Genomic DNA, 72,089 nt, shown 5'->3' with positions numbered 1-72,089 from the left:
GTAATACTACAAGAAACATACTGTAACTTTGTAAAACAAGCGGATATGGTTATTTGTGCATATATGAAAAAAGTGTTTTTTAGAGATAATACTGAGTATTTCTTTCGAAAATTGGAACATGATTATATATTTTAATTGAAGTTTCATTCAAGCATATATTAAATCATGGAAAAAAATAATCAAATTTTCAAAAATTGGACTTTACTTTGTTTTATTATGCTTATTATGTGGGCAGGTAATACTGGAAAGCATTCAGGGAACAGTTTACCAAATATTTTTTAAATTTGAAAGTACTGGAACAGCACATAGCATAAATGCCCGGGTAAGAATCCGAACACATTATTACTGCGAACACTATTAAATATAGATACAAATTTACAAATAACTGTAATTAAAATGAATTTTTTTGTTCAATTTAAAAAAAAACAACCAATTACAATGTGCCTTTCAAAAACATTCAGGTACATGAAAAATGCAACGTACAGGAGGGTAGGAAATTAAATAACAGCAAAATAGCTACTCATAAATTAACTTTATTGTTACAAAATGATGTACCTTATGATAAAGACCGTGGCCAGCAGATGATGTTGGCACGCCCAATATACACACACATTTTTAAAAAATATTTTTTTTGTAAAATGTATTTTGAACATTTCTTTTAATGTCAGAACTAGATATCAAACGCTTGAATGCGTCGAAACTGATACGATAACAAAGGCTGAAACTTCTGGTCCACTGTCAGCAATTGGGGTGAATGAACAGCATTACTTTAATCCAATATGTGTGAAATGAAGTGCTAAGTCTGCAATGATATTGACTTTTTCGTATTTTATAAAAGAATGAGACATTCATGAGACTTAAATGTTAAGGGGAAGATATAGTAACTTAAAGACGCCATCTTATTATTCAGTCTTTATTAAAGTTCTGTCGTTTAATTCTACCAAATTGTTTTCTTTAAAGCATAATATATAAGTTGGAATGACTGAAGAAAACAGAATTTAGTTACTAAATTGGTGTTTAGAATTTAATTAAATTCTGCGATTGACTTCAAATGTAATAATACTGTCTGTATATAATCACCCTGAATTAGTCGTTGAAAATCTCTTAATGTGTGTTTTCTGCTTTAACAAAGGCAAATTGTCTATATTAAACGTTAAAAATTTGGTATGTCATAAAAAAAATGTTGAAATAAATATGGCGTATAAAATTAATATATATAATCTCTAGCTTATAAGTAGAGAGAGATACGGAAATTTCGGAGATTTATTTAGTCTCAAGATAGAATTCAAACTTTCATGTTCTTGCACCGTGTTCATGATTTTGGACAACCACCCCCCCCCCCCTCCTCCTCCACACACCATGATCCAATCGCCCCCAGCTAGGAGAGAAGAAAGCGATTCAGGTAGTTGCAGTTAACAAGTGCAAAAAGGCTCTCTCTAAGTAATCAGCCGAAGGAAAAGCAAAAATGGGTTGAGCTTAAGTAGGATTTGAAACTCTACCCTGACGCCAGAAGAATCCACGAAATTTCCGGGTCTCTACTCATAAGTAGATACCCGAAAATTTCGTGTATTCGTCTGGCCTCAGGGTAGAATTAAAGTCATAGGTGTTCTCGATCCATGTTTGCTTTCCCATTGTTTGATTTCTTAATGAGGACAATTTATCCTTGTTAATTTGCACTACCTTCTCTACTAGCTGCTCACGGTCCAAATAAGTGCGATCCAATTAGGAACACAGTGCAAGCGTGAGAAGTTTTGGATTCTAACTTGCGGCTGAAATGAATTCGTGAAATTTCCGCATCTCCACCCATAAGAAAGTCCATGTATTTTTCGCGAAAATATTTCGAGACTAGACCAGAGTTCAACAACTGTAGCATCGTCTGTGTTTCGTGATTGGTTGAGTTTATTTTAGGCACTTGTTTTACTGTTGGTACACGAACCACAGCCATTCAGTACAGAAGCAAACGCGTCCTGAATGGCCTGGTGAAACAAAACAATGGCTTCGCATTCAAATGGCCGCTAATCACAAGGAAGAAACCGCTTGCGTGGGCATACCATGTTGCAGTATAATGGGCATCAGCATAAGGCTACACGCGGTCTCTCTCACCGCTGATCCTCATACATAGAGACAGGAAAAAAAATCGCGGATTCATTTCGCGAAAGGCTAGAATCCAAATACGTTTGCCTTTTTTGCTGCTTCAGTGATCGGGACACATATTATCTGAAGGACTCTGTAACATTGAAAAACCTTCAACAACAAAAGAAGTATCGAATCAGGAGCATCCCAGTTAACAGGTGCCAGTAGCCAATGTTTAGAGACCTGTACAATTCGCGGATTCATTTCGCGATAGGATAGGGTCCAAATACTTTTGACATTAATTTGTTTCAGTGATTGGGCCACAGTTTATCTGAAGGACTCTGGGCCAATGAAAAATCTTTAACAGAAGAATTAGCCAATCATCACGATCATTCCAGTCAACAGGTGTTACGAGTCGGTAACCAATCGGCAGATGTAATTTGCACGAGTGCATAGAGGAACATGGAGTATATCCTTTGGGGATTTGAAATCGCGAATTTTACAGGTCTCTACCAATGGTCAAGTGTAATTTGCTCAAGTACATAGATGATCGTGGAGTCTATCCTAGAGGTCATTGAAACAGAGAATGTTTCCGGTCTCTGCCAACACATAATGGATAGAGACCGGAAAAATTCGCTAATTCATTTCGTGATAGGCTGAAATTCAAACATGTGTACAATTCTGCTGGTTCTGCTATTGGCTCGCAGTTTAATTGGAGCTCTCTGGGCCAATGAGAGACTTATCGACCAAAGAAGCGTCGAATCACAAGCTACCCAGTGGAGACGCCTCACAATTTAGTACCCAATGAACACGCGTGTTTACTTGAGAAATGCAGAGGATAATTGAGGCTATCCTAGAGGCCACTGAATCCGCGAACTTTTTCCTGTCCCTACCAATGGTCAAGTGTAATTTGCTCAAGTATATAGATAGAGACCGGAAAAATTCGCGGGTTCAATGACCTCCAGGATAGACTCCAATATCCTCTACACACTCGTCTCGACTGGGTGGCCTGTGATTCGACACTTCAATGAGTGAAGGTCTCTAATTGGCCCGCAGTCCTCCAGAATAACAGTGGATCAATGGCAGAAGCAGCACTAAGATATAATTATTTGAATTTTAGCATAACACGAAATAAACCCGCGAATTTTTCAGGTCTCTATATATAGATGATCGTGGAGTCTATCCTAGAGGTAATTGAAACAGCGAATTTTTCCGGTCTCTTGCTCGCACGTAATGGAGGTTTATAAGTTAGACGAAGCGCGGTGGGAGGACGGCTAGTGGACGGCTGGGGCCACGGGCAGGTTGGTGGCCACGACGCGGAACCCGAACACGTCGTCCGCCACGTAGCTGACGGTCTGCAGGACGCCGTTGGAGTCCACGTACGAGTAGGAGCCTCGCGTGACGCCGTCCAGGGTGCGGGTCTCGTGCTTGGCCGAGGGCCCGCCCGAGTAGCCGTAGCTGTACTGGCCCAGCTCGTCCTGGGCGTGGTACTGCGCCGAGAGGGGAGTCAGCGACGAGTAGGAGGTCGCGGCTGCGGCGGGGACGTGCGAGCGGTAGTGGTACCCCGGGTGGCCGAGGGCGTAGCTGTAGGCGCCCAGGTAGGCGGGAGTAGCTGCGACCACTGGGGCGACAGGCGCGCGGAGGTAGGCGGGCGTCGCTGCGACAACTGGGGCCAGTGGGGCGTGTAGGTAGGCGGGAGTAGCGGCGACCTCAGCCTCGCTGTCGTCGGGGGCGGCTGCGGCCGCCTCCGCAGCCCTCTGCACCGCCGCCAGGTGCTCGGCCTTGGCGCGTCGCACCTCGGGCGTCTCCGTGACGGGTAGCGGCGCCGCCGGGAGGTCGACGACAGCCGAGGGAGCAGCAGCAGCGGCGACGGCGACGGGAACTGGGGCGGGGTCCCGGGGAAGGTTCGTCGCGGCCACCCGGAAGCCGTTCACCGGGTCCGACACGTAGCTGACGCTCTGCACCAGGCCGTGGGCGTCCAGGTAGGAGTAGCCGCCTCGCGTGACGCCGTCCAGGGTGCGGGTCTCGTGCTTGGCGGAGGTGTCTCCGGAGTAGCCGTAGCTGTACTGGCCCAGCTCGTCCTGGGCGTGGTACTGGCTCGTCAGGGCGTAGGGGTGCACCGCCGCGTAGGTCGCCGGCGCCAGGCCGTGGTAGAGGCTGGGTCTGGCGGTGGCTCGCGCCAGCAGGCAGCTCGCCAACAGCTGAAACACGTCCGCCGACCGTCACTTACCCTCTCCCCGCTGGTAACACTCGCTAGACAATCATCTCATCTCGGAAACTGCCCTGAATAAACAGGTTCGCGCACGGAGAAAAAGGTCGGTTCGAATCAAAACAAATATCTGTTTATATATGGCGAAACAGATATTTACTTTCCGTGACAAAATATTTTGTTGGCCAAACCGAATTTTGTAGAGTAACGAAATCGATTCATAAACACCTAACATAATATGCAGTTAAACTTACCAAACCAATTTTTTTTTTCTGGATCAACAAAATCTTTCCAACAACAACATATTTGTTTGAATCAACAAAATAAATGCATTTCCTCATATATAAATAAATATTTTGCTGTGGCAAACAAATCTTTCTCTCGGTGTGGGCTCAAAAAATATTTTAATTTGTCAACATACACTCTAATTTGCTTTGTGGATGAAACTGAACTATTCATGTAATATTACAGACAATTGTAAAATTTCGTACATTTACATGAAAACAACTGTACTTATTACTATAAAATAGTGTTTGCAGTAATATATTGGGCTCGGATTCCTACTCGATCATTCATGCTTTGTGTTGTCCCAGTACCTCCAATAGATAAAGTAATTTGTAAAGCGTTCCCTGAATAGATTGTCAGTATTCACTGCGCACATTAATTACCCATTATACAAAAAAAAATAAAAGTCCAGCTATTGAGTATTCATTATCTTTTCCATGGTTGAAAATATATATATGCTTGATTGAATCATCAATTAGTATATAAAATTATGTGCGAATTTTCGTTATAAATACTCAGTATTTTCTCTAAAAAACGTATTTTATATATGCAAAAATTAAGTTACAATATTTTTCTTGTAGTGTTACAAACTATTTCTTGGCACTTGTAATGAAAATTTTGTTAATGTGTACACGTTAAAACCTTATTTGATATCAGCAATATAACCACCAAAGGTGTATCAAGCGTAAAATGGAAAACGAAGGGTAGAAGGAGGAGGGTATATTTTCAGGTTCAACTTGTTTCATGTTGTTGCTCATTCTATCTCCAGCTAATGACTCTAATGTATTTCACGTGCGACACAGTTTATCCACTTTGGAATAAGGTTTATTTAAATTGTTGACTGAATTACTAAGAACCGATTCATTGTTTGTTTGTATTTTTTCCGTTTTTTATTTTCTTTCCTCCTACCCTACCTCCATGTTTTCTCCTTGCTTTGTAGTCCCAACTAAACAATTTTTTCCCGTCACAAATAAGCCAATTCCTAGACATTGGAAATTCTTTTGTATTCACCAAAATTATTTTTTGGGGTCTATTTTGACAAAAGTGTGTTTACAGTGTGTAGTAATTGCTACAGACTTGTCCAAAATGGAGCACCATCGAAAGTTTTCATGTTAATTTCACTAATTTGCAGTTGTTTTCACAGTTTCACATCCAAACTGCGCTAAGAAAATGTCAATCACAGCTGTTGTTAGGAAGCCTGGCAAATATAGTGCGTTCCATCTAACTTGAACAATTGGAAGTATCTTCAGACAAACATCACAAATTCTCGAAATTGAGAATGATTTTTTCCTGGTATAAGTATTTCAATCTGATGATATCAAGACAGTGGTTGATTTGCTACTTTAAAAATTTACTGACTAAACGAAAACATTTTACAATGTTTTGAATTTTATTCAATATGCACGAATTATTTTATAAATCACATAATTCTATAAAATTCAACCATGAGATAAAAGTCTGGAAATTTAAATAAATGCCACCGTGTTTCGTGGTGTGTTGTTAAGGATAATCATATGGAAAATTGTTGGCTGTGCAGAGCGGAAACTGAAGATTGGTATCGTGATATTCTTGTTTACGTGTTGCGTTTTTTTTATTGAACGCAAAAATAGCTGAAGTGAAAGTAGCTATCTTCAGCTTCGAACGAAGCCCTCTATCATTAATTACGCGTCTTTTACGCACGAGCAGCTACAAAGCTCGCAGCTGACTAACATTTTTACTTAATTTTATGTATATTATTTTCATGAATTTATTCATGTTTTCTATCATTTTTACCTTCTTTTACTGACGCTAACATCAGTTGTTACTTTTGTAATTTTACTTTATAATTTGGTTAGGAAACACACGTCGAAAAATTTAAGAGGAGAAAAAATATATTTTTCCCCTGTACTCTAGAACGAGGGATGCCGTATATTAAAATAAAATCATACCTGGTTTGCACTTTAATATGTAATGTTATAAGAACGAATATAATCGCGAAGATCGTAACACTGAAGTAAAAGTGCTGGACAACAAGAAAATACGCAGTACTGCAGCTATAAAGTGTAATCAGACATGAAAATTAGACACGAGTAGATTACGTGAGTGAATAAGAGAAGTGCAAAACAGCAGATGCTGTAACTATAAATATGGACTGGAAACATTCGAGGTTTCGATGACAGTCACGCTAGACCCCACAGTCCTCTGTATAGTTGGGTAAATAGCGCTGCTGACTTGTGATCGTTTCAACTAGTTTGCATTTGATTCGATAATTCTTTGGTTGAGGGTTTCTTTTTGCTCCAGATTCGTCCAGATGAACAGCTAGCAAATGAACAACTAGAAGTTGTAGGTTTCGAATTTAAACTTATCGTGAAATAAATCCGCGAATTTTTCCAGTCTCTAACTAAATGTGGATTTATTTCGCAATAGGCAAGAATTCAAGCATGTTTAGTTTTTGGAGCTTCTGCGATTGGGTCTCAGTAGTTATGTATGTAAGTGTTTTGATCCAAGGGTGGATCATGCTCCAAATGTGTGAGGGGGAGGGGTAGGAATTCTTGATAATTCGATATCTTTCATAGGGGAGAATGATCCATGGTATCGCACAGATAAAGTGTTGACTATATTTCGTAATTAATTTCTTTTAAATTGTTGAAATATCAACAAATGTGTTAAATTATTTTCAGAAATTATTGTTTGTATATAAATAAGTATAATTATATATATGGTTTAGTGTTTTTTTTCCCACTTCGGAATACTCCTGAATACGCCCTTGCTCTGAATCATTTAAAAACCGCCAACAAATGACATATTAAAGAACAGGCTTCCCTGTTAACAGGTTGACACAAGCCAGTGGCCAATAAGCAGGAGGCATTTGCTTTAGTATTCGGACTTGTGAAGACTATCCTGCAGGTCCACAGACTCCACAATCCTTCACTCATTAGCTGGTGACTTGCGAGAATCCTCAATAGCCTGGTGGCTCGAGGTTACCTTTTTGGTAAACGGTTTAACATTGGCCCTGTGTGTCCTCTCAATAAACCACAACCATCTCGAAGCCCATAGAGATGAAATCTGCGAAATTTTCCGGCCTCAATGAAACAGATCCGATAAAAGCGAAATAAAGACTTGAATAAATACTCAACCCCGGCATTGGAACTGGTTTTTGTACAAGAAATTTACCAAAATACTTGTTGAAATTAACTAAGCAGTTAACACTTTAAAGCTTCCGTTTGTATTTGTGAAACTTTGGTTCATTCGCCACCCGCCACAGATGGCAGCACCGAGGTCACACATTTCCGTTCCGCTAGACGTTCCATTCATGAAATTACTTCTACCAAATGGCGTACATCGAGAGTTAGGATGTTATACGGGGAAAAAAATTGGTTGTCTGTAAAGTCGGTTTACGGACGATAGTTTAACGTGACAACGTCATAACAAAACATTGATGAAATGATTGCATACTTTTATGAATAAAATTGAATCATTTTTATTTAAATAATAAAATAATAAATACTTGAAACTATACTAGTAATCAAATTTTTAAAATGCAAGAATAATTAACCTTTATTGACGAAATTGTTGTTGTAATAAGCAATGAAAACCACATTAACTTTTCACTTCACTTTATAAACATTCGACGAAACAGTTCACGTGTAGATGACTTGTAATTAATTTTAAAAACTGGCGTTTATCTATAAAGTTTAAATATAATTATAAACAAGTTTTAATATAAATAATCTGTAATCGGATATCTATCATCAGTTATATGAATCACCATAATCTTTAGTCAATTGTAACATAACCTATTATTACTGCACTCGCCGACAGCGTAACTGAACACAGCGTAACGGAACAATGAGCGTAACGGGACACAGAGTAACGGAACAATGTGCGTAACGGGACACTTTTTCGTGCGTACAGCCGGCGTTCATCGATTTATTAGACGTTGTCACGTCAAAAATCAACATGGCGTGCTAGACCGCGCCTTCAAGCGCACAGGGCACGCCAGATACGTGAGCGGTGCGTCACACTCGGCGCAGCGCAGTTCCTGGTGTGGGAATGTTGCTCGCTGGCGTCAGCGAGTGTGGGTCTCGAAACGCGACCAGGAAATACCGCCGGCTCGTAATCACCGCGTTGCCCGAGGTCTGAACCAAGGACGCCCGGTCGGAGATAGAGAGAGAGAGAGAGTACTGCGTCGCGTGTGCGCGCCACCCAGGTCACGCAACTTCTTCGTCACTCGCTGCAAGGCAACTTCTTCGCTCTCGGATGTGAGTGTCACGTCTCGTCAGGGTCGTGTGTCTGTGTCGGCGAGGCGGGGGGGACGATAAGTGCGACTATCGCTGGTGCTCCTGGCGCGGTGTCGCCTCTAAGCGCAAGGCTCTGAACTGGCGCGCAGTCTTTTCTCGTCGTCCATACTAGAGAGGTGACCGTAACACCGTATGGTGAAGGAAAATAAGATAAAGTTTTAATGCGAGTCCTTTGAGTGATTTCAAGAAACCTGTACCGGGTGTTTCATGTTTAAACATTATTCTGAAGACGGATTTTTTAAGCCATTTTCACTCTTATAAAAATACAGTTTGAAAACGAAACACGAAAACAGAACGAATCATCCGCACTCGGGGTACGCTTAAATGCTTTTCGTAAACAGACCTCTCTCAAGTGTCTTGAGCAGTGTTATAGTCGCGAGGTTTTTTATTTTTATTTTCTGAAGCTCTGCACACTGTGTCTGTGTGTGTTCCCGGGTAGGCGGGGGTCTTAAGTTGTATCTTGGTTCTGTGGCATTAACTAGCTCACGGCAATAGTTGAGAAGCTAATCTTCAGGTTCATTTGAAGTTGCGTGACATCTAGAGGTTGAACGCCGGTACAAGGAACAACGAGGGTGTTGAGACGAAACCCGACGGTAACGGTGAACTCTTGAGCGAACTAAAACAAAGGGCGGCGGCGCAGTAACTAGACCTGGCGGGGAAGGTCGACCGGAGGAATCCACCCGATTGGCGCCTGGTTACAGAACCTGCCACTTAACGCCGGGATTACAAGTGCTGGTGCTTCTAGCGCGGTATTATCGCCTCTAAGCGCAAGGCCGTGCACTGGCGCATAAGAAAACTACGAGATTTGAGAGGCAACTGTAACATAATATGGCGGAAAAATGAAGATATGTATGTATGTAGCACCAGGCATTTTAGAGATCCTTGAAATAAATAAAGGGAGCTTCATGCCTTATATATATATATATATACATACTTTTTTTTTTAAAAACACGCGTTTTAGACATTTTCACTCTCCTAAACGTACAGTTTGAAAACGAAAACCGGAAACAGATCTACTCATCCGCCCTCAGCATATTATTAAAATCTTTTCATAAACAGATATCTTTCGGATATTTTAAAAAAGTTAAAAATTCTGTTTTTGAAGTTATCCTTCTTTAGGCGCGTTATGAAAAAAATATGAGAGTGAATTTTTACGATCCTCGCGAACCATGCAAATATATTTTCACAGAATTTGAAAAAAGGCTGCAGACAAATTAAAATTATATATGAGCTTTAAAATCTTGTACAAAAAATATTTATATTGAATACTGGTTCATGTTATCAAAACATTTAATTATTGTGAATATTAAAGATATAAATTGTGTTTATAAACTTTTTCATTTGTATTTATATAGGCGAGGTTATGTTCCCGTAATGTATAATTTATTTGCATTATAAATTATAAATATTTACATTACTATAAAATAAAAATTAAAAAAAGATTAATTATACTACATATTCACTATATTGATTGCTTTTAATTAGTAATTAAAATATATCTGGATTATTTTACTGAATTAAATAATTCATTTATACACGTGTTTATATTAGTATTGAATACAGACTATTTATCTTATTATTCCGTTTTGTTTGAATTTATCCTTTACCAACCGTTTTTATGATATCACTCCAGTCATTTAATTATTATCTTTTTATTAATTATTTGCATTCAAGATTAAAGTGGTAAGTGTAACTTCCAACGCGCTTACGTAAGCACGTAATCCCTGCCCACGTGTACCGTGCACTCACCAGCAGGACTCGCATGGCGGACGGTTGTCGGACTGTCGCAGCGCTCCTGGCGGTCGGCTCGGGAACTCGCTCGGCGGACGTGTGCTGCGGCGCGCGCCTCAGCCGCGAACTTTTATAGCGGCTGCGCGTGGGTCGCTTGCCCACGCGCGGGGGGGGGGGGGGGGGGGGGCGGGAGGAGGCGGTGTCCGGGGGCTGAAGAGGCGGTCGGAGCGCTGGCCTCGCAGGGGGACGGAAACCTCGCGCTCGGGCGACGCAGTCACTCGTGCGCGTCGTCTTCGGGCGTGTTCCGTCTACCCCCCAAACCCCCCCCCCCCCACCATCCCACCCCCCCTGAAACACGCCCTTCATCCCCGCGGCGCGACGCCGCCAGACGGGCCAGACTCCCCTCAACTGCTAGCTCGGCAGGGGAGCTACTGGCCTCTAAGGGTTTTTGTGGTGAGTTCGATGCTTGCATAGACGCGTAACCTTTCTCCGACGCCTCCGAAAACCGCGACGAGACGGCGTGTACGCGTTTCCCGTCGGACTCCGCCCTTTCGATATGAGTATTTTCCGGCCCGAAAAAAAGGGGGTTTGGGGGAGCGCGTGTAACAAATCAGTGAAGCGATGATGTAGACGAGCCAATGTGGGTACGGCCACCGATGCAGTCAGTGGCGGCTCCAGACTTTGCGAGGGCCGGGGCCCATGTACTTTTTCAGAGCTCTAATATTACGGAGGGGGCCTTACCTTGAACACGTGGGATACAGAGCAGACCCATGATGAAAAAAAGCCAGAAATTTTTAAAAATAAACTCTCGTAAACAATGTTCTTAAGCCAATCTGGAATTTAATATTCGAACATTATTTTGTATAATTTATCCTTAGAAATTTTTATGGTTTTATTTTTTCTCGAAAAATTCATCTCGGATTAATTTTTAACTATGCTAGCGATCAAATTCCGGTTAAATTGTGTCTTTGCACGAAGCAATTTACTCTTCGATGGTTTTTATTATATGAAATCATGAAAACTCAATTGAAAACGAAATGTATTAGCATCACTACAAAGCAGATGTTGATAAAATTTATATTTCATTTTATGTTTTCAATTAATGCCCTTATATTTTACAAAAAAAAAAAAATGCTACAGGCGGTTCCTTGAGCTTGCTACTTTTGTGTAACATCGCCCCCCTTGTGTTTCGTCACCGTCTCGGCTTCTGCGCAGCTTCGGAATGTTCTTCTCTTGCGCCGCGAGGCGTCGTGACATTTAACGGCGTCCTGCGACGAGGAGGTGGATGTTTTCCCCACTTCCCCTCCTTTCCCCCTCCTCCCCCACCCCACAAGTACGTCCGTTAGGCACAAAACACACACCTGTACAACTTAAAAAACACGAGTTCGCACAAAGGAAAACCGGTCCGAAGCTCGTAAACAGATCAAGGACGCTCTCCGAGGCAACCTGCAATCCGATCAGCGGAATGTTGTCCAGGAAGGAAAAAAAAGGATGAAAAACTTTTTTTCGCGTCATAAAAGAAGATTTATTTCTCGTGAGAGATGGGGGAACCTCTTTAATTACGGAAACTAAATACTTCATTAGCTTCCCTATTGCGTTTACGACTTTAGAAATTGCAGTCCAGATCTTAGACATAACCGACTGCATAACTTAACTTTACCATGCGGTAATATACCGTAGCGAGATTTTATCTCACCAACAGCACGTGTTCGTATCTCTTGCAATTGTTTACTTCCACTTTTTAATGATCCTTGAATATGACACTTAGAGCGCGCTTGTTTTTAACAGGATGATAGAGCTGAGACGTCTGTTTTAAATTGTTTTACAAACGTTACCAAAGATTACCCGCGATTTAAAAATATATTCCTTTTGAAACAAGTTGCCGTGATATCTATATCTATAAAAATCGATGTGCGTATGTATGTTCCCTGTGGACTCCAATACGACTGGGCCGATTTTGATGAAATTTTCAGTAAATCTTCAGATTAGCTCAGCGTGTGATCCTGTGAAGTTTTGTTAGCTATCGGATAAACAGCATATAATTTTTTTTGGCAAGTTTGTGTCATATTTTCAACAAAAATTAATTTAAAATTAAATAATATATATTTTAAATCCTTGAAAATTTACAATAAAAAGCGATATTAGGGTCGCTAGTAGTTTATAATACTTCAATAAAGATATTATAACTTTGTACAACACATGGTTATATTTTTGCACACGTCAAATACGTTTTACGAATGTTTCTTACGAACTTGGGCGCAAAATGATATATTTTAATTGATGTTTCATTCAAGCATATTATTTCGAGCCATGGAAAATAAAATAGAATATTAAATGATTGGACTTTATTTTGTTTTATTATGCTTAATAATGTATGCTGTTAATACTGGAACGCTATTCCGGGAAAGGCTTACAGATAACTTTAACTATTGGAGGTACTAGGACAACACATCACATACATTTCCGGGTGAGTATCCGAACCCAGTATAACTGCGAACACTATTTTGTGTTAATTAAAATGTACAATCCATTAAAAAAATACAATTTACACGGAAAAAAATTACGTCGTTACAAAATACTGGTACTGTTGAGCTTATACATTAAAATACTAGTCTAAATCCAATTTCGTCTCAGTTTATTAACGATCTCCAATATTACTGTCGTGACTATAGATAAATATTACCCGGTATTTTATGCCGATAGACTAATTGAAAGGAAGGGGCGTGTAAGTTGTATTATTGCTAATATATATATACTATACCCGAGATTCCAACAATGGACCCGTCGTATTGAAGTTAGTGCTTCAAGTAACACAGCTAAGGAAGTTGGTTATTTTGAAGAACTGATTACGGGCAGATAATTTTTTTTTTGCAAGGACGACGCGTCTTTGACTTAAAAACAACCCTATGTACTAATATAGATATTTTGTCCAATCTCAGAAATAGTGTTTTAATTAGCCATATTTAAGTAAAATTTACCATAGGATACGCACTTTGAGTCTATTACGACGGCCATTTCGGTATTGTGAACGAAAATAGACGATTGCTTTTCGAGAAACCAAAATATGAATTTTTTTTATTAAGTTATATCTAACTTGAACAGTAAGATGTTAGAAGTATTGCTTCCATGCAACACTCATTTTTCGATCCAAAGGAGTGATCCTAGTTCTGAACTACATTGCTAATTTGGTGTAATCATGGATAATACAACGATCAAAGAAATTTTAATAATGAGCGTGGTTTTATAAAGTAATCAATGAGCTGCTGACAATGAAGTACGAGGTCTATTTATAAGGTAAGGTACGTTTAGTAATTACAAAAAATGTATATTCGTGAAAAAAGGTTATATTGACAGTTTTAGTTAACTATATCTTCTTCATTTTTCCACATAACCACCGTTCAGTTCTAAGCACTTTTCGTAATGCTTCACCAGTTTCTTTAACTCTTCTACATAGATTTAGTCAAATACACAATTTGCGTATATTTACTTATCACACTTGACATTGTATTAAATATTGTTTACGTTAAATTTTGTGTCGAAGTTTCGTATTGTAAGTTTATTTGCAACATGAGAACACATGAATTTGCTCTTTACCGACATTAGATGTTTGCACATCATTGGTGAGTGCTTAAAAACTTGCTCACTTTTTTTTACAGTGTAAATATTTAAAGTTACCAGATTAAAAATTGTTACCGCATATGTCGTAGAGACAATTTATTATTTCCTCCTCCCCTCCCCCCAAAAAAAACAACAAATTATGGCATGGTTTTTATTCAAAATTTTTATTAACAGTAGGGTTAATTTAGATTGCGTTGAATAACATTTAAGACACAGTATTTCATAATTTGGTTCGTAATATATATTTAAAAAACTTTTGAATAGTAACTAAAACTCAAACTACGACACTTATTAATTTTTTTAATATTTTGAACGATGATTAATTTCCCTAAAACTGTTCTCGGTTTGACGTTGAGTTATGGGTCAACCGGTATATTTTTCTGGAGAACTTTTCTTTGATACTTTTTTTTTTGTCCTACAGAGACTTTCCTGTATGTGTAGTTCCTGCACTTTTGGTGTTCATTCTTGTAAGTGGTGCCTGAATGCGGTGTCTGCATGCTTGTATTGCCTGCATTGTCCATTGTGTATTTATGTTATACGTGTGTATATGTATTTTTTGTCTTTATGTCGTGCCCACTTAAAAAAATTGGTTGTCTGTAAAGTCGGTTTACGGACGATAGTTTAACGTAACAACGTCATAACAAAACATTAATGAAATGATTGCATACTTTTATGAATAAAATTGAATCATTTTTATTTTAATAATAAAAGAACAAATACTTGAAATTATACTAGTAATCAGATTTTCAAAATGCAAGAATAATTAACCATTATTGCTGAAATTGTTGTTGTAATAAGCAATGAAAACCACATTAACTTTTCACTTCACTTTATAAACAGTCGACGGAACAGTTCACGTGTAGATGTAAGTTGTGTGCTGTCGCTGTCTTTCTTCTCCTCGGACGCATAGGCCAATCGAGTGGAAGAGAGATAGATGCGGCGCAAGCGTACAATGAGCGTAACGGGACACAGCGTAACGGAACAATGTGTGAAACGGGACAATTTTTTGTGCGTGCAGCCGGCGTTCATCGATTTATTAGACGTTGTCCCGTTAAAAGTGGGCATGTTACAAACATAAATATTAAACGTGTTTAGCAATCATCTCAGCGTCATTGTAATTATTTTTATTTGTTATGGATGGCAACAATCAGATCTCATTTACGATGACAAGCAAAGGTTGGCAAGTTACAACTGGTTTGCTTCTCATTTGCGTTACATCCTATTCCACGCAGGCGGACGTATTAATCACGGAGTTATCAGGCGATCTGTTTTCTGCAACTCTCCTCGTTCGTCAAGCCGAGCTCGCTTCTCGAGTTGTGCCGCCCCTGGCTTTCTGCGGTACGCAACCATGTGATACAGGAGCGCGTGGCGGGCCTGCGCGATCCGCAGGCGAATCTACGAACCGGTGAGTTTCTTCGTGCCACCGAGAGATGGCGTCTGTAGCCACGCGAAGCGTGTGAAAGACCACCAGCGGGAGATGAGCTCTACAACTCAGCGATGTGATTTAACTACGGTCTCGCTAAATGTTAAAGATCATCAGTAGATTTAAGAGTTCAAATGTTTGGGTTATAAACTTTTGGTAGAAATTACTTATTAAAGTTTAACTCTTGGAACATTTAATATTAAAATTTATTTTATAAATAAATTACCTTTATATCAGTATTGCAATCAAATCGTATACTTCTGACTTTCGAAACTCTAATACTTGGTTGAATAATAATTTCCAGTGGCTGTTTTGTGACCTGAAATAATTTAACTACTTATCAAGATGGCCTACCTTGAATTGGTACTGATATGGACCTTCTAATTACCACGCAATTTTGCAGCAAAAATACACAAATTCTTAACGTAACATCATATTTTGTCGTTTGTACATTAATTTATGTACCAAAGTTCCTTTTTCACTGTATATCAGGCCAGTTAAAGCGCCACCTGACACAGGTGAATTTTAAACGTACTCGACCTGGAACGGAACTCTCTCACATATAATTCCCATGATGCAACGGGCTGGTCGCTTGAAAGATCCAGAAATCAATTTGTTTTGATTTTTGAACGCCGCGCGGCCTATGCAGAAACCAATCACATCATGCCAATTAAAAATTCTCTAAACGGTCCTTAAATATATAACACACTATTATTTAATCAAAATAAACGGTCTCAGAAACTTCAAGTAATAAAACGTAATCTCAGAAACCAAAGCCAAAGATATCTCTGCAGAGACGTTATTAAAAAGTAAACTAACGAAAATATTGTTCGCAAAACGGTGATTTAGCAGTGGTTAAAACATAAAAGAATATGGTTTTAGTACGCTGTAATAATTTTTTAGTACAATATATATTGTTTCGACCTATGTGGGGAGAAATGGGTTCGTAAGGGATAGCCCAATTGAGTTTTATTACAATTTTATTAATTACTAATATTTACATTAATAATAAATGTACTTAAAAAGGTCCAATCACAAATCACTAGCACTTAAAAATGTTTATTGTCAAGTCACTGTCAAGTTTTGCAGTTCGCACTCCTCACTGGAGCTAGACTCAACAGTGGTTCGCCCCTTACCTCGCACCTCACCGCACACACAGTCTCGCGCCACTCAGTCGCCGCACTCTCACGATCCAGTTAAACTCCGCGTCGTGTCATTCTCAGGGGATGGGTGGAGGAGGGTTCTCTCACCCCCTTCGCCGATGTCGCACTTCCCTTCACTTGCGAAACTCTCAAAACTCTCGGAACTGACACGGGACTCGACTCCGTCGTGGAACTGCCGCGGAAGCGGGCATCGCTACTTAAGTACTTGAGGCGCCCTTCTCGAACCGACGAGAGCGGCTGTGACGAGTCGCGTCATCCCGGGCCGACGCAACGCCCGAACAGTCCAGAAGGGTGGCGTCAATTCGCGCTGCTCCGCGCGGCGGTCCGCGGAATTCCCAAGGCCGCTCAGCGATAGATATAAGCGCCGAAGCATGACGATGCGCGGGGTACGGAGAGGGAAGGGGAGTAGCGACGACCCTTATAATCCGACCAGGCACGCGTGGCATGCCTTACGTTAATGGATAGTTCGTGACGTCAGTGGCCGTGCGGGATCGCCAGTCAACTCCGAACCTGGCATCGCGGTCTGGTCTCTCGAGTTCGTAACAATATAAATATGCGTTTGTGTGTGTTTACATATATTCATGCATACACACATACATGTCTGTCACTTTCAAGTTTTCGAGCTGATGTGTCGTGATTTTTTTTTTTGTGATACAAAGTTTATGTATTCACGTATAATTTTTTTTTGTTTGAGTTACAATACAAATAATTTACGTTTTCAACTAAAGTTATAACTATTTATTTACGTAATTTTTTTATAATATGGGAATGTCTTGTGTTGATTACCAAATTATTGTATCTACATACATGAAATCCTCGTTCAGTAGTTTAAGTACATTTGTATATGTGTACGGTATAAGACAGTGTCAACTAATCAAGACTGTATTGACCGTCTGTTAGAATGTGAAACTAAAAGTAAATACGTTCTCCCACACAAAAATCTTCCGTTTTCTGCTCTAATTCTCGGCATCTCTCTTTGCCCAATACATATGTTGTCTGGAACGCCAGGTTTTCCTCCGGCGGCAGTCTTCTGCTTTTGAAAATAAAAACTTATTGCCAATTGTGTTTAGTAGATGTCAAAATAATGTAGCTCCTATCAAACTATGACAGATTAATTGCCAAAGCTATTTAAATGAGAAAATCTTGCGGTGTCCATGTTGAAGAAAAGCGTGAAGTTACAGCATTAATTTTGAGCATAATAAATCATTAAACGAACATTTTTCATCATTAAAAACAATGAGAATCATGGAGCAGTCCTTTATCCTTTATTTAGTGGTTAGTATGCTAAATTACAATTTTCTTCATTTATTTGTTCGCTTTTGCTCATAATTTAGGCTACTAATTCCATTAGCCTATTTTCGGATAGGAAGGGTTAAATAATATTTATATAAAACCTGCTATCTGAGAAGACTATGAGTATAAATATGCTTTAGCGTTTGCTTTTAAGGCGAGTGCTTTTTGACATTTATGATTATTCTTGTGTGGGCTCAGGACCGTAAAACACTCGATCTTACCGAGATACCCAAAATACGTTAACGTGTTTTGTATAAATGAATTATATTTCAGCGCACACTAGGTGGGAGAGGTTTTGATTTCACAGCCAGCGTTTTTTCCTTGATTGTTAGTTACCAAGTTTTTCTTTGGTTCATATGCATTTTGTGTTCGGCCACGAATATTTTCCCAGTGTGCCGTATGCAGGGAGTGGAGTATGCCCGTATGCCCGTATGCAGGTAGTGAAGTGGTTTATATTCTTGTCGCTCGAGACAGAAAACGTAACGGTTTTCAACTCCGCCCACTTCTCATGCACTCCTGCGACATCGACTCCCACAAATTAATACTTTCTGTATCTTAATGTCAAACCCGTTCATTCCAAGAGCTTCGCGTAGGTTTAATCAGATGCAGATGTTGTCCTCTACTAGTCGCGATTTTATTTCCACCATAAATTTTACAGAAGAATACATAATCTTCTGTTTTTTTTTAATGTAGTCGCAAGATAAATGTCACCAATCGAACACGCAGATATTATTTTGAACGCTTTAGTTATAAATATTTGTAATTATTTTGCGTTATTCTAATTAATTCGGTAGAGGTTTTACGTTTACAGGTTTATAAATATCTGACAGTAATTTAATTCGTATCAACCTATTTGGCACGTGGATTATTCAATAGTATTTGGAAACACTTTAGAGTATAAAGCAATTTCATATAAAAAAACAAGGCTATTAACTCACCATGCGTATGCCACATTGTAAAAATTTAACCTTTCACAAATGATTCCCTGAAATAACCCAAAATTCATGTTTAAAAATTTATAATTATTTGAGCTTCAAAATAATTGTTTTAGTAGTTTATCGAAGTCTTTCACTGCTCTATCGCAAAATTCATTCGTGACTAATGATATATATATAGATGACATTTAGGACAGCTCTCTCTCAGATGGGAATTCAACCATCTCTTTTTTATATAATTGAAATTTCTCAACTAAGTCACAAATGCCACCATAAAGTTTCTCTCTTTCTTCATCGAAATCACAAAAGCTTCTTTTTACTTCATTGAAAAACGAAAGCTTCTCTCTTACTCTTCATTGAACTCACCAAAACTTCTGGCTTACTCTAATATCGAAGTCACTAAAGCTTCTCGCTTACTAGTTAATCGAAGTCACAAAGCTTCACTATTACTTTAACATTGAGTTCACCAAAATCACTTAAGTTTCTCACTAATGACGATTGAATAGCCATAGTTACTTGAGCATTAGTGTGGCTAGAGATCATAAATTTTTTATCTAATTTGTAGAAAATGTTTTTTAAAAATATATTTTTGTATTATTTATGAGTTCTAATTTCTCAGTTCAGAAGTAAATATGTGTAAAAAAAAAGGAAATAAAGTGTTTAGCAAAGAAAGTCAAACATGGCTATAGCAATGAAATGAGATTATTCTCGATAAAACAAGTGCCATGTTTGTCGCTTTCTTGCTCTGCCACTGGCTCTATTTTATAATTGACTCCGCCTGCGATCTTTTTTTTAATTTATTGTCGAATTGGTATTCTTTTAAACTTTAAAGGACGTTGCACACATTTCCACTACATATCTAAAAATATGAGAGAGTCTTTCAGTACTCTAATGATGAAAATACACTTATAATACGAAAGTCGGGCACAAACTTTTACGTAGAATTCTTTAAAGCTTTATATATATATATATATATATATATATATATATATATATATATATATATTATATATATATACACAAGCGCGTGCGTGCAAATTTTGTTTTCAACTACATTTATGGACGCGAATCACACGTGGGTTTCGTACCCACCGCTAGAATTCGCTGCCGGAGCAGCTACATCGACTATTATACCATTAAATTTACAAAGCGAAATATTAAACTAAATAATGACATGGCTCCGATAAAAGCGAGAAAGACTTTAAAAAAAAAAAAAAACACTCAATTTCTGCTTTAGACCTGACTTTTGACAAGGAATTTTATTAAAATATTGCCTTTCTGGTAAAATTTACAAAACAGGCTCGCGCCATCCAATACAGATGACAGCATGGTGGTTGTTACACTACTTTGTTCGCATTCACGAAATTCCTCCCAACAATTGCCGTATACCGAGAGCTGAGATGTTACAAATGAAAAAATATTAAATTATTTAAAATAAATTAATAAATATATAATACATTACATACAACAATACTTCTGGGTCATTTATACCTCTCCCCTGCCGTTTACCCTTCCGGCTGTTACAACTAGCATAGCTATAACATGCTACGTTTCTATCCCCTCTTGCCGTCTTCCCATTCGACCGCTATTGCATGAGTTGGAGTGATGTCGCCGCTGACGCACTCTCCTCCTCTACCGGTTCCCCCACCACGTACCTAAATATTCCCCTCGTGCGATTGGAATTATCGTAACGCTCGAAAATTGTAGGCCTCACAGCAAAAATGTTTCACTTAAAAAGAAAAAAAAAGCTGACATCCTTTAAGAATCACTTTTCAACGATTTTTTTAAAATAAAATGAACTTAAAGGAAACTTTGGGAAAAACTTAATACAGATTATTACGTATAATTTTGTAGGCTTCTGTGTTGAGTCTACACACATGTGGACAAATTTATAAGCCTAAAATTTCAACTGGCCTTGTTTTGCAGACATCTTCAAGGAGAGTGAAATGTTGTTTTCACTAACCGCCCTTGTTAACCAGGCACGCTTAAACGACAGGGACTTTAAATTTCATGCAGACAAGAAGTTACAGTTTTATCACGCTTGATTCATGTGGTACGTGAAGTATCGACTTGTTTGAACGACACGTCGTGTGTTTCGGAGTAATTAAATCTTAAATCACATGTAAATGGTCACCATTAACGAAAGCTGTCTCTGAATAATTCAAGCGGAGCGCCGAGAGCTTATTGCAGCCAAGGCGATTGAGTGGTTTACAACCACAGCAATCCGCGTTAGATTGCGGGGTTGAGCGAACATTTTATTTCGCAAGTGGAAACGTTGCGGACGTTGCCGTGAGCAGGTGTGTTTCCTCGAGGAGTTCGTAAAGACGTCAAGCCCAATATAGTCGAGCTCATCGAATGCCTAATTGGAGCCTCAAATGGAGTCGAACGATCGAACAGCTCAGACCATTTTCGAAGTTCACAGCTTTCTGGTGTGATATCGTGGTCGGGATAAATAAAACTATTTTGCTAGTGCTATTCACTTTTACGAATTTGGAATATTTTAAATTTCGCTGAACCTAACCTAACTAACCTTACTTTTTAGTTAGACGTATTGCTATCTACCCTTAAGAAAGATTTAAGAAAGAATGTTTGGAAAAGCTATATTAATGTAACACACCTAACCTAACCAACATTTTACATTTACAACAGAAAGAAAATGAGAATTTGACTTCCACGTGCGTTATAATTGACTCTTTACACTTCAATAATACACGTGAATGATAAAATAAAATATTGAACAATTCGTTTCAAAAATAAAACAAAACAATAAAGTACACAACAACGTATTAAAAACACACAATAATAAAAGATTCTGCATACAAATTTTCCAATTTATAGTTTAATTATATTTTATCTTTTAACTATATATATATATATATATATATATATATATATATATATATATATGTGTGTGTGTGTGTGTGTGTGTGTGTGTGTGTCTTTCCAGCGTAACGAAAATGCAGCACCGTAGCGTTGCGTCTGAGTGTGATGAGTGATGAGTGGGGCGCTCAATCATTGCCCTCCCCACCCGAACCACAGATCACCACGCCTCAGAACATTGGACAGTTATTTACGCCCTAATGAGTTGTCAGATCAACTTGTACTACCAGCTTTAGGGGAGTTCCACTTCAAAAATATGCGGAGTCGCACGAACTTGGGTTAAGGGCCCGATAGACACGCACATCCAATAAGCGTTTGTAGCCACAGCTCAGATTTCATACAGTTTTTCCCTTGTGTAAGTTCTCTGGAATATGAGAAAAGTTTTGTTTTGTTTTATTTTGTTCATTAACTTCAAACTTTTGCACGATTACACGACGTTTTTTTTTGTAAATGGTACATACTTATTCATGTAAAATTATAGATGTTTGTAAAATTGTGAATTTACACGAAAACAACTATATAACTACATAATAATGTTCACAGTAATACTGGGTTGGGATTTTTAACCGTGCATTTATGCTTTGTGTTGTCCCAGTACCTCCAATAGTTAAAGTTATTTGTAAACCGTTCTTTGAATAACTTAACAGTTTTAACTGCGCCTATTAATAAGTACAATAAAACCAAATAAAGATAATTAGTTAGATATTTTAATTATCTTTTCCATTGTTTAAAATATTATGCTTGAATGAAAACATCACTTCCAATGTAAAATTTCGCGCCAATTTTTGAAAGAATTGCTCAGTATTATCTCAAAAACAGCATTTCCTGTAGCTAAAATAACCATAGCCATGTGTTGTACAAAAGAACAGTATATTTCTTGGAGTATTACAAGCTATTTCTTGGCAACTGGTTTCCAAAGGAATCCTGTGTCAAGAGTGCAGAATTTTTTTCTGTGCGGGGAAGGAATTCATACGTTTCCATAAACGAGACGAGTTTTTCCGCTTTCGACGCGACCATTGCGATATGTCCCACCCAACTGACGGGAATGGGCGATCACCTGAACGAACTGTCAGCTCGAACTGAGACTGAGGTCCCGGTGCTCGGGATGAACACAGAATGTTTCGCCGTACGGAACTGCGCATTTCCTTCATGACGTCATACAAGGAAAACTGCAGATGGACCGAGCGCGTTCAGCAAAGACGAGGAAGCGTTGATTAACGGAAACAGATCACGGAACCGCAAGATATTTACGTTTCACCATCCGTCTGCCGTTTTCACATTGCACGGAAACTTAACAAATGGAAACAAATCATATTTTATTAAAAATTTATATTGAGATACGGGAATATAAAACGGTTGGAATTTTACATTTGGACATACATATAAAATATAATTAAAAATAAACCACAAAGTAGTGAAAGACCACAACTGTAGACACTCATTGTACTTGAAACAATGTCTAACGTATTTCGAACGTAAAAATGGCTACCGCCGCGGCCAAAATACCCGAATTCTGTTGGTTGCACGGAGTGACGTAAACGGAATGGACTGGAGTTGGTCAGCTAATCCGTTCGCTTCCGTGTCCGCATGCGTGCCATTGTGGATACCCTGTTCCGTGAATTACGTATACGATTACGTGCAGTGGTGGCCCATCACACCGCAAAGCTCTGGGCCATTACTTACCTTTGCGGGGACCTAATTTTTATAGAAGGACCTTTCCGGAGGCCCGAAGAAGTGGGTTATGAAATAGCTACCATGAACATGTGAAAAATTATATCCTTTTAAAACAATATTTTTAAAGCAACCTGGACCTTAAATTTTAACGATGTTTATGCTAATTTATCTTCATAAATGAGACTCGAGTTTGTTTTATAAAAGCCAAATTTCAAACTCCAGTTAAATCGCGTCTTTGTATATAAGACGCAATAAAATTCTTTCAAATAATTTTTTAATAAAAATTCAAGAAAGCTCAATTTAGACCAGCAGTATGAATTTCATGCGTATGACAATTAAATTATTCCTTTTTTCCCTTGTAAATTCTCTTATTCTTTTCAGAAAAAAAAATTTGTCTGTAAAGTCGGTTTACGGACGATAGTTTAACGTCACAACGTCATAACAAAACATTGATGAAATGATTGCATACATTTATGAATAAAATTGAATAATTTTTATTGAACTATAACTATTTTGTATGGATACAAAGAAGGAGTGAAATGAAATCTACAATTTAATTGATAAATTTACTTTTATTTGCACTCATTAATTCAAATAGGTTTATTACTTTAACGAAGAGATTATTTTAACTATAACTTTTATACATGTTTGCTATTTAACTTCTTCCAATCTGTGTTATTCTGTTAAGGATAGGACGATGATAGAAAAAGTGGGAAACGAATGGGAGTGTTTCAAGTTTAATGTACCTCGAAAAAGTAAAATCGATGGTTATTCCAATCGAGTGAAAGAGAGATAGATGCGCGCAAGCGTACAATGAGCGTAACGGGACACAGCGTAACGGGTCAATGTGCGTAACTGGACACTTTTTCATGCGTGCAGCCGGCGTTCATAGATTTATTAGACGTTGTCACGTCAAAAACATCCAATGAAATGGAAGTAAACAGGGTCGTTGCGGGATACTGGACGGTAGGCCGACGCTGGAGACGCACCGTGTATTGCGGATGATAAGAGCGATGCTCGCTGGTGTTTCTAGCATGGTATCGCCTCTAAGAGCAAGGATCTGTACTGGCTTGCAGTCTGCACGTCGTGCATAGAGCAACTATGAGATCTGAGCGGTGACCGTAACACTGTATGGCGGAGAAATGAAGTCAAACGTATAATGCAAGTCTCTCGAATGTTATCAAGAATAACTACTGGATGTATCAGGCCTAAAAAAAAGATTATTCCGAAAAAAAATTAGCGTTAGACTATTTTCACTCTCCTAAATAAACAGTTTAAAATATAAGTACAGAAACAGAACTGCATATTTGGCTGTAGCGTATTCTTGAGTGCTTTTACTAAACAGACGCCACTCGGATATCTTGAGCAGTTTTCTTTTACCGTGTCTAACGTCTCAGCTCTCGGTATACGGCATTTGGTAGGAGTGATTTCGTGAGTGCGACGGAAGTAAAGGAACCGAAATGTGTGACAATCAGTGCTGCTTTTTTTTTTACGGCGGACAGCGCGAACCAAAAAAGTTCACGAATCCAAATTCAAACATTTATAGTATTAACTGTTAAATGAATTTAAACAATTTGGATAGTATTTCATTAAAATTTATTGTCCACAACGAGGTCCGAAGCTTTTATCGGAGCCGATTCTTGATAAGTTTGATAGTCGACGTCGCCGCTCCGGCAACGAATTCTAGCGGCGAATACGGAAACTACGTGTGATTGGCGTCCAGGAATTTAGTTGAACACACATTTGGCTTATGTTCATTATCCTGGGCATTATTTTAACGAGTTTCGTATTATAAGTGTGTTTGCAACTCAACGAAAGTGCTAGTTACCGAGGTCAGATGTCGCACATCTCCGGCGAGTACTGGGAGACTACTTCCCTCCTGAAGCTCTGCACGCCGCGTGCCAGCTCAGAGAAGCCTAACATGTACACCAAGTTCTGTCCCTGTTCGAACACGCCCGAATATTCACCGTCGGCCAACCTCGGGATTAGTTTTATTTTTGCGCAGGAAAAATGAATTCAAATGTTAAAAGTGGTCGGTTAGGTTAGCTACATCAAAACACTTTTAAAACACTATGGACGGTTAGTTAGGTTAGTATAGCTACATTAAAATAAACAGAGAAATATAAATATATGTAAATAAACCCGAGGTTGGCCGAAGGTGAATATATTCGGGCGTGTTCGGGCAGGGACATAACTTGATGTACATCTTAGGCTTCTCCCCGCAGATGGTGAGCAGGGCGAGGCCGCCGCGAGCGGGAGGGGGAAGCTCACCACGCGACACCACGCGACACCACGCGACACCTCCAACGGTTTAAAAAAATTATGCTTGTGTGAAACTTTAATTAAAATATAACATTATACGCAAAATTTCGTAAGAAATACTGAGTATTATTTCAAAAAAGTATTTCATGTATGCAAAAATAACATTAGCCATATATTTTACAAAGATACAATATATCTCTTGTGGTATTACAAACTGATTTTTAGTAACTTGTTTCCAAAGTAATCTTTTGTAAAAGTACATAATTTTTTTTCCTGTGTATATTGTAGTCTCTAAAAGTGAAATTTAGTCCTTATGGTGGAAAATATTCGATATTAGACGATAAAAAAGGTTTTTGAATAAGAACTGTTGAAAAAAAATATGGCGTCGCACGATTCATATCATTTCGCCTTAAACGAACTGAAATATCGCCGTACAGTACTTCGTTGACAGCGCGTCCACATCTAAGGAATGAAATATTGGCACTTATATCACCATATTTGTTACACCTTGCTTCATTATAATCTGACATGAAAAATGAAAAATTTTCTTCTTGTTCGCTGACAGCGGACCTTAACATAAATTTTGTGTAGATACCTTTGCAGGCATGCGTACCCGGTGAGAACAAAGGCCAGGTTGGGTAAACTACCGACCCCAGTACCTACACACGTGCACTTCAGTCAATTTCCCTGAGTTTTCCCTGTTTTTCCTGTTCCATCTATATGTGCTCACCCGTCTCGTCACGATAATAGATTCAATACAATTCATAGATATTATTAAAACATACTTCGCAAACACGCATAACTTACAGAATTTACTGTAAAAGGTTTTCCTGCACAATATACAGTTGGCACTGTTAATATTTCAATCAACATTACCAGTTTGAAATAGAAAACGACTATACCTTATATGGTATGCTGAGTATTCTGTTTCAATTTAGAATAATTCATTATGTCTTGAAAATGCATAATTTTAAAACTGGTAATCTTAGTGTTGTGTGTAGATTATTTTCATACTACTATATCATTCATGAAAAATATGAATTATACATAAATTTTTGACCGTTCGAAATCTCACATCGTAAATAAAAATAGGGTTGGGGAGGGGAGGGGAATAATGTAGGTTGACATATTTTTTTGCTTCTCGATTCATCCTCTCCGTCTTGACATTATGTAAACGTAAACAAACAAACGTGACAGCTGGATGTATCACGTCGTGGCGTATGGATACTTTGATCGGATCTGCTTCGCTGTACGGGCACCAGGCCAGCCAGCGACACGGTAACAAATGGCTGTGTGTAACTGTCATTGGTGTCCCGCTTGATCAAGATCGCGGGCGCGATCTGGTGTTACGTGTTTGTGTGTGTGTCTGTGGGTGTGGCCACGAGTGCGCGGGAAAAGCCTACAGGGACGAGAGCCACACCCGAACATTGCCGAAGTTCTCCGAAGTTTACCGATCGCTCGTGGAAAAAAAAATTGGTTGTCTGTAAAGTCGGTTTACGGACGATAGTTTAACGTGACAACGTCATAACAAAACATTGATGAAATGATTGCATACTTTTATAACTAAAATTGAATCATTTTTATTGAAATATCACTATTTTGTATGGGTACAAAGGAGTGAAATGAAATATACAATTTAATTGATCAATTTACTTTTATTTGCACTCATTAATTCAAATATGTTTATTACTCTAACGAACAGATTATTGTAACTATAACGTTTATACAAAGAAGGAGTGAAATGAAATCTACAATTTAATTGATAAATTTACTTTTATTTGCACTCATTAATTAAAATATGTTTATTACTTTAACGAACATATTATTTTAACTATAACGTTTATACATGTTTGCTATTTAACTTCTTCCAATTTGTGTTATTCTGTTAAGGATAGGACGATGATAGGAAAAATAGGAAACGAATGAGAATGTTTTAAGTTTAATGTGCCTCGAAAAAGTCAAATCTATGGTTGTTCCAATCGAGTGGAAGAGAGATAGATGCGGCGCAAGCGTACAATGAGCGTAATGGGACAAAGCGTAACGGAACAATGTGCGTAACGGGACAACGAGTCATCCTTTTTCGTGCGTGCAGCCGGCGTTCATCGATTTATTAGACGTTGCCACGTCAAAAACAACATATTAACAGTATTTATATAGTTTACGTTCATATAGTGTTTTACATAACGCTAACCTAACCAACCTTCACTTAAGCTACGATAACGTAAGCCCTAACCTAACGCACCCTCCAGAAAAAAAAATTATAGGCGAGTGATTCAGTACTCGCCACAGTGATGTGTAACATCTAACCTCGGTAAAGAGCAAATTCATGCCTTCTCGTGTTGCAAATACACTTATTAAAAGGAAATTCGAGCACGTACTTTAACGTAAAACTCTTTAAAATAATGCCGAGCGTGATAAATATACCCAAATTGTTTTTTAAACTACAATTCTGGACGCAAAACATACATAATTCCCCCTCCCACCGCCAGAATTCGCTGCCAGAGCAGCAACGTTGACTATTAAAGCATTCGATAACCAGCAACTTTTTTTTCAAATCTCTAATTAAACGGCTTCGATAAAAGCGAAAAAGACTTGGAAAAATACAAAACCCCATCTTTGGCCTGATTTCAGACATTGAAATTTTAATAAAATACCGCAGATCTTGTTAAAATTCCAAACCAGTTAATATTATAAAGTTTTCCTTTGTAATTTTTATCTTTGGTTCACGCCATCCGCCACAGATGGCAGCACCGTAATTATTACAAATTTCCGTTCCTTTAATTCCGTCGCATTCACGATATTACTCCCACCAAATGCCGAACGCCAAAAGCTGAGACGTTACACATCAATGAAGATCCACTATTTATTACCCTGACCGGACCTATCTTAACCTAAACGTTTACTTGAGTACATTTCGGAACAGTTTGGGTTGTAGTAGTTGCTTTCGTGCCTGTGAACTGTAGGCTACCCCCAGTGCACGCGCAAGTACGGCCAGTAATCGCGGAAAGTGGAAGGGTGGCTGACTGTTCCTTCGGGAATCTTCAGGTCAGCCGTGAGGAAAGTTTAAGGCAGTAGTATCCAAAATAATTTTTCTTATAATATTTAATTATTTTCCCCATGTGATTTTAAATAAGTTTATAAAATAACCATTTATTGTGATTTTTTAATAATGTAAAATTACATATATTTGTAAATTTGTAAATTTGTATGAAAACAACTGTATCACTACAAAATAGTGTTTGCAGTAATACTGGGTTCGGATTCTTACCCGGGTATTTATGCATTGTGTTGTCTCAGTTCTTTCAATATTTTAAGTTATTTGCAAATCGTTCCCTGTATTAACTGCGCAAATTAATAACCATAATAAAACAAAATAAAATCAAACAATTGGATATTAAATTATCTTTAACATGTTTTAAAAAAATTACTTGAATAAAACATCAATTAAAATATAAAATTAATGCGCCAATTTTCGTAAGAAATGGTTAGCATTATCTCGAAAAACGTATTTCATATATACAAAGTTACAGATTATATTTCTTGTAATTTTACAACTATTTATTGGTAGCTGGATTCCAGAAAGGGGGAAAAAATTCCTTCTTACGCAACGGCTGTATGGAAAATCCGGCACGGAACTCAAGGACGTTCAAAAAAAAAATATTCTGAAACGATTCTTCTCGGTATCTCGGCTGGCGGTGAACGGGCTTGAGCTCGTAATCGTACTACGAGGCTATATTTGGTTTGTTCTGCCGGACGTGTGAGCACAGACAGCGGTCGAAGGCCGACTGCCCTGCGCGCAGCTGCAGGGGCGGCCTTGGTCAAGGTCACAGCCTACTGGTTTTTTTAATTCTTCTCCCTCGGCGATTCCGATCTGCATAAAGACACGGTACCCGAGGGCCAGGTGGCCGGTTTGAAGCACCCGTGATTATAGCGGGGGAACCCATTCTTACAAGACTGCGGTGTGCCACACTGCCACACGTGCGCGCGAGATACGCCTGGAAGGAATTCCTTCAGGAAAAATAAAAGACGTTTAACACTTATTATAGACAATAAAGTTTTTCCACAAGGCTAATTTTAACCACTTAATCTACCCATCAGCAATTTGGAACACTTAAGATAATTTTTAGCTAATGGAGAGAGATTATGGTTATCTACGAAAAAAAAAAAAACTTTCTTTTGTGCTCTCGTTTTTGTTTCCATATTAATTTAAATAGTTTATTCTTAAAGTGGAACTTTTTTATTCCACAGATATTTTTTTTTTCAAAGTGTAGATTTACTCCAACTCTTAAACTTTAATCTTTTAGTATGTTTTAAGGTTTTCTGGTGTATTTTTGAGCCTTGTGAATATATATTTTTTTTCATTTTAATAATTTACGACCACGTGAAACCTGTAAAAACATTTAACTTAATGTTTTGGCTTTTAGTTTGCGGGAATTCCCTTAATAAAATTGATACTATACATTTCATATACTTTTTTAAAGCATAAAATAAATTTTAATGTCATAACGTATATTTAAAACTGCTTTAACTGCGAATTTTATATGCCTTCTAAGAAATATTTACTTCATTGCATTTTTTTTAATGCGAGTAATGCAGTTGTAAAATTTAACTCTGTACTGAATGACTTTTCAAGACAATGGTTCATTAATATTGAAAACATAATAATACTTTTTAATGACATGCCACTTTCTAAACACGTTAAGATTTAACATACTTGTAAAGGAACTTGCTCAGGTCGAGCAACTTCATGGCAAAATTATTCTTAATATCATGTACGTACACAACTTAACTTCTATTCAACGAAATTCAACTGAATTCCATTGCGCATTGCTTGGGTCGTCAATCCTAGGGATGGATGTTGACTTATTTCTTGTAACATTTCTTTTGATGTAATTTTAATTCTGAGTTGATGTAATTTTGACCTCTGTTCCTTTAATATTCGTAAACTTTTTTAAATGTTTACAATAAGTTTGTAAAAAAACGACTGGTTATAAATCATTCACGGATCTGGTTAAACTTACAAGTTTTAAGAAACATTTTAGAGAGAGTGACCTGAGAAGTAAAGTACCTCAACTTATCCTTGTTATCGTTCTAAATAAAATAAAAGAAACCAATAAATTCAAGTTGTGTAAAAAATTAACATGAACTCTCATTAAAATACTTGGATAATTAACTAATTAAAAACCCTTTAAGTCAACAACGGAACACAGAGCCCCGAACTCGAAATTCTAGTTGTCTAGGTCTACGAGTAAACTTTAATTTATTTCAAATGCATCATTCGTAGAAATGTTCGCAGATTAACTAATTTTTTCACTCATTTATTCTCAATTACATCAGGCAAGTTTACGCAAAGCACATGAGTTTTACGCTTCGTTTCTATCAAGCCTTTAAGTCTCCAGTTAAATGCAGCTAAAAGTTGTATATTTCATGAAATTTTTGATAATGCTCTGCTTTTATAATTGTACTTAAGAATCTACAATATCAGTTTAAAGAAAATTTATATATATACCTATATATATATACCCATATATATTACCGCCCTGTGTGGCATAAAGGAGTAAGAAAACATGTAACATTATGTTTTTAACAACATGCCTTTAACATTTTACCACATCCTGAATAGTGCCATATCTGTTGCATTTAGAATGTGCTGTGGGTATCCACCTGTGGTCAAGGCATAAAGATAGTAGTTTAAGAAATGCGCATATTAATTGAAAAAGTCCTGTCATTGTGTTTACTTATATGTTTTTTGTTATTTTTAACTTCTTTAAGTATACAGTTAGATTCATAAAATAAGTTAAATGTATACATATATTTTCTTTATTTTTGGAATTATTAATTATAATTGATGAGGGAAGGTGCAAAAAAATCCAGACAGTCTTAATTTAGACAATCAGTTGTGTTTCCCTGTTGAATCATCAATCCGTTTTAGGAAACTAAATAAATTCTGTTGATGAATTACAGTGTTATATATTTCGTCACTCGTCACCAAGAAAACTCTTGATTACAGCCTGAGCTTCAACGGAAGCTAAAGTAAAAAAAAAAAGAAAAAAAAATATTGTGATCTTTTCACTTCTAAATTTTAATACGAAAATATTTTAATGGAACTGCAATCCATACTCATTCATAATAAAACTTTTCAAGGTAAATATTTGTTTTGGATAAATGTTTGACAAAAAAACCAAATGTAAACGGCTACTAACATTATTTAGAACTCTAAAATATAATAATAAAAAGTTTCGTTTTTTTGTTAATATGTTCCGGCATTATTCGAAAACTATTTGTATTTTGATGATAGTTTATTAGTAAACTATTTATCCAACTGAAAAATTGGGACTATATATAGGTAATTAAAGAATTTCACTCTTAATGGGTAAAAAAAGGCTACATATGGTTTTAATATATTTATTATATCTCCCAGCTAATCAAGTATAATAAACCATACTCGGTACCAATAATAAACATACCAAAACAACTCATCGCAGTTTTATAAGTTTGCGATTTTCTACCCCTAAGGGGTGAAAAGAAGTAGATGAGGTTTAATATAATTAATTATATCTCGGAATCAAATCAAGCATAAGAAATTATATTGGGTATCAATTGTTAACCTACAAATACTAACAACCACAAGTTTTACATTTTGTGATATTCTACTCCTGAAGGGGTCGAAAAGGGGATATATCTAATGGTTTTAAAACAATTAATTATATCTCTGAATATGAACAACCATAAAAATAGATATTGGATATCAAGAAAAAGCATACGAAAGCTACCAACCAAAATTTTACCATTTTGCGTAATTCAAACCCTAAAGGATGAAAAAGGGGTAAATATAGTTTTAAGATAAATAATTATACCTCGAAGCTAACCAACAATTGGAAAATAGATTGGGTACTAATAACATACATATGAAAACTACAAATCACAATTTTACAGTTTTACAAATTTCAACCCCTAAAAGTTAAAAAAAATGGGGAAAATAGGATTTTATATAAAATATTATATCTCCGAATCTAATCAAGCATAATAATAGATATTGCGTACTAATAAGTAACATACGAAAACTACCAACTAAATTTGTACCATTTTGTAAAATTCAACGTATAAAGGTGATAAAGGGATACATAATTTTTAATATAAATAATTATATAATAATCTAATTAATAATTAAAATATATTATTTTCCAATAATTAATACCCAGAAACTACCAAAAACAAATTCTCCATTTTTCTAATTCAAACCCGTAAGGTATGATAAAGGGGAAAAATATATTTTTTTAATGAATTATTGTATCTTTGAAGCTAATCAAGATTTAAAAAAAATACTGTGTACCAAAAATAAACATATGAAACTACCAACCAAAATTTAATCATATTGCGAAATTCTACCCATAAGGAGTAAAAACGGGTAAATATTGTTTTAAGTAAACTATTATATATATATATATGCATCTAATCAAGAATAATGATAGATATTGGGTACCAATAATAAATATATGAATCTATGAGCCACATATCATTTTTTAAGATACAAACTATAAGTGAAGTAAAAGGGGTAAGTATGATTTTTAAACGAAATATGAACACTTCCAAATCAATTAGAACTAGAGTTAATAACTTGCATGTTAATTTCGGTATGTATTTTTTATAAATTAGTTTTAAGGGTGTAAAATGGGGGAATTTTTTTATATTTATTTTAAGAAATCGTATCTCCTACACTACTCATTAAGTATGATGTAAATTACTCGCTAATAATAAAGAAAATTTAAAAAAAACTATACTTCACTAGCTGCAGTACCCGGCGTTGCCTGGGCTGAACACAGGGTGATATATTGTCCGCGAAATAAAAGAAAAATGGGTAGCACTATATGACAGTATAGTAGACATAGAGAAATGACACAAATGTTCTTAGCAGGTCTTTATCCTATGATTTTCTGTTCATCCCTGGCGATCGGTTGAAGGGTTTAGAAGTTGATGAGCACTGCAGCGCTATTTAGTGGTGAGTTATATCAAATGGATATCGCGAAAATATTCTCCGTGTTAAAATATCTATTTATACCTACAGGTTTTTTTAATTGTCTACCACATAAAATTAAAACGAGTTCTGTTCTCATCAAGGTAAAATAAAATCTCAAACCTCGTAAAACAAGAGTTATAAAATCAGATACTTATTCTATGTTAAAAATTAAACAAGATTACGACTAACCACTTCAGAAAATATATTTCTTTAACGGTTATGTTGTAAATTAAATCTTTTAAAGGAATGCCTATTTATTGTGTATATTTATTTAGACTTAGCGATTGGTGCATGGAAAATATTACGACAAAACTAATTTAACTGTACATATTTATTTTTGATGCTTCTTTTTAAGACATAATATACCTAGAATCTTTTTTAATAAACTTTTTTTACTGAGTTATGTCATTTTAAATGCATTTATTTTTATTCCAAGCCAGAATTATTTAGAAAACACATAATTATGTTAAACTTAAGTATAGTTCAAGAAACGAGTGTACGAATAGGTTTCTGCACCTATAAAAGTAAAAAAAAAAATTTCATCGTCAAAATTACAGTTTAATATTGACAATTTCCATTGATCATTGCTGGACTACTTCAGGAGCGATTTAAAGAATAAATTTAAATGAAAATGAAAACATAATTGGCAGAACACTATTGAGTTATGTATATATTTTCATATCCTTTTGTTTTTGATACGATCCGACTCAAAACACGCGACGTGACGCTGAGGGCGGCGCTTGTCGGAACCAGGTGGTCCGGCAGAGCTCCAGCCGGCTGGCCCTGCCTGCGGGAGGGGAGGGGGAAGAATGGGGTGTAGAGGGAGGACGAGAGAGGAGACCGAAGAAACGAAGGGTCTGTCAAGATCGCGCTTCATATCTTCGCTCAAGCAAGGAAATTGTCTCTGTACGAAAAATTCGTATAGCGAAATTCTTTTTAGCGGTTATGTTTTGACTTGAAGTTGAATACTGACAGGGTGATTATTATTTTTGGTGGTTGTTTACACATATGAATAAATTTTTACCCTCCAGATTAATATGTTTTGACAGCATAGAACATCAGTTGTGTATTCCGGTTAGTTAGAGTATGCTATATGCACACTAGAATGACAGATCTAAATTTAACCAAAAAAATAGATTTTATATTTATTAAAATTGATTTAGAACATCAAATCAACACTAGGCTATTCTCGTTATATGAAATTTAAAAAAAATTAAAATGTTAGCTAGCGATGCCAGAATGCCGGGCACACTAATTACAAATGTCCTTTTGTAATATTACATTGCACAGAACACTGAAATCTTAGTACTTCAAATGTTTGTTTACAGTTTTATTATTCTGTGCTACGTTATTTAAATTTATATGTTTAATTTATTTTGGGTTTTGAACTATATTTCTGACATTGTTACAGACGTTTGGGCTTTTCTGTATGTAATTATTAAGTAATTGCTGCTTTTGGAATTGCGTTTTTCACGGCCAGAAATTGCCCGAGGTTTCGGCGGAACTTTCAAAAAGTGCCTCCAGCCTATTGTTGTAAAAGTTGCTACTAAAAAGAAGCTTGGTTTTGGCCGTTTTGGTGTGTGCAGCTCCGCGTCAGGACGTTCCTGACGCGGGCCTACCATAAGTTATGTTACGTGTGCGGTAATAATAGTATGTATAAAAAGGTTATCATCAGACTGCTGATGGTATGTTAAGTTGCGAACGGGAAAACGCAATTTTAAAGTTATTAACGTCAGAAGATATCATTAGTCTAGGTATGGCCATTTTGTTATTACTCTATCACTAACGCTGTACTGACGCCCTGCAACTTTTTAACATTGCCGATTGATATTATGACTTTGTTGATGTTTCTGGGATAAACTAAAACCAGCCGCTATTAAATATTATATTTACTAAATTAATTAGCCTCTCAGTATTATTAATGGCACGATCATATGAACATACAATGCACAACTATCTTAGTGGTCTTGAGTCTATAAGTCTTATGTTTTATCGGATAATTGATTTAATTTATGAGTTAGTGAATTTTTCGAACCGTAAATCCATTTTTTAACTCTACGTGAAACATTGACATTTGCGAAGTCGTGCCCATGTACCTTGCAACGATAGTTTAAAAAAATCGGAGTGATTTTTTGGTCAAATGGAATTACTGTATTGAGGGAAACGCGGTATTTGTTTATTCGTGTGTAAGTAATAAATCAGTCTCAAAATCAGTTAATTATTTTGTCTTCCTATTTCGTATTCTAATTGAGATAAATATCAGATAAGCATGTGTTACTTGTATCACGACATCAAGGTATTATTTATCAGTAATTAATATTTCATTTTATTTTTTTGTTAACTAATGTGCATAGGGCAGTGCACTAGACATCACTACCTGTGTGTAGTGTTGCGTTACACTTTTTAACGCATTAGAGTTCACATAAAATGATAAATCCAAATTTCGTTTAAAAGTATAAATATCAGCGATCAATTTAATTAATGTCCTGTATAACTCAGTGAGTAAAACACTCGACATTATGTATAAGACCTGTTAACCTAAATATTTGTTAACAGTTAAACTGAACCAAGATGTGTTAGTGTTTTTTTTCTTCCGTACATTAGAGGTATGGGACATCAAAATACGCATCTGTCGCCCATTGACTTTAAATACAGAATTTTAAACTACATATTGTGAAAACATTCTGCAACAGTTTTTGCTGAACGGAAAAACACGGATGAGAAGGCAGACGAAATGTGTTTGGTAAGTGATTTTTCGTCAAATAAAATGGAACAGGGCAGTGCTTATCAGAATGAAAGTACAGAACTACTTTTGTGCAAGGAAATGCATTTTACAAAGACATTTCAAGAGAAATCACCTTTAAATGAAATATATCTTGCTGACATGGAAGAAATATACTTAGATTTAGCGGCCAGGCCCCTTTCAAGTGACGAAATTTCTCTTGAAGGGCTGAAATATGTTTCTGGCTATATAGCTCACCGTTTCAGAAATAAATATCCCGACCCTGGCACTACGGATTTCAATTCGGAGGACGATAGCTGGATACATGTACAATCAAAGGTTAACTTAAAATGTCCCACTAATGAATTTTTTGAATTAATAAAGATCGCTGAAATGTGTTTTGATAATGTTCATGGCAACAATTTATGCAAAAAAGAGCGGATTTTTGAATCACTGACTAAAATTATTTGCGGAACTACTGAAAATAAATATCCAGAAGAAGTTATATACTGTTTTGTCAGGACAAGAACGTATATGCGTATCAAGTATTTGAACATGAAATATTTTAACGAACAAGACCAAAAACGCAAAGAAAGAAATAAGATGAGGAAAACTACCCTCTAAGATTTTTCAGTGTGATAGTGTCCACTTTCCTTCACCATAATATGTATGTTCATAATTTATTTACGATGTTTTTTAATTACTATATTTAAGAAAAGCATTTATTGTGAATATCGCAGCAATTATGTAGGGCTTAAGGTATTTATTGTATTCCAAATATTGAGTATGTCATTTTTATTGCCTTTATTAAAAATAATATATATGTTAACAATGTAACAAAATTGCGATATTTTTGTATTGCTATTGCAATTTCGTTTCTTGTAAACATTATTGTAGACTTTTTCATATTGAAATTAAATTTGCTATAGGGTTGTTTGTATTTTAATTTTACAGTTATAAGATATTTAAAATATGTTGTTTACTGTTTACAAACATTTGAAAAATATTTCCTTAACCATATTTCCATTTCCATGGCAATAGTCTTGTTAGCTTTTCGGGTAACTCTTCTACATGGATGATAAGATGGTGCGACATCTAAAACATATCACACCACCTTTACATAACTATAAAACTAAGAGGTGTTTTCTTTACATAATATTAAAGCACAATGTTTCCTTGTGGCGTAGGTGATTTAGAATTTCCATTTATCTAGAAAAATGGGCTTTCAGAATGTTTTTTAACACACAGTGTTTCGGAAGGTTTTTGAAGAAAATAATTTACTACCCGTTTTATTTTTTTGCAGCTGAATTCGGGCACGTGCATGAAATATAATTAATCCGTAGGAAGCGCAATGGTTTAAAGTATTGATGTTGAAGATTTGAAAAGATTTATTGAAATAGTGTGAGAGAACGAGCGAGTTGAGTGAGAAGATGTGCGGGAGTGGCAGCTCTCAGCCACATGACGTGCGCAGTTGCGTACAAAAAAATAATACATTCCGCCTCCCCATGGCGAAGGATGAGTGAAAGAGAAACCTGCTAAACCTTCCCCTCCTCCGGGCTCGATAGAACCGTATCGGCTTTGTGTTAGAGGGAGAGCGAGATACAATCTTAGAGGTTCTCTTAGTTACCGCTAGATGGCAGGCCACAGAGCGACCGCCAGCGACACCCTTCCCATCTGAAGGCCATCTCGCCACTGACGAGCTGGAACTAAGCTCCTGACCTCCCTACATAGTAACGGTCACCCACATAGGCATCTAGACTCTTTAATGATCATATGATACAAAATTCATTGTTTTCGGGCCTGTGACCGTTTTTTACCGTGCACATATCGGACGGTATTGCATAAAAAATAAAGTGATATTTCTTATTATTTTTTTGGAAACAAATTTTTAAAACAACAACATTTAAGAAACAATATGAAATAAATATAGTTCAATACAAGGTCACGCCTCTACATTTATAATCGCTGTAATGTACACTGGGACATTCTATTTACGTTATAGGAAAAAAGATAAATATAGAGAAATATTAAAGAAACCATGCGTATAATGCTCGTTTACAAATAGATCAATTATCATATACCAATATATTTTTTATTTACCTATAGCTACTAAGTGAAATAGCTAGTTTTGAAAGATCAGTAAAATATATTTACAGGTATCCTTGGATGGGTATCAGTAAAACCGAGTGAATATAGTTTCGTTTTTGTAATTGCAACAATGCGTTTATTAAACATACAACAATAATATATGCTACAAGATTATATTACAACCTAAAAGTATTGACTCAGTTCTTGATCACAATCACGCAAAGACACTCTCTCAACAGACTTGAAGATAGTGGAGACGGACGGGGAGCAGGGTATAATAGCATCTGCGGCCACTGGTCACCATATACCAGTCACCAGTCGCCGGTCACAAGTCGCAGTCGCAGTCGCGGCGGCCGGTCACCACCAGGGCGCGGCGCGGTACAGGTAGGGCTCGGGGGCCACGCTGGAGTAGGCGAAGCCGGCGCCGAGCGGCAGGCCGGAGTACAGCGACAGCGGCACCTCGGGGGCAGCAGCTGCGGCCACAGCAGCCCTCTCCACGGCGGCCAGGTGCTCGGCCTTGGCAGCTGCCACCTCAGGGGTGTCCTTGACGGGCTCGGGAGCCCCCAGGGGCGTCGGCACGCCGGCCAGGGCGGCCAGGTGGGCAGCCTTGGCGGCCGCCACCTCAGGGGTGTCCTGCACGGGCTCGGGGGCCACCAGTGGCGCCGAATCCACAGGGGCGGGAGCCTTGGGCAGGTTGGTGGCGGCCACTCGGAAGCCGTTCACGGGGTCGGCGGTGTAGGAGACGGACTGCAGCTTGCCCTCGGCGTCCACGTACGAGTATCCACCGCGGGTGACGCCGTCCCAGGACTTCACCTCGCTCTTGGCTGACGGACCGCCGGCGTAGCCATAGCTGTACTGTCCCAGCGCGTCCTGGGCGTGGTACTGCGTGGAGAGCGAGTAGGGGTAGCCGAGGTAGCCGGGGCGAGCTAGGGCCAGAGCCACCAGCGACAACAGTACTGCCTGCAGGTAGAGCACACACATCATTACTATTATAACTGCTAGAGCGAGTAGGGGTAGCCGAGGTAGCCGGGGCGAGCTAGGGCCAGAGCCACCAGCGACAACAGTACTGCCTGCAGGTGGAGCACACACATCATTACTATTATAACTGCTAGAGCGAGTAGGGGTAGCCGAGGTAGCCGGGGCGAGCTAGGGCCAGAGCCACCAGCGACAACAGTACTGCCTGCAGGTAGAGCACACACATCATTACTATTATAACTGCTAGAGCGAGTAGGGGTAGCCGAGGTAGCCGGGGCGAGCTAGGGCCAGAGCCACCAGCGACAACAGTACTGCCTGCAGGTGGAGCACACACATCATTACTATTATAACTGCTAGAGCGAGTAGGGGTAGCCGAGGTAGCCGGGGCGAGCTAGGGCCAGAGCCACCAGCGACAACAGTACTGCCTGCAGGTAGAGCACACACATCATTACTATTATAACTGCTAGAGCGAGTAGGGGTAGCCGAGGTAGCCGGGGCGAGCTAGGGCCAGAGCCACCAGCGACAACAGTACTGCCTGCAGGTAGAGCACACACTACATTACTATTATAACTGCTAGAGCGAGTAGGGGTAGCCGAGGTAGCCGGGGCGAGCTAGGGCCAGAGCCACCAGCGACAACAGTACTGCCTGCAGGTAGAGCACACACATCATTACTATTATAACTGCTAGAGCGAGTAGGGGTAGCCGAGGTAGCCGGGGCGAGCTAGGGCCAGAGCCACCAGCGACAACAGTACTGCCTGCAGGTAGAGCACACACATCATTACTATTATAACTGCTAGAGCGAGTAGGGGTAGCCGAGGTAGCCGGGGCGAGCTAGGGCCAGAGCCACCAGCGACAACAGTACTGCCTGCAGGTAGAGCACACACATCATTACTATTATAACTGCTAGAGCGAGTAGGGGTAGCCGAGGTAGCCGGGGCGAGCTAGGGCCAGAGCCACCAGCGACAACAGTACTGCCTGCAGGTAGAGCACACACATCATTACTATTATAACTGCTAGAGCGAGTAGGGGTAGCCGAGGTAGCCGGGGCGAGCTAGGGCCAGAGCCACCAGCGACAACAGTACTGCCTGCAGGTGGAGCACACACATCATTACTATTATAACTGCTAGAGCGAGTAGGGGTAGCCGAGGTAGCCGGGGCGAGCTAGGGCCAGAGCCACCAGCGACAACAGTACTGCCTGCAGGTAGAGCACACACATCATTACTATTATAACTGCTAGAGCGAGTAGGGGTAGCCGAGGTAGCCGGGGCGAGCTAGGGCCAGAGCCACCAGCGACAACAGTACTGCCTGCAGGTAGAGCACACACATCATTACTATTATAACTGCTAGAGCGAGTAGGGGTAGCCGAGGTAGCCGGGGCGAGCTAGGGCCAGAGCCACCAGCGACAACAGTACTGCCTGCAGGTAGAGCACACACATCATTACTATTATAACTGCTAGAGCGAGTAGGGGTAGCCGAGGTAGCCGGGGCGAGCTAGGGCCAGAGCCACCAGCGACAACAGTACTGCCTGCAGGTAGAGCACACACATCATTACTATTATAACTGCTAGAGCGAGTAGGGGTAGCCGAGGTAGCCGGGGCGAGCTAGGGCCAGAGCCACCAGCGACAACAGTACTGCCTGCAGGTGGAGCACACACATCATTACTATTATAACTGCTAGAGCGAGTAGGGGTAGCCGAGGTAGCCGGGGCGAGCTAGGGCCAGAGCCACCAGCGACAACAGTACTGCCTGCAGGTAGAGCACACACATCATTACTATTATAACTGCTAGAGCGAGTAGGGGTAGCCGAGGTAGCCGGGGCGAGCTAGGGCCAGAGCCACCAGCGACAACAGTACTGCCTGCAGGTAGAGCACACACATCATTACTATTATAACTGCTAGAGCGAGTAGGGGTAGCCGAGGTAGCCGGGGCGAGCTAGGGCCAGAGCCACCAGCGACAACAGTACTGCCTGCAGGTAGAGCACACACATCATTACTATTATAACTGCTAGAGCGAGTAGGGGTAGCCGAGGTAGCCGGGGCGAGCTAGGGCCAGAGCCACCAGCGACAACAGTACTGCCTGCAGGTAGAGCACACACATCATTACTATTATAACTGCTAGAGCGAGTAGGGGTAGCCGAGGTAGCCGGGGCGAGCTAGGGCCAGAGCCACCAGCGACAACAGTACTGCCTGCAGGTGGAGCACACACATCATTACTATTATAACTGCTAGAGCGAGTAGGGGTAGCCGAGGTAGCCGGGGCGAGCTAGGGCCAGAGCCACCAGCGACAACAGTACTGCCTGCAGGTAGAGCACACACATCATTACTATTATAACTGCTAGAGCGAGTAGGGGTAGCCGAGGTAGCCGGGGCGAGCTAGGGCCAGAGCCACCAGCGACAACAGTACTGCCTGCAGGTAGAGCACACACATCATTACTATTATAACTGCTAGAGCGAGTAGGGGTAGCCGAGGTAGCCGGGGCGAGCTAGGGCCAGAGCCACCAGCGACAACAGTACTGCCTGCAGGTGGAGCACACACATCATTACTATTATAACTGCTAGAGCGAGTAGGGGTAGCCGAGGTAGCCGGGGCGAGCTAGGGCCAGAGCCACCAGCGACAACAGTACTGCCTGCAGGTAGAGCACACACATCATTACTATTATAACTGCTAGAGCGAGTAGGGGTAGCCGAGGTAGCCGGGGCGAGCTAGGGCCACAGCCACCAGCGACAACAGTACTGCCTGCAGGTAGAGCACACACATCATTACTATTATAACTGCTAGAGCGAGTAGGGGTAGCCGAGGTAGCCGGGGCGAGCTAGGGCCAGAGCCACCAGCGACAACAGTACTGCCTGCAGGTAGAGCACACACATCATTACTATTATAACTGCTAGAGCGAGTAGGGGTAGCCGAGGTAGCCGGGGCGAGCTAGGGCCAGAGCCACCAGCGACAACAGTACTGCCTGCAGGTAGAGCACACACATCATTACTATTATAACTGCTAGAGCGAGTAGGGGTAGCCGAGGTAGCCGGGGCGAGCTAGGGCCAGAGCCACCAGCGACAACAGTACTGCCTGCAGGTGGAGCACACACATCATTACTATTATAACTGCTAGAGCGAGTAGGGGTAGCCGAGGTAGCCGGGGCGAGCTAGGGCCAGAGCCACCAGCGACAACAGTACTGCCTGCAGGTAGAGCACACACATCATTACTATTATAACTGCTAGAGCGAGTAGGGGTAGCCGAGGTAGCCGGGGCGAGCTAGGGCCAGAGCCACCAGCGACAACAGTACTGCCTGCAGGTGGAGCACACACATCATTACTATTATAACTGCTAGAGCGAGTAGGGGTAGCCGAGGTAGCCGGGGCGAGCTAGGGCCAGAGCCACCAGCGACAACAGTACTGCCTGCAGGTAGAGCACACACATCATTACTATTATAACTGCTAGAGCGAGTAGGGGTAGCCGAGGTAGCCGGGGCGAGCTAGGGCCAGAGCCACCAGCGACAACAGTACTGCCTGCAGGTAGAGCACACACATCATTACTATTATAACTGCTAGAGCGAGTAGGGGTAGCCGAGGTAGCCGGGGCGAGCTAGGGCCAGAGCCACCAGCGACAACAGTACTGCCTGCAGGTAGAGCACACACATCATTACTATTATAACTGCTAGAGCGAGTAGGGGTAGCCGAGGTAGCCGGGGCGAGCTAGGGCCAGAGCCACCAGCGACAACAGTACTGCCTGCAGGTAGAGCACACACATCATTACTATTATAACTGCTAGAGCGAGTAGGGGTAGCCGAGGTAGCCGGGGCGAGCTAGGGCCAGAGCCACCAGCGACAACAGTACTGCCTGCAGGTGGAGCACACACATCATTACTATTATAACTGCTAGAGCGAGTAGGGGTAGCCGAGGTAGCCGGGGCGAGCTAGGGCCAGAGCCACCAGCGACAACAGTACTGCCTGCAGGTAGAGCACACACATCATTACTATTATAACTGCTAGAGCGAGTAGGGGTAGCCGAGGTAGCCGGGGCGAGCTAGGGCCAGAGCCACCAGCGACAACAGTACTGCCTGCAGGTGGAGCACACACATCATTACTATTATAACTGCTAGAGCGAGTAGGGGTAGCCGAGGTAGCCGGGGCGAGCTAGGGCCAGAGCCACCAGCGACAACAGTACTGCCTGCAGGTAGAGCACACACATCATTACTATTATAACTGCTAGAGCGAGTAGGGGTAGCCGAGGTAGCCGGGGCGAGCTAGGGCCAGAGCCACCAGCGACAACAGTACTGCCTGCAGGTAGAGCACACACATCATTACTATTATAACTGCTAGAGCGAGTAGGGGTAGCCGAGGTAGCCGGGGCGAGCTAGGGCCAGAGCCACCAGCGACAACAGTACTGCCTGCAGGTAGAGCACACACATCATTACTATTATAACTGCTAGAGCGAGTAGGGGTAGCCGAGGTAGCCGGGGCGAGCTAGGGCCAGAGCCACCAGCGACAACAGTACTGCCTGCAGGTAGAGCACACACATCATTACTATTATAACTGCTAGAGCGAGTAGGGGTAGCCGAGGTAGCCGGGGCGAGCTAGGGCCAGAGCCACCAGCGACAACAGTACTGCCTGCAGGTAGAGCACACACATCATTACTATTATAACTGCTAGAGCGAGTAGGGGTAGCCGAGGTAGCCGGGGCGAGCTAGGGCCAGAGCCACCAGCGACAACAGTACTGCCTGCAGGTAGAGCACACACATCATTACTATTATAACTGCTAGAGCGAGTAGGGGTAGCCGAGGTAGCCGGGGCGAGCTAGGGCCAGAGCCACCAGCGACAACAGTACTGCCTGCAGGTGGAGCACACACATCATTACTATTATAACTGCTAGAGCGAGTAGGGGTAGCCGAGGTAGCCGGGGCGAGCTAGGGCCAGAGCCACCAGCGACAACAGTACTGCCTGCAGGTGGAGCACACACATCATTACTATTATAACTGCTAGAGCGAGTAGGGGTAGCCGAGGTAGCCGGGGCGAGCTATAAGGCCAGAGCCACCAGCGACAACAGTACTGCCTGCAGGTAGAGCACACACATCATTACTATTATAACTGCTAGAGCGAGTAGGGGTAGCCGAGGTAGCCGGGGCGAGCTAGGGCCAGAGCCACCAGCGACAACAGTACTGCCTGCAGGTGGAGCACACACATCATTACTATTATAACTGCTAGAGCGAGTAGGGGTAGCCGAGGTAGCCGGGGCGAGCTAGGGCCAGAGCCACCAGCGACAACAGTACTGCCTGCAGGTGGAGCACACACATCATTACTATTATAACTGCTAGAGCGAGTAGGGGTAGCCGAGGTAGCCGGGGCGAGCTAGGGCCAGAGCCACCAGCGACAACAGTACTGCCTGCAGGTAGAGCACACACATCATTACTATTATAACTGCTAGAGCGAGTAGGGGTAGCCGAGGTAGCCGGGGCGAGCTAGGGCCAGAGCCACCAGCGACAACAGTACTGCCTGCAGGTAGAGCACACACATCATTACTATTATAACTGCTAGAGCGAGTAGGGGTAGCCGAGGTAGCCGGGGCGAGCTAGGGCCAGAGCCACCAGCGACAACAGTACTGCCTGCAGGTAGAGCACACACATCATTACTATTATAACTGCTAGAGCGAGTAGGGGTAGCCGAGGTAGCCGGGGCGAGCTAGGGCCAGAGCCACCAGCGACAACAGTACTGCCTGCAGGTAGAGCACACACATCATTACTATTATAACTGCTAGAGCGAGTAGGGGTAGCCGAGGTAGCCGGGGCGAGCTAGGGCCAGAGCCACCAGCGACAACAGTACTGCCTGCAGGTAGAGCACATACATCATTACTATTATAACTGCTAGAGCGAGTAGGGGTATCCGAGGTAGCCGGGGCGAGCTAGGGCCAGAGCCACCAGCGACAACAGTACTGCCTGCAGGTAGAGCACACACATCATTACTATTATAACTGCTAGAGCGAGTAGGGGTAGCCGAGGTAGCCGGGGCGAGCTAGGGCCAGAGCCACCAGCGACAACAGTACTGCCTGCAGGTAGAGCACACACATCATTACTATTATAACTGCTAGAGCGAGTAGGGGTAGCCGAGGTAGCCGGGGCGAGCTAGGGCCAGAGCCACCAGCGACAACAGTACTGCCTGCAGGTAGAGCACACACATCATTACTATTATAACTGCTAGAGCGAGTAGGGGTAGCCGAGGTAGCCGGGGCGAGCTAGGGCCAGAGCCACCAGCGACAACAGTACTGCCTGCAGGTAGAGCACATACATCATTACTATTATAACTGCTAGAGCGAGTAGGGGTAGCCGAGGTAGCCGGGGCGAGCTAGGGCCAGAGCCACCAGCGACAACAGTACTGCCTGCAGGTAGAGCACACACATCATTACTATTATAACTGCTAGAGCGAGTAGGGGTAGCCGAGGTAGCCGGGGCGAGCTAGGGCCAGAGCCACCAGCGACAACAGTACTGCCTGCAGGTGGAGCACACACATCATTACTATTATAACTGCTAGAGCGAGTAGGGGTAGCCGAGGTAGCCGGGGCGAGCTAGGGCCAGAGCCACCAGCGACAACAGTACTGCCTGCAGGTAGAGCACACACATCATTACTATTATAACTGCTAGAGCGAGTAGGGGTAGCCGAGGTAGCCGGGGCGAGCTAGGGCCAGAGCCACCAGCGACAACAGTACTGCCTGCAGGTAGAGCACACACATCATTACTATTATAACTGCTAGAGCGAGTAGGGGTAGCCGAGGTAGCCGGGGCGAGCTAGGGCCAGAGCCACCAGCTACAACAGTACTGCCTGCAGGTAGAGCACACACGTCATTACTATTATAACTGCTAGAGCGAGTAGGGGTAGCCGAGGTAGCCGTGGCGAGCTAGGGCCAGAGCCACCAGCGACAACAGTACTGCCTGCAGGTAGAGCACACACATCATTATTATTATAACTGCTAGAGCGAGTAGGGGTAGCCGAGGTAGCCGGGGCGAGCTAGGGCCAGAGCCACCAGCTACAACAGTACTGCCTGCAGGTAGAGCACACACGTCATTACTATTATAACTGCTAGAGCGAGTAGGGGTAGCCGAGGTAGCCGTGGCGAGCTAGGGCCAGAGCCACCAGCGACAACAGTACTGCCTGCAGGTAGAGCACACACATCATTATTATTATAACTGCTAGAGCGAGTAGGGGTAGCCGAGGTAGCCGGGGCGAGCTAGGGCCAGAGCCACCAGCGAAAACAGTACTTACTGCCTGCAGGTCAGACATTTTCTATTTTAACTACTTAAGCTAACAACATATTAACTTTAGTCCTTAATAATATTATATAATTGCTTTAAGTTTTCATAAAGCCTATTTTAATTTATCTTTTTTTGACTTTATATTTCCATTCCAGTTATCTTTGATATATTTGACATAAATTATTTTTTGTTACAACCCTATTAATAAATAATTTAAATTAATCTTTTAAAGTATATTTTTTAATCATTATGAATAGTTGAGCTACATTTTCTCATTCGTTAAAATAATATTTTTCACAAGTACATTGATTAAAATTCCTTGATTCAAGACTTCTTAGGTTAATTTGATTGGTTCTATTCACGAGAATGTTTTATTCTAGAATTTTAGATTTTAATGGTTGGTATACTATCCAGTTTAATCAATATAACACTTTTTTTGACGGTAAAATGACTTTAATGGGTGTTTATTAGAATATTTTATTGGTATCAGAAGTGCGGTACCCTATTTGGAAAGCATAGTCGTTCAGACATTAGGTCAATTCAGAGCCTTGGAGTCATTGTATGTGTATGTGAGCACTATCTCGCCTTGCAGACGAAAACTGGCGCAATATAGGCGGCCCTCTTCATAAGTTGAGGATTAATAGCCATGTGAATTGCAAGTCGACTTTCCAAACTGTAGATCATAGTAGATCCCTCGGCTGTCTGAAGTCCTTATCGCCCTAACTAAGCGGGCTGAGTATGTGACGTAGGAGAGCCCATTGAAGATTGTTTACATTTGCTCTTGTTTTTTTTCTCAAGTTATATTTATTTTTCGAATTACTACACTCTTTTGCAATTCAATCTCGGAGCTTCACTTGGCATTGTGAAGTATTGGACATATAATTTCACTTGCGCAAAACTTCCGTTACGGAGTTTATGAAACGTATCAGCGATTCATTAACAGGCTATAGAACACGTTCTCAGAACGCTGTAGCGTCTACAAACTCGTGTGACGTGCAGCCCACAAATGAACGGACACACGCAGATTTATTACTAATAGATGATAAGTAGCCTTTTTTCACGAGCTGAGCGTCTGCGTAGTTACGACCGTCTTGAGTAGTTGACGGGATTAAAAAAAAAAAATAACAAATGTTCGCTTATCGAATATTCATGTCAATATTTCAAGAGCAAACCACGTGCCGACTTGAACAAATTGTTCGGCACTTTTGTGTCGTCTCGTTACCATAATAGGACGTTGAAAAATTGCTTCTCCGAAAGCGGACGATGAAAACTGTCATTAGCTTGTTACTTTGTGCATTTCCGCCACGAGCCTCAGAAGCCCTCGGAGTGGTTTACATCCGTAATGTCAGACATTAAAATCATAAATCTTTCTTTATTTTCGTATCGTTAGCACTCTTCGCATGTGAAGATAATGCGAATGTTTTTCGAGACTAACTATATGCTAGAATAACACACCGAAAAAAAAAAGTTTCTGAACTTTTACAAAAGATTCCTTTGAAAAACTGTTGCCAAGAAACACTTTGTAATACTACAAGAAAGATATTATAAATCTGTACAACACGTGGCTATGGTTTTTTTTTGCATATATGAAATACGTTTTACAAAAATTGGCACAAAATTTTATATTTTAACTGATGTTTCATTCAAGCATAATTATTTAAAACTATGGAAAAATAATAGAATATTCAATAATTAGAATTTACTTCGTTTTATTGTGCTTATTAATGTGCGCAGTTGATACTGGAAAACTATTTAGGGAAAGGTTTACAAATAACTTTAACTATTGGAGGTACTGCGGCAACACAAAGCATAAATGCTCGGGTAACAATCCGAACCCAGTATTACTGCGGTCACAAAATTGTAGCGATACCGTTGTTTTCATGTAAATATAAAAACTGACAATTATCTGTAATTTTACTTTAATATTTCTGTTGAATTTACAAAAACAAAAAAAATGCTGCTCTCTCGAGGCATCGTCTGTGTTTCTTGATTGTTTGTGTTTCTCTCAGACACATGTCTTACTGTCAACTCACTCATCACAGCCATTCTGTGCGGAGGCAAAGTGTCCCGAACGGCACTGCCAAATAAGGCAATGGTTTCTCTTGCAGACATCTACCAGTTGCATGGAACACTACCTGTCCCTAATAATTAAAAAAAAAAAGATATTGTTGACTATCAAATACCCACCATGAATAACAGATTTTTTTTTGTATTTATTTTGCTGCCAATGATAGTCGTTTTAAGATTATAAAGATTTTGTGTACATTTTAATATGACTTTGAGGTGCTATCATTTCTGGAGGTTTTGAGTCACATGAGCAAGGCACCCGTATCATATGCCTAGATATACGAATACATTTCATGTTAAGGTGTTTCACAAAACAATGTAGCCTTTTTTATTATAGTCATTAGTCATTGTCTGTGGTCGGTGAGAGGTGTTCTCTCTCACTAGAGGGGTCCAATGAGAATGTGGGTACCATAATGCTGCGCGCCCACATTTCGCCCCAAAGACAAGAAAAAAGCTACAGTGATTTGTGAATTATCTTGACACGAGATGTAATAGCGAAATACAGGTGTTCTTACAGATGCCACTTTACAACTATGGGTGAGGCAGTGAACTAATTCGTAGAATTTCCATCACATTAGAGCAACTCCTGAAATGTGAGCGGCGATACTCAGTTAGGTTTTCGGAGAGCGTCTCTAAAATTGTAAAGCTAGCTATAAAGTTTTGTAAACTTCAAGACACAATTATGGAGACGTGAATTTTTTTGGGGTGTTTAGATGGTACGAATATAATTTTCAACAGACGCAAAATAATTTTAATCAGTACCTAGCGACTGGAAAAATTCGCGGTTTCAATTACCTCTAGGATAGACTCCGATATTTTCCATGTACTCAGCAAATCTCATTGGATACTGATTCGGACATCCACTTTCTCATGGTCCTTCAGATAAACTGTGGCCCAATCACTGAAGCAGCAAAAAGCTAAACGTATTTTGATTTTAGTCCATCGTGAAATGATTCCACAAATTTTTCCTGTCTCTATTAATCAGTTCTTTTTTAGGATAGCCTGAAACATTTGTTATTATGACGATGGCGATTATAATGATAATGAGTTTGATGATGATGATGATGATTGGGGTCACCAACACGGAGGTTGGGATAATGTGGCCACGTTGTGACCAGGCGAGATGATACCGTCATGGTCGGTTGTCGTCTTCTGCAGTCTGTAGTTGAAGAGACAGCGTGACACTTAGTACCAACATTGGAAAGGATAATCTTATACAAGTGAAAAATCCTTGATTTGGTCGGAAATTGAACCTATTACGAAATCAATTACTAAAAAACACTATCTTGGACTTTTTTGGCCATTTATCTGAATTGGATTGTAGAGTTTTTTTTAGAATGTATGTGGAAAAAAATTTACAACGATACCAATTATACACTGTGTGTTTTGTTTGCAAAATGTATGAAAAATAATTTTTTCCGACGTAACGAACGTTATTAGAAATCGAAATTTAGTCTTTTTCGATTTTCGCCTTGCTCTGCTCATGCGCGGGATAAGGTTTGGAATTGCGTCGTAAGGTTACAAAAGGTAGATCTGTAACTGTGGCTCCTGAATAAATGCGCATTTCAACGTGAATCAACCGTAAGTACTTTTTTCTAATAAAAAATAATATTTGATTCTCAGCCCATTCGAGAAAGTCCCGTGTAACTCAGGTTAGTACCTTGCTTTGAATTAGTTTTCTTTTCATGTAAATTGGTCACGTAGTATCCTAAACATACATACTTACATTTCACATTCCTATCCATACATAAAAATCTCGAGTGTTAATATGGTATTTAAGAATACATCGTGAGCATCGCACATAAAAATAATTCTAAGATATACACTGAAATTTTACCCAAGGAAAACTATTAAATGTTTTAAATAATAAAACTAGCCACATACTCCACAATGAAAAGTCTTTATCCTTTTTTTTCTTTTTACAGCTAATGGCGTAAGTATCGTTAACGAACGTTTTGACAGTACGCTGCAATAGTCTTTTCTTCATGTGAGAATTATTGCGTTAGTTAAGTGAAACTTTTTTAAACGTGGCCACTAATTTAAAACCTATTTAATTAAATGTTTAGCCATCATTTCTACAAAATTTGTTAAGAACTTTATAATTTTTGGGTGAATGCTGGTTTCAGGCAATAGATAAATATATAAAAAATTTGCGTGTTCATAGATGGGTGTTTCTCCGGTGCTTGAGTGCGTGGAGAGATCTGAGAGTCGCAACGCTTGTTGCCTATCACCGAGGGGAACGTCTCGTGCCGTGTTGCCTACCCACCCAGGGGCCAGTGAGACACGGGAAGAGCACGGGGCACGGGGACCGCGCTACTCACCAAGGTCCTCATGATGCGATGTCGTCTAGCGCTGCTGGGTGGTGCCAGTACTCGCTAGGGAGATGCGACTCGAGTGGTGCCTGGAAGTCGTCCGGACGCCTCCTTTTATACAGCACGCACCCGCCGGTCCCTGCCTGCCCCACCTCTTATCACCTCCCGGGCGCCCCGCCAATCGCGCCTTCAGGGGGGCGTGGCCGTGGAAGGGGAGAGGGTGGGGGACATCTGAGGTGCTTCAGCATACCTGTCCTCCCCCCCAGCTACCTTCTCCCCTCCCCAACCTGCGGGAAGTGTCTAGCGAGACCTCGGGATCGCGCTCGCTGATCGTTCGAGATCCCCGCTAGAGCGACCGCCACCCGGGGCGTCGCCTGCCGTCGAGGCGCGGCTGTCAGTAACGGTAAACCACGACCCGCGCTACCGGCCGGAACTGCCGGGAGAGGGGAGGAGGTATCGCTCCCGCCGGACCACCTGTTGCATCATCTAGCGCCCCACAGGTGTTTACTTAACTCATCTTTCCCGCGTATCCCGCGACTGGTGAAACAATTCCAGCAATTAAATAATCATTTTAAGACACACGACGTTTGCTGGCTTTCACAGTGTGCCGTCGAGAGAACACGAAGAAAGTACAAAGAAAGATGAACACAAAAGAAAAATTGGTTGTCTGTAAAGTCAGTTTACGGACGATAGTTTAACGTGACGTCATAACAAAACATTGATCAAATTATTGCATACTTTTATGAATACAATTGAATCATTTTAATTTTAATAATAAAAGAATAAATACTTGAAATTATACTAGTAATCAGATTTTTAAAATGCAAGAATAATTAACCTTTATTGCCAAAATTGTTGTTGTAAGAAGCAATGAAAACCACATTAACTTTTCCCTTCACTTTATAAACAGTCGACGAAACAGTTCACGTGTAGATGACTTGTAATTAATTTTAAAAACTGTCATTTAGCTTTAAAGTTTAAATATAATTATGCACAAGTTTTCATATAAATAAAGTGTAATCAAATATCTATCATCAATGATATGAATCACCAAAATTTTGTAGTCAATTGTAACATAACCTATTATTACTGCACTCGCCGACAGCGTAACGGGACACAGCGAAACGGAACAATTTGCGTAACGGAACACTTTTTTGTGCGTGCAGCCGGCGTTCATAGATTTATTAGACGTTGTCACGTCAATAACACAGAAAAAAACAAGCCAAAATCAGTCGATGTTAAAATGTAAAGGCAGCAAAGAGCATTCCGTACAAGAAATTAGATCCCACCGAACAACGAATACGGTGGGATGACACGACGAGACAAAAACAGCAGTAAATACAGACTAAGAACAACTTTAAACAACACAGCGCCAGACAGAGAAACCCAGCGATAATACTAAACAGACAATACAGAGACATGTATTCTGAAAACACGACGACAGCACAGGTGAACACAGTAGGCTTTCAAAATACAGTAAAATAGTTAAGACGTTTCAGGAACTGAAATCTGTTCCCGTCATTGGACTTTAACAGACTGATAGAGGAATTATTTGGTTAATGCGGCGTGAATTACTGTAGTTTTAATAATGGCACCAGGTATTTTGTTGTTCGTTCGTAGACGTTTTAAACCACTTCATGAACTTTGGAACTGCTGTAATTAGGCCCGTATATTAAAGTGACTTTTTGGAAGATTTTTAGTAAATGATTTAGCCAAAAGGTGTTATACTTTAACGCCTTCTTTGAATGAATGCAACATTGAAAACAATCATGCAAAGAACGTTACTAATCAACTCTAGATCTACTTTCAAAAATCTATCATCCTCATCAGGTGCCTAGTCACCTCTAAGCGTAAGGCAGAGAATGTGTGTGCAGTATTTTCGTTGCATTGCGTGTATCTATTCGACTAGTAGAGGAACTATAGTTTTAATGTTATAAAGTGTGAAACAAAGTTCAATGGGGGACCCCATCCGCATATTTAGAAGAAATTTTGTTGGAAGTTCTTAATGGGGAGAAGTACAGAATGAAAGAAACCAAGTTTGTGTCAACAGTTTTCATGCCATAACAATTGTTGTATGGTTTAATATGACATATTTGCCCTCATTAAAACAAAGATAATACATTTAGAAATGTTCAAAGGACATAACATAGTTTATATTGGTTATAATTAAATACAAGAAAAATTTGCTGATATTTCGCCATGTTCAACACACACACACACACACACACACACACACACACATATATATATATATATATCTTTGAGCTTATTTTGCTATTGGTTCTTTATTTTTCGGACGACTATGGGTCAAGATCAGAGGCAAACCAATCTGAAGCCTCACAAGTCAGTAACCGATAAAATGGCGTTATTCACCCTAGTATACAACAGACTGACTAGTCCACCCTGAAGGTAATCGAAACTGCGAATTTTTCCGGTCGCTAGTTATAATATTTCAGTTGTGGTAATTAAAATAAAATAATTTTTCATACGGAACGCTGATGACTTCACACTGTTAACATTTTATAACAGTCAGTCATTATTAACTTAGGGAATTTCATCAAATTATATATTATGCTTTTATAAAGTCAAATTTTAAAAATAAAACGATAGAAAATAGTTATGGCCTAAAATCGTTTGAAACTAATTTTCTTCGATTTCTATACATCTCTCTGAGCCAAAGTATTGCAAATATTACCATTTTGCTATGTTGAAAGGCTTTAAATTACTGTTTAAAACATTCCAGCTGTCATGAAAATAGACATCAAACAAGTAGGTAGACATATTTCATCTTTCTGTGTGAAGACTGATTTCAAATACATTCAAAATATTCCTGTAAAAATGTGTGCTTCAAACGCTCTGCAACGCAAACTGCTTGCAAGTAATGGGATTTTATGCTGCTATGGATTATAAATTGTATATTATATAAAAATAATGCCACAGACATCCATGACTTATAAGGATTCGAACCCAGGATCCCTTGCACTGAAATTGGCTGCGTCATCAGACACCTTTGATGTGGAGGTCGGCTACATCTGAGAGATTATCCTACGGAATTAAAAAAAAAACACCGTTCATGAAATATTTCGTACTAACTTTCCTCTTTAATGACTTAAGATCGTGCCGTATAATATTCCCATCAACTCTAGTGTGGCCGACCTGAATGTAGGAGACCAGTAGTCCTTACTGCGTCTGAGTGGTTACTTACTCAAGTGGATAACGGGTTCTTGATGAGTTACAGTCTGGGAGTATTTAATAATAATAATAATATATATTGCTTTGTAAAGTGGAGGAAGTATAGTATAGAGTGTTTGTGCTAATGATTAAACCAATCTGGTTAGGATTTGGGTAGCAAAATTAACCATAACTGTATGAGTACAAATGCTAGAAAATCTTGAATGAAGTTTCCTAGCAAAAGTCGTAAAGATACCACAATGAAGCGAGTCTTGTTAAACAAAGATGTAAACAACAGATCAGCTAGCAGTTAACGTTTAAATTAATTTTAGCCATTATTCTTACCTGTATACTTTAGAAAATAATTATTTCGGTAATCTTACCACATATTTGCATATAATACTACGCAAAAACATTCACCCATCTTTATAGAAACATAACTTAGTTTTCAATAAAAAATTAGTCGCTTTTTTACTTACCGACAACATGAACAAATATTTATTTATGATCGTTCGGATAAAAAAAAACACTGCACGCAATGAAGGCATGTTGAAGGCGCATTAAGAATTTCTGCGTGCATGAATTAAGTCTGTTCATGTCTTTTTTATTTTGTGAATGGCTTTACGTTTTGTCCAGAGTGAGTTCGTTGGAGACTGGGCAGACATAAATGCAAAATAAAGAGTGAGGGAAGAATTATATCTAAGGCCTTTTCTAAAAAACATGTCACATAATTTTTCCTGGTGTGACATCAAGATGACTGCACAGTTCGGCATGCGTGTGTGTCTGATGTTATGAGAACTGTTCAATGTGGTTTCGCTTTAAAAATATTTGCTTTCATTGTTCACCCGCGCAATTGCCTTGCACTGGATACCTATAAATGCAATTTGAAATAATCATGTAAAATTACAGGTATTTGTAAATTTGTACGTTTACATAAAAGAAACTCTATCGCTAAAAAAAATTCATCTTGCCTGTAATAAAGGGGGTTTGGATTCTTTCACGGCCACTTAAGCTTTGTTTTGTCCCAGTTCTTACATTATTTCAAGTTATTTGCAAATCGTTCCCTAATAGCTTTCCAGTATTAACCAGGCACATTAATAAGCATAATAAAACAAATTAAAGTCTAATAAATGAAATTTTTGATTATCCTTTCCATGTTTAAAAAAGTATGCTTGTATAAAACATCAACATAAATTTTAAATTATACGCTAATTTCCGTAATTGCGACAATAAATGATCAGCATTGTTTCCAAAAATAAAGTATTTCATATATGCAAAAAAAAATCCACTGCAATGTGTTGTACAGATTTATCATTTTATGTTTCCTTGCGGTATTGCAAAATATTTCTTGGCAACTCTTTTCCAAAGATATATTTTGTAAAACTACAATTTTTCTTCTGTGTTCGTGGGTTGCGAACCTATAACCCCTTCTTACCAAAGCCGATAGGTATTGGCGGGCAAACCATCAAGGGTACGTCAGATACGTAAATGCAACACACATTTATTTTAAGGCAAGTTGGTAATTGAACGTTATTAACGCAGGCTAATACGTCACCAGCCTAACGGCGAAACGATTAGGAAACTAAAATTTCAACCTGGGTCTCCAAGACCTTTTAATATATTTATATACTGTATAGCAGTCGCGAGTGGATAGGATTTACTCTACGTTTTTCAGAAGCGTATAATGAGCAGTTTGGGAACTTCACCGCTGCAGGGCGCTGCCGTAACGCCCTGTATCGTCTTAGTTGTTATTTACACGTTAGAGCGCAGCACTGTCGCCCGCTGTCATTCCCCGCACCCCCCACCCATCATTCACTGCAGCTCAAGTTCGTTCATCGGGAGGGGGAAGGGGTGTTGGAAGAGTTCCGACACTTGTCCGCTAGGGACCACCACAAGTCGATGCCCTAGAGATGGTGGCGATTGCGGCGGTGAATTAACCAACTACCTCAAAACCGTATTAGAAATTTTAAGTTGGGCTGGCGATTTCTATACAGTATATATATTCAAAGCCAAGACTGTGTAGTTAAAAGCGAGCCAACAACTACAGCGTGCGGATCCTGAGTCCTCAAGAGGCCGCAGACATGTGAGCCTTAGTGACCTCGGCCACTGAGGTCGTCGCTGAACGATAATCAAGCAATACGCTCCAGTTCGTCCTGGCGTCTGCGCTCAGCAGCTACTTTACGAGTCGCTGCCGTGACTTAAACGCGTTAATTACAGGCTGCACTCATTGATAATTGCGGGGCACTGAAAGCTGTCGACATCTCTCTACCTTGGGAGTTGTCGACCGGGACACCGTTAAGATATCATTATCTAGATAAAAAAAGAAAGACGCAGCTTAAAGATCTTATCCGCGCGTGGGTTTTTAACCACAGTGCCGGGTAATTGGACCCAAATTAGCTAATTTTCTTCCTGCTTTCATTCTAATAGAATAGTTTTTAGTATTTTTCATGCCATAACGTTTAACAAAGCATGCAGAGACTGCGTGTAAACTAACTACATTAAAAACACCGCTGTCCATGGCTTTTATTAATGCATATACGACACAAAACCACTAAAATTAATTATATTTTGAAAATTGTTTAGCGACGTAATTTTTTAAAGTGGTTACAGAGAAATCACAGGCAAATTTCGTATTGTTAATCGGTAAAAAGTGAATATTTTTAAAGATTGGAATACTGACATTATATGTATAATAATATAATGAAACTAGTGTGTCTTCCCTTGCGAATAATCGCTCGGTGATTTTTTGTTTGATTATTAGATTATTAATAAAAATTTTCAATCAAACGTGAAATTGTTATTGATTGTAAAAAATATAAATAAATTAGATTATGTATATGGGGCTTAGTAGTATTGGTATAAGTGGGTGTTGGTATAAATGGGAACTCACTTTACATTGGTTGCACTTGGTTATAAAAAATACGTTTTTTTTTTGTTATATCTCCAGCCCCGGTCATCGTAGCGAGATAAAATATATAATAAAAAATATATACAGTTTTTAATTCTAGTCATAAGCTTTTAAAAACAAAAAGCTCATAAACATCGGTTCAATTATTTTTGCGCGATACTCGAACAAACAGACAGACAAAAAAATATTCAATAATTATATAGATGTTGAATATAAATAATTCAGTAATAAAATATTATAACTAGAACTATTTTTGTATGAAAAATAAAAATTATCTACATAATGATACCAAAGTTATATAAATTAACTGCGCGATGTTAGCAAAAAATTGATAAATACCTTTGAGTTCTTATTGTATATATATATATATATATATATATATATTGATGATACGTACTATTATAATAGCTATACAATGAAAGCACATATTTATGTTATCTTTAAAAGATTTGTGCAATGGGAGTGCATGACTTGATGTAAGTTATTTCTGTTTCGGAATATTTTGTGGTGTTTATATTCTTGTTGACAACAGCAATTGTTTGCTTAATTTTGTGTGTTTTTTGTCTTTCTTCTGTATTTTTATTTATTTTATTTATTAGTTTTTCTTCAACAGAAAACGTTCTTATCAATGGCGTATGTCCAAAAACTTACATCAAGTCACATATTTATGTTATACATGGGGTATTCTCATTTTTTCTAAACCATGCCTAAACTGTGCAACCTAGCTAAATGAAATTTTGTTTGAGCATACATATGACCCGAATTAACAAAATTTATATTTATCCTATTTTTTTATAGTTACCGTAAAACATGCACTCTTTTTTTCTATTTTTATCACAACGAACTGTCTTATTCACCCATATTTGTACATTCATATTTAGGATTACACATTTGAGTATGTATACACTCATATAAATACATATATACGTTAATCCAAAAATGCTTCAACAAGCATGAAGGTATACATTTAATATGACGCAAGTACTCAAATAGGTATGTTTGAAATATTGAAGCCCTTCCAATACAAAATAAGCATAATAAAAATGATCACGATAAGTATTGAAACTTAAAATAGCAAAATGTTTACAACAGTTAACTTTTAATTTAAGTAATATAATACTTAAGTAGCTGTTAAATAAGTGAAACACAGCATTAGAACGTCGTCAGGCTCTATGTACCTAATAACGACTTACGCAATTTCGTCTCCACTTTAAGGAGGGAGAAAATAGAGCGAGGGATATATAGATATATAGAGGTATGCAGAGAGATAGTGTGGAGGGATGGAGATAGAGAGAGATATAGAGGGAAGAGGAGATGTATAGATATTTTATATAGAGAAATATAGTGAGATTAATAGAGAGAGATATATAGAGAGAAAGAAAAAGTTAGCGAGAGATGCTTTGTATATGTGTACCTACTTCAAAGAAATTACAAAAAAAAAAAAATGAAAAAGTTATAGCAATGTATTCCATACATCAGATCGTAGAAATATAAAATGTTTTGTTGTTTTCAAAATTTGTTTTTGCTACAACGATTATTTATCGTTAAGATAATTATAATTTACTTTCATTAAGGGAGAGATCATTACAATTAAGAGATTTTCAAAAAACCATAACACAGTGTCTATTAACAGTATTATTACAGTTGTCATTTCCAAAAATGAATTCAATACTAAATGCCAATAACTTAACAGGGGAAAATTATTGTAGCAGCCTTTCATTAATAATATCCGGAATTCCATCCAAAAAAAATTTCTAATACTACAATTTAACTAAGCTGTCGATATCTTGACTCTCTGAATTTGGACTAGTACGGATATTTATGTGGCATCCCAGGTTACGGCTACATAACGTTTCTCATTTACGAGAGAAAAGTCTACTGCGAAATGAGCGCCGTAGAAGTCACAAAAAAAGATTTCGAAATATAGAACTATTATGGCGTAGGGTATAAACACGAATGAAGATGGAAATCTCCGAAGCTCGAAACGCAAAAGGGTACTAATATTCTCTGAGGAATTTATTATTTCATTCGAATTAGAAGCGAGTATTAATTAAATAGTATGTAAACAGACACCCGTGTTTTGTTGAGGGCAGGTTACCTTACCATTCATTGTGTGTGTGTGTGTGTGTGTGTGTGTGTGTGTGTGGGATGGAGCAGGCCGGGGGGAGGGGTAGGAGAAATTTAATTTATCCGGTGGAGTAAAGTTAGAAGAAGATTGATTTTGAGTTGCTGCGCATTTCGTCAAGATAACAATCGACGGTCACGCGTGTGTTAAAGGAAACAGAACACTAGTTTGTATCTGATATCCTGCAGATTAATTGCGAAGGCTGTCAAAGGCAAAAAGATTCGCGTCAGACAACGGGATGATTTAGGACATAGCCACACACCTCTTTGGTCTTATCGGCTCGGCGATGGAAACTGCGGATCCAATCACGTGGCCAACTGCGTCACACGGCAGGGGTTCGTTTCGTTTGAAACTCATACCACGTGCTAGTTACTTCCGCCAATGAACGTGCGGCTGCTGAATATTCCTTTTGGCGTTTGCTTTTATTATTCTTGCTTTCCTTTTATAAAACTGTACTCAGTCACCTCTTTAACATGTAACATCTGAATTCCGTTTTTTACTTGGTAACTTGCATTTTATTACATTTATTTTTTTGTAAATTGAACAAAAATATTATTGTAAAATTAAAGTTATTCGTAAATTTGTTTGTTTACATGAAAACAACTGTATCACTACAAAATAGTTTTCGCAGTCATACTGGGATAGGCACATAATGTGTGTGTTGTCCCAGCAGCTCCGATAGTTAAAGTTATTTGTAAACCGTTCCCTGAATAACTTTCCAGTGTTAACTTCGCACATTAATAAGCATAAGAAAACAAAATCATTTCCGATTATTGATTATTCGATTATTTTTTCCATGGTTTAAAAAATTATGCTTGAATGAAACTTCAATTGAAATATAAAAGTATGCGCTAATAATCGTAAGGAAGACTCAGTATTATCTTTAAAAAAATGTATTTAATAGGCCTACATGCAAAATAACTGTAGCCGTGTTTTGTGAAAATTTACAATATCTCTGTTTTGGTATTTCAAAATATTTCTTAGCAACTGGTTTCCAAAAGAATCTTTTGTTCATGTACAGGCAATTTTTTTTCCTGTGTTGCAAGAAAGAAGAGAGTTTTTACTGTAAACTGAACGATTTTTTTGAGGATTCGAAAAAATATATACGATTCTCAAGGAATCATGTTTAAAGTAAGTCTACGTAGTCTTCGTTAACTTGCGAAGAATTTCGTTGGTTCACGAAGAACCAACCTATTCTTACCAGTTTTTTCCGCAAATTTCTTTAAAAAAAAGTATTGGGCCAATAAAGTATATAATTTTGTTTCAGTTGTCATACAATTTTAATAATATTTCACCAGTTATTTTGACTGTAGTTATTAAACTTCCCAAAAACAAACAACAAAAATTGGTTGTCTGTAAAGTCGGTTTACGGACGATAGTTTAACGTGAAAACGTCATAACAAAACATTGATGAAATGATTGCATACTTTTATGAATAAAATTGAATCATTTTTATTGAATTATCACTATTTTGTATGGATACAAAGAAGGATTTAAATGAAATCTACAATTTAATTAATAAATTTACTTTTATTTGCACTCAATAATTCAAATATGTTTACTACTTTAACGAAGAGATTATTTTGACTATAACTTTTATACATGTTTGCTATTTAACTTATACCAATCTGTGATATTCTGTTAAGGATAGGACGATGATAGGAAAAGTTGGAAACTAATGGGAGTGTTTCAAGTTTAATTCGCCTCGAAAAAGTAAAATCGATGGTTGTAACAAAAGAGTGGAAGAGAGATAGAAGCGACGCAAGCGTACAATGAGCGTAACGGGATACAGCGTAACGGGACAATGTGCGTAACGGGACACTTTTTCGTGCTGCAGCCGGCTTTCTTCAATTTATTAGACGTTGTCACGTCAAAAACAATTATGAATATAGCTTTGTGTAATCTTTATCAAGTAGAAATATCGGATTTACGATGCAGAACAAGTCGCCGGTCTATAACGTGTGTCACTGTACAAGTAGATGCATGTATTTTTTGCAGGAAAAATTTCGAATGTTATTTTTTTTGACGTTAAAACACAATAGCATCATCTGTGTGTTTCGCGATTGGTTTGAGTTTTCTCTCAGACGCACGACTACTGTCAGCACAAGGATCACAGCGAGTTCGAGTGGAAATAATAAAAAAAAAAAGAATCCCGATTGGCCCTGCCCAAATAAGTCGTCAATTGACTTCTCTCGCAGACGGCCGGCAATTACAAGGAAGGAAGAAAAAAATACTCCGGAGCGGGCATACATAACTGCAGACTAATGAGAGTTCAGGGTTTTTTTTTTTTTTTTTTTTTTTAGAAAAATACCAGCCCCTATAAATCACTATATTTTTACAAACCTGAGGTGATCATAGGCGATGATATATTAAACAGCTCGTGTCTTGTTAAGCGCAACCGATCATCGAAATGTGCCGGAATTTTTGAGGGGGCATACTGTCGATATATAGTGTTTTCCAGCTTATTTGAACATTTTTACAGGATAGACTACACAGTCTTCTGTATACTCTTTCATTGGCTGCTGGCTCTTTGAGTCGTCTCATTTCTATTGTTGAGGGTTTCCCATTGGCCCAGAGTCGTCTAGATGAACAATGAGCCAATAGAAAATGAAGCCCAAAGGTATATGTATTTGAATTTTAGCCTAGAGGAATAAATCTGCAAAATTTCCCGTCTTTTAATATACATAGGTAAAGTAATGCCAGTAGTTACAGAGGTTTCGACAGGCTATACTCCAAAATAAATTGTCGTGAGTTTTTGTCACATTTGAAGTTAAAACTACCATTACGAAGATATCACAACATTTACTAAGATCCTTGGGGATGTTTAGAGACCAGTGTTTTTACGTGAACTTAATAACAACTTTTTTAATTGTTGTAAATTAGTTTTTTATCTAATGCATTAATAAAATTCAACTGTTGTACAAATAATACCATTTGAAGCCTATATAAACTCAGCTTTGTTTTTTCAGCTATGCCACGAGTTGTCATTTGACGAATTTTCAGTTATTTTTTAATAACTTAAAAACTTAACTTTTTTTCCATACATATGGCCTAGTTATAAACTACTCAAGAAACGCAATAACGAAAGAAACGCAAGATGCAAAGATGTTCAATAACTAAGTTTCTAAAAACTTGTTTAGAAACTACGCAACACGCAAAAACGCTACGTAAGAACCGTACAACTTTCAACTTCTTGCGTTTCGGCTCGCATTTCCACCTTCCGTGTTTGAAATGGAGTGTTCCAAAAAAATTTTAAGACTCAGGCTTTATGTGCATGGAAGATCCCGATGTTTTTTTATTATCTATATAAATGACGTTTTGACTTGTTAAATTTTCACGCATTAAAGAAAATAACACTTCAAAATCAAATTATGGCCAATTTCATATATTTTTAAGATAACTTTATTTAACAAAAGAAGCCTACTAATAAATTTGTTTCCTACAGTTTTACAATTTCAAGTTGGACTGTGTCGTCTTGAGAATTCAGTGTTATATAAACGACCGTTATTTTCTTACATTGGTTGCTGTTGGTACGACGTCTATGGTGGAATAAAGGACGTTTGCTCTTACCGGCTCATTTGCTGTAGACGAGCGAACCAGATGCGCAAAAAAAAATCTTTTTTCCGTGTAAGGAGTTTGCTAAGAATGTTGCCGTATAAAATAAAATGTTTATGGATATTGCGGATGATTTGGAGTACATTTTAAGAGCGATTCCATTTGAAAATTCAGTAAAGGCGTCCAGTTTTTCATATTGTGTCAAAACTACTACTACCGTCATATAAAACGCTAAATACCTAAACACATAAGCCGCATGATGTATTTACGAGGGATTTATTTGCGAATTCTGGGGCCGGCGCTTCAAACAAGACACTTCCATTTTAAGAAGAGTTGGTGCGACTACTGGGAAGGTTAGTAGATACCTGACCCATTATTTTTTTTTTCAATAAGTTATGTTCACTTTCTTCTATGGTCCTGGATTCTATCGAATCTTTAAGATAAACGAGTAACTAGAATCATTTACGTACAGTAAGTTTAAGACATTGTTCGTAAAAATATTTCGTTTGCAAATCAGAGCAATGTAATTGAAGAGGAAGTATGTGTAAATTCCGCTAAATAAGGCCAACTTCACAAAGTAGTTATTCGTTTCAAAAGTGAACGCAAATACCATTTTTTTTTAAATTTTGATTATTTCAAAAAATAATAAGCAATAAGTTGTATGTAATGTGGCTCCTGGGAGAGGCTTCAAGATTGTGGGTTGTGTGGATTGTGACGTCACAGCGGCCATTTTGGTGTCAAACTTTCATCAAAATTACTCAAACACGACACAAAATTATTCAAAATCCCTAGAAATGTCACTATTTTAAGGAAAAATTCCCGTTTTCCCATTTTATTCCCCAAAAATGTCCCTATTGAGGCTTAAATTCCCCATGGAAAAGCCTCCAATAACCCTCTGGCGATGACCTTTGACCTTGACCTTGACATCGGGCTTCATCGTTGCACTTTTCGTTACCACCGCCTTATTGAAAATCTGTAAATATTAAAATAAAAAATAAATTAAAAAATATAATTAATAAAATTTTAATATAAAAATCTTCGACATGTTTTAATTTTCCACCATCTTGAAAATCCGTAATTAATATTTTAAAAGGAAAAGTAAATAAAAATAAAGTTCAATGTCAGATCATAGGTCAAGTCAAGTTCAAAGTTCACCTGTCAATATAACAAAATCTATTTCAATAATTTTTTATAAATTTTAAAAATATTCCGTTCAAATCGTATGATTACAGATTTTTAAAATTGCGGACGATTTTAAAAATTACGGAGGTGTTTATATTAAAATTTTATTGATTACATTTTTATTATTTTTTTAAAATTTCCTTTAAAATCGGATAATATTTACGGATTTTCAATATGGTGGCCGTAACGAAAATTTCAAAGTTTACGCCCAAGTTCAAGGTCAAAGGACTTCGCCAGATGCTTATTGAAGGCTTTTTCATGGGTAAATTAAGCAGGCAATATGAATGCTAATAGTCACCCCTTATCTCTTTACTTCAGTGTTAAATTATTATTTATTGCTTAGGAATTATTTTTAGTAAATCTAGCTGCAGCTAGAATAATTTATGAGATCAATATCTTTTTAAACTGTTTATAGATACAAGGTTAGAAAAATAATATTTACGTTATCTGTGAACGTGTTGCAATTAACAATTCAAAGTTTGTGTGTTTTGATAATCTCTTTAATTATAAATTTTTACAAAAGATCAGCATAACGTTTTTAAGATAACGGTTCAAGATTTATTTCCTTTCATTATGCTTCATTATATGCTTCTTACTAAAGAAAACACATTTCGCAAAAGCTATTACGAAAAAGATAATGGTATGTGAGATTCTTATAGTTGTAAAATGTTTTCGAAGTCGTGATGCTCGATTACTTTCAAGACATTATTAAAGTATTTTTTTATGTTGATGTATAAGCTACTTCAAATCCTATATAATAGAAATTTCACTTAACTATGTTTTTAGGATAATAGTTATTAAAATATATAATCCACTAAATAAGGCTAACGCAATTAATGAATTTAAAATTTTATAACACCCTATTACTACTTTTAGTGTTTTTGACTATTAGTAAACAAAAGTTATTTAAAAGTACTAATAATGAGAAGGGACTGAAAAAATTCGCGGTTTCTCTTACCTCTAGGATAGACTTTACGATATTCTAAGTACTTGGACAAATTACTCTTGCTCATTGGCTACTGACTCGCCACAACATTTAACTGGGATGTTTTCTCTTAAATGCTTATTTTATTTCAATTTGCATTGGCTCATAATCCTTCGGATAAACTGTGGCCCAAGCACTGAAGTAGCAAAAAGCTAAAAGTATTGTGATTTTAGTCTCACGTGAAATGAATCCTCCAATTTTGCCTGTCTCTAGTCGAGCGAATAAAATTATTATTGAGACATGTACTTCTTAAAAGTGAGTCAAGGCATTTTCTTCAGTGAATCATAAAACAGTTTTTTTTTTCATTCGTACCTTAAATAATGTACATAGATAGTGTCCTTTTAAAAGTCGTTCGATGTTTATAATGAATCTAGATTAAACACATTTCCCTAACTACCTTACGTCTGAGATATCTTTCCTTGTCCTCAATTAACATTTTCAGGCACTAAAATTTAATCTATTAGGCTCGACCTTCGCACCACGCCAGATATTTAATATTCAGTTCTCCGGTCGTTTGTCATTCCCAATCCAAACGACTATTTTTCAGTCAATTACGTCCTGAGATCGAGCTTATGAATATTGATTTATTTCTATAAAAAAACGGACAATTAAAAGTTGTTCAGGGCCCTGGTGAACCAGACGGGACTTCAGGGATTTTGTTGTTACACTGTAATTAGGTTTTTGGGGAATAGAACAAAAATATTCATGTAAAATTACAGATATTTTTTTTTAATTTGCACATTTACATGAAAACAACTGTATTACTAAAAATGGTGTTCACAGTAAAACTGGGTTCGGATTCTTACCCGGGAATTTAAGCTTTGTGTTGTCACAGTACCTCCAGTAGTTAAAGTTATTTGAAAACCCTTTCCTGAACAACTTTGCAGTATTAACTGCGCATATAAATATGCATAATAAAATAGGCAAATTGTGTAATCTTCGATTACCTTTTCTATAGTATAAAATTATTATGCTTGAATAAAACACGAATAAAAATATAAAATTATGCTCCAAATTTCGTACGAACTACTCAGTATTATCTCAAAATACGTGTTAAAAGAATGCAAAGTAAAACCATACCCATGTGTTGTAAAAAGTTACAATATCTTTCTTGTAGTATTTCAAACCTTTTCGTTGGCAAGTGGTTTCCAAAGCGTACAGAACATTTTTGTTTCTGTGTAGAAGCCAGTGTAAAACATGTGATCGAATACACGCGAGCCTGACAGAAAGAGAAATGTAGCACAAGCCAGTGGACACACTCAGCATCAACTTGATTATAAACACGATTCTGAAGTCTAACCTGGAACGAAAAAAAACAACGTGAATTTGGCGGATGTTCAGTTATAAACTCTAAAAATGTCGCATTGCCAAAAAAAAGTAGGATACACAGTTCAAGCGTTGAGGCAAGTGTACAGGCATGTAATCGCGGAATTATGCGAGTGGGCAAGTATGCATGTGCGTAATTATGCAAATATGGATGGTGTGCAAGCACCCAACTGCGCACGTACACGTGTGAAGAAGTATTCGAGCGCAATGAAATGTAAAAATGTCATCAAGATCTGCTGCTGCTGCTGCTATCTCTGTTTTTTCGGCAAGTAATTTTAAAGCTAAAAATTTGAGCGAGTCTATCATCACTGGCCAGAGATATGCAACATTTAACCTCGATAACAAGAAAATCCATGTGTTCTCATGTTGCATATACACTTATAATTCGAAACTAGCACACGGAATTTAACGTAGTATTATTTTAAATAATGCCAAGCGTGATGAATATACAAAGAAAGTTGGTTTTTTTTTTCAAATACATGTCTTAACTCGAATCACACGTAGTTTCCGCACCCGCCGCTAGAATTTGTTGCCAGAGTAGCTACTTCAACTATAAAATCATTCGATTTTCAGAGCAAAATTTTAAACCTCATAATGAAACGGATCCGGATAAAAGCAAAAAGTCTTGGAAAAAATAATAAAACCTGGCTTTGGACAATGAATTTTATTTAAATATTCCCAATTTGTTAAAATTATTTTAACAGGTAATACCACAAATTTTTCCTTTGGCTTTATGAACTTTGGGTAGCGCCATCCGCCACAGATGGCAGCACCGTGGTCACACAATTCCGTTCCTTGCCACTACCGTTCCATCACAGAATTATTTATACCAAATTCCGTATACCGAGAGCTAAGACGATACACACAAAAATACTTATGATGCATAAATTTTCCTTCAGTCAAGTAAACGATGGAGGCTTAGACTGGAAGTTCACAATTTTAACAAACATTTGCGAATAAAAACCGTTAAAGTGTCTTACGGTCATTTGCCTTCGCTTATTCGTTATTCACTTTTTCACCTTCCCTCCATTCCTGATCGTTACACTTCGTTTTTCGTTACGCACTGTTCTCGATTCCCCCACACCGGCTGTAAAGAATTTTCACTTCAAAATCTGGCGAGACTTATGATATATATTTTTTTATTTAATCAAATACATGAACATACGTCATTGCTAGTTTACACTAGTTGTATGGAATATCACTACAAAGCACGCAGAACAAGCAAAATTAGCTGATGCGAATCGTTAAAAGCCTAGACAGAGCCAATATTTCCGTAGAAGGAATTTAGTCAACTGTCTCGATGTTTTTGATGCGTAAACATCTTAGCTCTCGGCATACGTTATTTGGTAGGAAAAAATATTCTTGAATGGAACGGAAGTTACATTTTTTGATAGTCAGTAGTATATAAATGGAGCTCTGAGCCCAGGCTGCAGGGTCTGATGCTATAAGCTGGGGTTCAAGTTGTGGATCGTGACGTTACGGCGGCCATCTTAGATTACCTTGACCTTTGACCTTAAACTTGACATTTGAACTTGACATTAACCCCGGCGTCCATCTTGGATCCACCATCTTGGGTCCACCATCTTGAATCCGCCATCTTGGATCCCCCTTTTGGTTTTCCAGAACTTTACACCTCTTTAAATCTAATGTCCCACTCCATAATGTTGCAATTTTCGTTATGATCGCCATCTTGAAAATCCGTAATTTTAATGCTAGACTAACGGAAAAAAAATTTGAAATTCATAAAAAATTAATTAATAAAATTTATATAAAATATTATTTAAAAAAACACCGTTGCACATATCGTTACGGTTGCCATCTTGTATTCTAGAAACGTTGCACATTTCGTTACGCCCGATGGATGAGTATGATGTCATCGTTGCACGTTTATTTTTTTTTTTGTGTTAAACATTTTGCACATGGTATTGTAAACGTTGAAGGGAAGTGCAGGTTAGACTTTATCTTCAATATTCCCTTTTTAAATTTGCAGGGTCGTCGCTTGAAGTCACCGTAGAGGCCCGATACCGGCGCGAAGACCGCAAGCCGGTTCGGTTGTCTGGCGCGTAGAGGCGAAGTAGCGTGTCACGAGCAAGCCAATGTCGCCCTTAGCTTCACCCCAGCGCTTTCCAAGTCAGGCGTAAGGGTTTTAACTCACTATTCTGGTACGCCCAATGATTATGGTATGTCGTACCGGAAATGGAATGCCCAAAGGGATAAATTGTCGTACGCAGCATCGCACCAAGCCAGAAATCACGGCACGCCCCTCGCGGCTCTTCGCTCCCCTCGCCCAGGTTTTCCGTCGAGTCAGTCTTCCCCGCACTGAACCGGATTCCCTGGACGTCGTAATCCCGTTCCACGGACTCCGGCCCGAGCCGCGAGGCCGTCCTCGGACCGACGCCGGTCGTCGCGTAATTTATCCCGCGACGTATTTACCCGTCGTCGCGAACCGGTTCCCTCTCCCCCCTTACCCTTCTCCTCCTCGTCTCTGATGTCGTGATGTCGTGACCTTGCTCCGGGTTTATTCTGATGACTTGGAGCCGTCCCAAACACCGCTGTGTGTTTTAACAGGCTCCCCGCGGGGGGGGGGGGGGTTCAGAGTGGCGCTGTGGTGGAGGGGGGGGGGGGGGGGGTGTGGAATCGCAATACCTCATTCCACCTTGGCGCCAGCCGACACTCGTATGACCAGGGTACATTCGTCCTTACTGGTCGATTATAGTTCAGTATCGACAGTTTCGTGTTCTAAGTTTCGGGGGCATTTTGAACTCTTAAGATTAAATGAGTACAATCATCTCTGTTAAATTATCTCCATGAGCTGGCTAACTGCATGCAGTTATGAGCTAATTTAATAAAATTAATAACCTACGTAGGTACATCAAAACAAGACACCAATATTCCTTTATAACATATTTACATTATACGACTACATTTCCAAACCAGCAAAACAATGCAATTTTTAACTCGTCGAGTTGAACATTGCAACGGAATATTTTTTTTTAAATACCAACTAGGCTAACTTAATTGTATGTTCTTGCAAGTGAAAAACTCATTATAAAGTGTAAAAAAAATGAATTCCCCGAGTTAATTAATTTAAGAATTAACTGTTTAGTTTTTTAGTTGATTCGACTGAAAAAAAAATTATTTTTTACATATATAAGCAGTTTCCTTGGTCGGCAGCTGCGTTGGCTGTTTTTTCTGTTAGTATGTTCTTAAGGCATCGTAGGTGTGAGATATGTGCACCGAATCGGTAGTCACGTGGTAGAGATTCACCTGTGTTCATTTTTTTTCTTCCAAATACTCGCAGACCATACTTTGCAACAGGTAGTGCCTATGATTTATTTGGCTCATAGCCGTCTGTTCTATCGTCAACCGGGCCAAAGAAATTATCAAAGAATTCAATCATCCTCACCACAGCATGATTTACCAATGGATGCGAAAAGAATGATTCACAGCAGGCCATGAACAAACCAATCACAACAAGATTTAGTGACGTAACCTTTACTTCTGTAAGTGCAAGGAGTCACCAACCGTCTAGCCGGACTTTGAAGCTACAAGAAATACTCACAAGCCTATTGGGAAACTTACAAATCTGCCTACCCCCAGCAAAAGATTTTAAAAAAAGCCAAACAACTTGTTGGAATCTACAAAAAGTTCCTGAGATCTGATGTACCAGGAACAGGCAGAAAGAAAGGAAGCTTCAACAATCAAAGAACTAGGCCGGTGCGAATATCAGAAATTTGAATTATCAAAGCTAATATTTTAGTATTATTTTATTTCAAAATAGAATTCTTCGAAATAATTAATATATTTTTTTGTAATTTAAGTCTAGAGAAGCTGTTTTATTTAACCTCATGTAACCATCAAAATGTTTATGTAACTTTTGTGTACAAAATTGAATGTGGGGCAAGTGAACACAGTTTCTCAGTTACGACATATTATTGGGAACCAGAAAAGCTCACGGTTTCGATGTCCTCCAAGATTGAATCCACAATTCACTCGCGCCAATTCCAGCTGCTCAGTGGTCAATAATTTGCGAGATCTGCCAACTAGGATGCTTGCGATTCGATACTTCTATGGTTGAAGCTTTTTCATCAGCTCATAGTCATTCAGATAAACTTGTGAGCCAATCAAAGAAGCAATATAAATGTACGCGCGTTTGGATTATACCATAACGCGTGATGAATCAGCGAATTTTCCAGGTACTTACATCCAATTAAAATCGACGTGGATTTTATTGCCTGAGGCAGGGTCTGCATGGATGTAACGGGGCTGACACTCACAGGAGCCGGCTGCCCTACCAGTAGGGACAGACCTGTCGTTCCGGCCAGCCTGGAGAACACTTGATTTGGGGTGAGACGTGGTATGGAGCAGCGACGGAATGAACTGGTGGGGGAAACGGGAGCACCCCGAGAAAACCCCGCATGCCACGGCAAAGTCCGCCAAGTTTCCCACTTGCGAAAAATCTGGGTCCGACCCCATCGGGAATCGAAACCCGGTCGCCTCGGCGGGGGGCGATTGTTCTGATAAATTATTTGGACGTTAAATCGTCTTCAAAATTGCTTCCATAGCGGGAGGCAATTAAAAAAAAACGAATGATAACAAAATCAGGGGGATACAGTTTGGTGTTGCAGCTACATATCTATCATATCCATCCAAAATTTAATTACACACACTGGATAGCTAAAGGATCAAAGAATTAGTCACGCTAAGTGAGGACTGTGACGCATCGCGCGCGGTGGAGGGGGGAAGCGCCGCCATTTTGAGGTCATTTTTCTGCGTTTCGAGATTTCCATTTAGTATAACTTTTGACTCGGAGAAGCCACGACGTTCGTTTGAGTTTCAATCGTCAGCTCTCGTCAAAACCTATCGATTGCATACATAAAATATTAATTTAAAATAGTAACAGTGAATATATATGGTATTAAAATAAAAACAAAATAGCATATTTTATATTTTGTATAGAAAATATTGCAACCCGAGTCTTTGTGTTGTGTAGTTGCTGTAGTTGTAGTTGTTGGTGCGTGGGTTAGCGTCAAGGAGACGCGATTAGGACAACGCAAATTACATCCATGTTTTTCCCGGGATTCGAACCCAGAGACCCCGCACCGTAGCCCGGTGTGTTGTCGACTGCGCCACGGAGGCCGACTGCACTAAACCTCCGCGCCTCTACATATTACTTGTAATCGCCACGCGCTTGTCCCTCTGAGGCATGGGATAACTATCAAGCTCTTTGTCTTGAAACTACACGCGGTGGTGCGAAGCGCGAACCCACGTCCTGCAGCGAGTTTCCTTTCTTTATTTTCTCTCGTCCTTCCCGGAACTCATTACCACGACACGTAATTGACTCTCTGTGGGTCTCACAGATGTTATTTTCTCTGAACGGAGGCAGGTGTTTAGATCGTTCACAGTTCTGCATCTTTAAAACACCAAGTGTCAGCTACCATCACTTATAAAATAACAGTTGCTGGACTTTATGTTGACGGGAAAACCTGCCCTTTTGTAATACTACGAACTCAGCTTAGAAGATAATTTTTTTAAAAAAATATCTATATCGCTAAGAATAATTGTTATTGCCCTTGGAATAAATACTTTACA

At 38.9% G+C, this 72,089-nt stretch overlaps 2 protein-coding genes across 2 annotated transcripts; both read right to left on the bottom strand.

The window, feature by feature from the left end:
* Positions 1-513: 513 nt before the first annotated feature.
* LOC134539210 (cuticle protein 19.8-like) lies at positions 514-10,700 on the bottom strand. Its single transcript, XM_063380997.1, has 2 exons — positions 10,597-10,700; positions 514-4,274 (listed from the first exon to the last, which is right to left on the bottom strand). The coding sequence occupies exons 1-2, from the start codon at positions 10,609-10,611 to the stop codon at positions 3,348-3,350; spliced, it is 942 nt and encodes a 313-aa protein (XP_063237067.1). The 5' UTR covers positions 10,612-10,700; the 3' UTR covers positions 514-3,347.
* A 28,066-nt stretch (positions 10,701-38,766) lies between these two features.
* On the bottom strand, positions 38,767-51,330 carry LOC134539437 (cuticle protein 6-like). Its single transcript, XM_063381474.1, has 2 exons — positions 51,255-51,330; positions 38,767-39,613 (listed from the first exon to the last, which is right to left on the bottom strand). Exons 1-2 carry the CDS (start codon positions 51,264-51,266, stop codon positions 39,011-39,013), a joined length of 615 nt encoding a protein of 204 aa, XP_063237544.1. The 5' UTR covers positions 51,267-51,330; the 3' UTR covers positions 38,767-39,010.
* Positions 51,331-72,089: the final 20,759 nt, after the last annotated feature.

This window comes from Bacillus rossius, chromosome 15 (genome assembly GCF_032445375.1).
Source record: "Bacillus rossius redtenbacheri isolate Brsri chromosome 15, Brsri_v3, whole genome shotgun sequence".
In the NCBI taxonomy this organism is placed as follows: Eukaryota; Metazoa; Arthropoda; class Insecta; order Phasmatodea; family Bacillidae; genus Bacillus; species Bacillus rossius.
The sequence above is the reverse complement of the archived record's forward strand: the minus strand, read 5'-3'. Positions and strand labels throughout refer to the sequence as shown.